Consider the following 72089-nt stretch of genomic DNA (forward strand, 5'->3'; position numbering starts at 1 on the left):
CTCAAGATATGTAAGTGGGCAACAATGGTTGCTTGCCGTGGCAGTATAATTGTCGGTGTTTGATTTTCGGGGCTTGATATGGTTCTAGTTGTCGCTATTGTTGTTGTGGCGCCTCACGTTACGCTGCAAACAATGTGTTTGCATTTGCTGCAACAGCTAAACACAGGCATGTTCGCGTTACAAAACAATTGGCAGGTGTGTGAAATAAATTTAAAAAAATTATATATATGTTAGGGTGGAGCGAAACATTTTTTTGTTTTTGCTTAGCCTGGGGTAAATTTTGTAGATTATAAAAAAAGAAAATTTTTGGAAAAAAAACCACTCACTTTTAAAGTAAAGTTTCAAGTTAAAATTTTTATTCCATAAAAAATTTTTAATAAGTGTTCTAGAAGCTGTGGAGAGTTCTCTCACTGGCTAATTAAAAGTTATCAACTTAAAAATTTTTTTTGTGGTCCTTATTGGAGTTAAAAAAAAAAGTATTATACGACAACATGCTTTCCTTAAGCGTTAAAATTTGAGTCAAAAACCGTCAAATTCGATAGCTTTTATATAAATGTGAAGAGTTTAAACAAAAAAAATTTTTTTTCTCCAAAAATAATTTTAACTAGAAATTTTGTTTAAAATTGAGTCTAGATTAAAAATTTTTTTTTTCCAGAAATTTTCTTTTTTTATAATCTACAAATTTAACCCTCAGGCTAGGCAAAAAAAAATTTTTTTTCGCTCCACCCTAATATATATATATATTTATATTGTTTAAACCAAATTATAACATAAAGCACTCATATATGGGCCTAAAAAATTGTCTAATTATTACGATTTTTCTCAAATAACGGATCCTAGTTCGAAGCATTAACTCGTTTCTGTCATACAATAAGAAGGCATTACTCTTCTAGAGACGACTTGAGAGTACAAAATAAACTGGGATCCACCTATCACTAGTTTTGACGTTTATGCTAAATCACCTTAAAAATCTACAGGGTGCTCTGAGCAGTAAGATTTAACATCCTACTGGATGCCAGCTGCTATAGCTGTTTGTTGTATATTCAAAAATACAGTAGTGAGCCAAAAAAGTCCCGATTTAACAAAAATAATACTGAATAATTTCAGAAAATAATTTTAATTATTAATTTCTCAACATTCTTCAACAGAATTGAACCTATGACAAAGTAGAAGTCTGTGTGGAAGATTGCTTTTTGTATTTCATGGAGAATTAATTTAAATAATAATTAAATATTAACTATAAGCTAGCCTACTCCACATTGCTTGTGCACCTCGTCAATAATATTGCACAACTGGCAATTAAATTTTTGAATTGTTTGAAATAAATTTGCCAATTAAAAGCCAACAAACGTGATACTGCCACATTAATTTGCATTATTCCCACAATTATCGGAAGCGGTGATATATTTCCACACAGTGCCTGCAAAAATTGCAGCGCGTTTCCAATGAAATGCCAGATTAGTATAAACTGAAAAAGTTATGAGCAATATTAATGCAACTGCCACAGCGTCGCTATGGAAATTACGATCTGATCGCGTCGCAAATGTCAGCGCACGATTTACATGCCGTCCGAAATTAAACAGCGAATTATGCCAAATGTTGAGGCAGATCGAAGTTGCATGCCACGCAAGGCGGCAAGACGGCAAGACGGCCAGATGACAAGATGAACTGCAGCGCATCGACAATAAACTTATTGAATGGCGCAGCGCCTGGTGCCGGCCAGATTGCCATAATAAATCGCATACACATGCATATGTATGTACGTATGTATGTGTGTGCGCGCGCGCGCGTGTGTGCCGCCTGGCGCATAAAACCGTTCATTTCATGCGCTCATTCAGTCATTCCGGCAGATTATTCCGTCAAATAAGTGGAAAGTTATTTCACTTTTACTAGCGATTGCGCCGCTTAGCTGCCGGTCATCTATCTCGCGGCAGCAGTGGCATGCGCGCATCGCCACATATCTTGGCGCTCAAAGGTTGGCGACACACATGCTGCGCGCAAATGCGCCGGCGGTTACTTCTCGACGCGCTTGAGATGCTTCTGTCCAGCAGCGTGGTATGCGCCATAATTGTGCAATAATTTAAGTTGCGAGATCGCACACTTTACGATTATGTGGCCGCAACAACAATAGCAACAACGCGTATATGTTGCACATGCAACCAAATTACCTGCAGCTGACAGCAGACAGCCGGCAAACGGTTAAGTTATGGCGCATCACGATTGCGTTGCTGGCATATTCTATGGAGACATGCGAAAGTCACAGAGGCCGCGTATGAATGAGCTGAATGCTGCGCATGTGCACAGTTCGTCTAAACGCCTGCAGCTAAGTTTTAGTAGTCACAGTGTGGAGATGTGTGTGTTTGTGTGTGTTTTTACGTTAGGATGCGACACACAATGCCCACTGCATAAATTGCAATAACACGCTGATTAGAATCTGGCGTTGAATGAAATAATGCATGAGTTTGCATGGCGAATGCGCTGATTTTGCGAGCGACGGTAAACAGGTAGCCAACGCGTCAGTTTATCGATGAATATTTGTACGGACTTTGAAATTGTAAACTCGAAGAGAAAATGTATGAGCATATGTATTGATAACTCAATGTACAGGTGTATAAGACGTTTATAAAGAGAGGTCAAAGCATTTACTTATAACGACAAAAAAATGTATATATCACATATAAAGTTATGACTGCAGAATTAGAAGCTGAGTGGAGCTAGCTGGCTGTTATATGGTTGAAGCTTCCGTTATTTCTACTTTAAGCAAAATAAAGGACTCTACTAGCTTCTAAGACCGAATATCGGATGAATTTACCAAGAACATTTTTTTCGCACAAAGTACAGTAGAAAGTTAGAAGTGATACGATGAGAGATAATCGCTTATAAAACCATTTTTTTAGAGCCTTTTACTTTTGCCACGGATTATACAATATTTGTGCCAAAGACGCACCGACCGAAAATCAGTCATTCTTGCACTTTAAATCGAGCCTATTAGGAAACTAAGTAAGTTTTTCGGGAAAGTGGTTGAAACCTTTCTCTAGTAATTGCGGCTTGGTGTCTGCGAATCGTGTTGCTATAAAGTCGAACAATTTTTAGAAAGAAATTATCATAGATGTAACTTAGTAACTAAATTCTCTCGAGGATGCTAAACATCATTTTTTCTTCATGGCAGTGCTAAACTCCCAGTATAGTTCAATTTGTTTGTAAAGTCCTGGTATAATTTTGAATCGGTTCTGTTTATGACTATGAGGTAAATTTTCTTCAGCATATCTAATGAAAAATTTACTTAGTTGAATCTCTCCCCATTTAGTCACCAACACTTCCAAATCTACAGTAGTATATGAAAATTCGCTCTAAACTCAAAATAAAATTAGCTTGTTCTAATTTAGTAGAGCTATAATACATAAATATTTTAAAGAAGTTACGTCTCGAGACCATCTCAAAACTTTTGGATTTCATTAAGTAAACGTCTAAACTTAGCTGACTATTCGTTCCGGTTTGGCTGTGACAGTGTGGATTCCAAATTAAACGTCTCGGCCATTCCGGGCTTAGAAAAAAAGGAATAATGTGTTGCTCTCTCACCAATTCTATGTCGCGATTTTCAGTGAATTATAGGTATATAGAAAAAATCGATGACTAAAAAAATCGTCCCGGATTTTGCCGGCACAAATATGCTCACCTAAGTCTTAACTTTAATTTTCTGAAAAGGCAACTACAGCAGGCGGTTTTTTACTGGGAATTATAATGGGTTCGTAGCATAAATTCATGAGAACTTATTTCATATAACATATTCCTAGCAACCTAGCTAAGATAATAAAACTTTCAGATTAATGTTAATGATGTTTTTTTTTTAACGTTTTATAACCAACTGTGTGGTATGTTCTTACAGGAAAGCCAGATTGCACTAAATAACACTAAAAAAAACAGTGTCGACCGCGTTTCACAATATGTTTTATTTTCTTAAATAGACTTTTTACCGCATCAGCTTTTCTATAAGCTCACAAATTTTAGGTCGAAGTCGATGCGCTAACCAGAGGAGGCACCGCTGCCCCACTCACTTTGGAATATGAACGAGTAGGATCGCTATTGCTCGACAACACGTTCCTGTGTGAGTGCGAAATCCTTTCTCACTACATTCGGTTGGTTCAGCAACTCATTTGCGCTATTTACTGTACTTTTGCAGAGAGGACGGTCTGAGCTAGAGCTGAAAATATAAAGAAAAGTTATTAATAAGAAAACTATTGCTCAAATCGGTAAGTTGTTTTAGAAGTATATGCCATATTGGATAAAGAAAGTAATAAATAAAAGTGTATTTCAGAAAAATAGAATAACTCAAAAATATATTTGATTGTGAGCTTGGATGCAAAACGATTAAATCTGCTTTTAATTTGTATTCTTTTGGAAATTTTACCTTTTTCCGAAGGCTCTATCTCATTTGAACGACTTTACGCTGATTAAAGACCCACACAGCAAAGCAGCTCTCGCAGTTCAGAATTATTTCCCCTCTATACCTACAATGTCGCTCAGATATGACAAATAAATGCTTATTAATTCCCCCACGTCCTTACCTCCGCTTAACCTTTAATTTATGCGCATTCGCCTTGGGCCTCAATATGCAAACCGCAAGCGCCCTCCATGCAGCCGATTTCATATTAACGAGATTAATTGAAAACTCATTTGGGCACACACTTCATTTGCCATGCGAACATATAATAAGTGCTGGAATTCCTGAATAATATTGACATAAATACGCTGGAGCGCTGACAAGAGAGTAGTAGGAAAAGAAGAAGTAGGGGAAAACATGAGAGTGAAGAAAAATATAGCGGATTATTGCTGCACGCCTACCCGTTACTCGTACGTACGCGTATGTATGTACATATGTGTGTGTGTGTATTTCGCTTGCGGCTTGTTGCAGTAATTTTCACTGCAAACATGTTCCAAATATGACGAATTGTCTTGCCAATATTGGCAATCAAGTTGGCCGCCGCACAGCCAAACACAGCAATTGCCACCTGCTTGTGGTGCGGCAAGGTCTTGCGCATAGCTAGGCAGGCCAACTTTACACAAGCGCGCATGTACGTGGATGCCACATGCGGCATGTGTAGTGAAAAAGTGAGTTGTTGCAACAAATAAGCATCGAACAAAAAAAAAAAAACAATTTCATTGAAAAACAGTGACAATAACAACGACATTATATGTAGGTATGTATGTTTGCATAAATATGTGACAGCCACCGTGGGCTCTTATGCGCATGCGCACGCACAGCTTATACTGACAGCTTTGGCTTTGCGTAAAATGTTGGCAACGTCTGATTTGCACCTTTTGCGCATTCGTGTCAATTACCTATTTTTATATGCATATTTATATATATATTTACATGCATATTTATATATGTGTACATACTTATATACATAAATTGCAATTACTTTGTTTATTATTATTTCTCTGCACTATTATTATGCACATAATTAATTTTAACATTTTATTTTCTACCATAATTTTCGCCATTCAACGTGCGTATTGCATTTAATACATTATATAATCATATTATATGTTTACTCTTCGCCTTTGTCTACTATTTGTACTGCGCATGCGCGCGCATAGTAATTAAAAATGCGAAAATTCGCATGCCAACTCATTGTTTAGGCAAAGTGTGTTGTGTTGTAGGCGTTTACCTAGTGTAACCACACCTGAGCCATTGTTTGACTGACTGCCTAGCGTTACTTCTTGTTACATAATGAAGTCTGTATATTCATACATATGTATATATTCATAGTAAGTACTTCAAGTGCATTGTGCAATTGCCTATTGGTCGATGTGCAAATAGTGCTTATAATTGACAATTGGTTGCTGTATTTGCATTGACAGCTGCTGCTTACTTGACAGCAACCTGTTGCTAACAATAAGTGTTTTCTGTTTGTAAATTCCGCTTTAAATAAAATCGTAAAAAAGTTTTAAAGCATTTCAAGCGTTTATATGCACTTACAAATGGCTTTAGAAATCTAAACTATTATATGCTTATATGCAAAAGAAAATTTACTCATAAACCCAAACAGAACCGATTGAAAATTATAACAGAATTCTGCAAAAAATGTGAGCTATACTGAAAGTTAGTTTAGCAACTGCCATGAAGAAAAAACGTTGTTTCCACGCGGGAGTTTTGTTACATCAACGATAGTTTTTATCCTAGAAAGTGCTCGACTTTATAGAAACGTGATTTGCAGATACTAAGCCACAACTAGTAGAACCAAAATTTATTTTTCCCAAAATACTTTCTTGGTTCACTAATGTGCTCGAATGCGCCAACGCCTGATTTTCGGTTGATGAACCTTCAGCACAAAAAGCTGGTTAAAAAAACCACGTGGCAAAAGTAAAACACTCTAAAAAACATATGCTTCTATAAGCGATTGTTTCTCAGCAGCTCACTTCGAACTGCCCACTGCACTTTGCGCGAAAGAATGTTTCTTGGAAAATTCATCTGACATTCGGTCTCGGCGGTTAGAAACTAGTAGAGTCCTCTATTTTTATTTTTCATAAATAAAAAATAGGCTAAAAATCAACGGAAAAGCTTAGCATGCAAGTAGAAAAGATGGAAGCTTCAAGCCATCTAGGTCCACAGGATTATATACGCTGGGTAATTGACGAAATCTTTGGTGTTCCAAAAATAAACCACTCACGAGAAAAAATTGTCTTAAAGCAAACAATCTGTCTGGAGCGTGAAATCATGGATGTATTTGATATCATATTAACTTAAAAGGTACATAGTATATGAGAATAAATATTTCTAAATTATGGTTTAAATCAGTAACTAGATCAACAAATCAAACGAAATAAATATATTTTTGCTAAAAGCAGTAAATTTCTCGTAATAACTGAAACCAATTAACCTGATGCTAGCTTTCAAAAAAAAAATATCCTACTGCGCTTAATTGCATATAAAGCTACTATTCAGTTGTGTTGTCGATTAATTGCGTTGTAAGTTTTTCAATTTAAGAAGAATAATTAAGCAAGGATTACTGTAGGTTAGACATTTTTTGCATATGACTCTGTATCAACCTTGAACGCGAAATGTTCAAAAAACCATTGTTTCAAAGCAAACGCAAGTCCGAGTCCTCTTGATTGTGCACTTCAAGCACTTTAAGTTCTGCAATTAAAACGCTAATGAAGCCATTTCACATTTATTGAGTGATAAAAGCAAGCGATTTATACCATTGTTTGTTTGCCACGCCAACTTTAAGCGTAAAGGAAATGGCTAAGTACGCAAAGCGAATCAACCGAACGCATTAACAGCTGTATTAAGGCAAAAAAGGTTTATTTTTTTTTTATATTTTTACATAGAAACTCACACTAGTTAATAGCGCCACTAGCTGACTACCAGCTTCCATCATACGCAACTTCATTTGCAACACTGCCAACATCCTATTCAAAACCGCCACTGATTTTACTATCTCTCACATAAAATCGGTATTAGCATTTATGTCAGTTACTTAGTATTTATTATTTACAGTTATAAAAATTGCTATTTGCACATTTGCTTCGTTGACTTGCGGAAATGGCGGTCATAACCTGTTGCAATGACAGCTAAGCAGCTATTAGAATTTAACAAATGGCTTCCTTCATAACTTTATCGTCAGTCAAGTATTTATTTGTTTGTTTAAAACAAAGCTAAGTTAATATAATAATTATTGCAATCAAATGATTACAAGTAAATGAAGTTGACTGGCTGGTTTTTATATTATATAATATAAGTACATATGTATGTGCATCTTGTAAAAAAAAGTAAATTTTGCATTAATTTATTAGAGTCATTAATTTTTTGTAATCATCGAAAGGAAATATCAATGTTTTAATGCTCATATACATGCATACCATACATATTTACATATGTAATTCTCTTATTTATGTTTTTATATGAAGACATTAACGTTTTGAGCTCATAAAATGCGATTAACTCTGTGCTGGCTTATACAATATGAAAGAGATAAAAATATTTATAAAAAGAGCTAATGAATATAGCATGAATACAAGCATTTATTACAATACTAAAACAAGTAAATTAACATAAATTTAATTTAATTTTTTTTTGTAATTTTTTTAAATCAATACTTTATGAGTTGTGAATATAAATTTTTTTAGCATTTATTAATTTATACCATCGTAAACATTTATGGAATTTATAGAAAAGTTTATCTTAATTACCATATAATTGTGCATATAGACTTCTAACGAGTATTATCACTCCATTTTAAACAGTTTATATTATTTCTAAACCTGCGGGTTGTTTGAAATTAGTCTGCAAAAAAAGAAAGGAATATGAACTATTTACAAAATATATTCTAATAAAAAAAAAATTATTTTATAAATTTTATTTCAGAAATATGTATGTATATATAAAATATGTATATATATATATATTATATTAATGATATTGAATACCTGCGGCAAAATAGTAATTAATGTATATTAGGGTAGATCAAAAAACGAAAATTTTGTTTGGCTTGTTACTCTGAAAAATAGTTACTTAGACATCTCTAAAAAAGTCTCTCCAATTATGCGCTTTTAATTATAACGAGAAATCACGCTCTGTCGAAAATATCTATGAATTCGTCGAGTTCGGCCGTCATGTCGCACGTTTGGAACTCTTTTTTGATTTGGAAATTTTTGTTTACTTTAAATATCTTAAATCAGGTGGCAACGTCAATTAGTCATTAACATTAACAGTAACACAACTTAATCAATCTGCCATTTATTATGCTTATAATTTATTTATTATTAATTTTTATTAATTATTATGAGTATATAATTTGAAATTGAATAATGGTAGCAACTCAGTAAAATTTAGGCAAGTGATGTTTTTGTCTACACTTTATTTTGGAAACTCAATCGGCTCTAAAAATGTAGTAGGTCTAAGAATAATTCTAGAGCAACTAAACTGATAGTTCTCGAGCAAAGTAAATGAAAAATATAATATAATAAATATTAAAGAATATGGTAGTAAGTAATAACAAAGAAAAGTGTTTAGTATGAGGTTGCCACCTTTTGTAAAACTTATCTAAGTATTCAAAAAAATTGAGTTATGCATAACATTGCCAAAAAAATTTCCGGTAGTGTTTTTAATTTAACCATATTTCCGAATAGAGTTGCCACCTATTGGAAAAAAAATTAAATGAAAATTATTGTCACTAATAGGCACATCAAGCAAACCCACCAAAGGTGTGGTGGAACTTAATGAGAATGAGTACTATGGAAAAGTGCATAATATAAGGTTGACAGCTAATAAAAAATGGATCCAGGTATTAAAAAAATTTAGTTTAAAATAACATGCTTAAGTAAAATTTGTGCTAGTGTTAGTAATTGAAGCATGTTTTAGAACGGAGTTGCCACCTGTCGAAAAATAGAAAATTATCAAAATTATTTTAACCAATTGGTACATCAGAAAAGCAAATGTGATCTGGAACTTATTTTTTTTCGTCAAGCTAACTGTTTTTGATCTTAAAAAAATCCGAATCTATTCTGAAAAGCGATTCGACTGCTTGAGAAATGGAACCTAATACAGTCGTGTGATTAACTAGCCCATTCAAAAATTTTATTCAATATGAATGCCGGAAAGACAAAAAAGAGCATGAATAAAAAGTAGATAAAACAAAAATATTTACTACTGTAATTGAAGATAATAGCATACCGTACATACCGTTACTTTTGTCGTTTAGTAAAAAACAAATTTTGCTTAGCAATTTATTTGCCAATAAGTCATTAAAATGCAATTTCAATAAAAAAAAAAAAAAAAATAAGTGAAGTGAAGCAAATAAAATTAATTTTAACGAGGTACTCCTGCTGCTTAAAATATTTGAAGCTAGGCAGATGCAAGTATGCGCACACGTGTGTGTATGTGTGTGAGTGCCGATGTGACATGTAAATTGGTAAATATTTACTTCTATAGCTTGTAATTAATTTGCAATTAGCGTGCTGTGCAGGCTGCCAATTGCATCATCTGTACTTAATGGCCACCAGCGCGCCATATGCTGCTTGGGATAGTGCGAACGGCGGCGCGTTGGCAGCGACTTGGCATATAGACAAATCAAGCATTGAAATTCCAACAACGGCGAAGAACTTTGGCCATTTATGACAGGTTTAATGGCCGAAGCTGCATAAACCACTTTAGACGAACAGTCAGCCGACAGTGGCCAACGATAGACGGTGGACAGCCAATAGCCGACAGCTGCCGTGCTCTATTCACAAACGAACAATTAATTTTGGCTAGAGACGAGCGCACGCATACACATATATGCATATTTTTATGTTGGCGAAATATGCACATATGATTGTATGCGTACGGTCGGCAATTTCGAGGAATTCGCAATGTGTTTGTTTGTGACATGCAATGCAAGTGCGATTTTGTCGTTGGTTTGTGGTAAACTTAGCTATTAATTGAAATGCCATTCCGCCTAATGCCGTTGTACATTTCCTCATTAGGCGCATTAACATTCCGCCCGTACGCCAGCGCGTTTGTGAGCCGCGTGTAGACGTGGCAATATTTGAAAGGCGCACGCGTGCACACACGGCCTGTGGCAGCGAGCACTTGGAGGCAAAAGCAGTGTTGATAGCATTGGCTAAGCAGCAGCTGAAATGGTTATTCGACAGGCTGATTGACGTGTTGACTAGTTTGGTAGGCAAACGATCGAACGCGCCGACCAACAAACCGTTCGCTTGGCCATCTTACGCATTGGCGCTGCGCTGCGTTGCACGCGCTTCGCAATTACATGCGGGCAAGTTGGTGCTAGGCAAATGCGTCACCTCCACACCGCTCCAGCGCGCATTTGGCGAAGCACCTCTTAGTGTTTGCGAAGCAGTTTTCGTTGTCTTGGCATGCGGCAGGCGTCACGCGCACCTCACTTGCGCCCAACTAGTTTCCTATTAATTTTCAAACATCATGCAAATATGCTGTCGGTCATGAGTAGCAGCGCAGCGCTAAACTGCCACGCACATCGCAATGCACATGAATACAGTAGAAATATATATAATATTATGTGTGTAGCATTCAAAGCATACAACAGCAGTCTTAAGGTTGCAAGATATGCGCACCAAAGCGCTTGGTCAATTCTGCTAGTTACGCTGTTGCAGCTGCTTGTAGCGCCACTTGCGCTTGCCTGCAATTTGGCCGTTGACGGTAATGTGTTGTCAATGGCACATCCAGCGCCACCGAAACCAGCACAACTATAAATATCCACACAAACATATACATGCACATCACACGTAAACCTAAATTTGCAATTCACTTGGCTGCTGGCGGCTTGGTCTTAGCCTCCAGCATAATTAATGCACTCAATCAGCAGTTTTGACTGAAATTTATTTATGCAAACCTGCATAACTGTAGTAGCTTAACATTGTATCGGCCGGCTGCATGCAGCTTGTCACATGTGGCATGCAGCAACGCCGCTTTTCTGGTTATGTTTTGTTTTTATGCCACTAATTTTATGGCCTTCCTTTGGTTTCATTATCTTCGAAACACACTTTGCCCAGCTTGCAAATCTGGAAAATCTGGTCGTATCCTGTTCGTTGTCAATATTCGCTCGTTGCTGCCCCAACGGGTTGCCATTTGTTTGTCTTGACTTTGGCTTACTTCATTTACACAGTATTAATTTAGTAGGTATAAGGTAGTCAGTTCATCGTCGCTTGCTGCCTAATTTTTGTACGCTAAATATGGTATATTGTGCGTCAAGACAGTGGTGGGCATGAAATTGGGTATGATAAATGTAATTATTTCGCTTTTGAAAATTTAATATATGATACATTAGAAAAATATAATTTGAAAGTTTTGTTCTTCAATGATAATTGAAAAATATGTTTTTATTACATTCATTATTCAAAATAGCAAATATTGAAAATAATTGATTATTGGAAAAGAAATATTTCAAATACAATTTACATTGGAATATTCTTGTGAAAAAATTAAGAATGTCCAAAGTTCCAAGAGAGAGTATCAATTCGATATTAATTTTGCGTCAAAAGTCAAATATGCTTTATATAGAGTAAATATATAGAACAACTAATTTCCAAATTGGGTCAGCTGGTATGTAAATTGAATAAATTAAGGTGTAAATAAAGTTGAATAAGCAATAAATTGAGTCAATTAACGTGTTAAAGGAGTTAATTATGCTTTTATTTTTATCTATTTTAAATTATGCTGTAAACTGATGCAAATATGAGACAATAAATTGAGTCAATTAATTATAATTTTTCCAAATATGATGTGCATTAAGTCAATTAAAGTGTAAATTGAGTAAATTAAGTTGTGAATAAAGCAAATTAAGCAGTAAATGGAGTCAATTAACATGAGACAGGAGTAAATGAAATAGTTGTTTGGATAAACTAAAATGTGAAGTGACGAATTTAATATGTAAATTAATTGATGAGTCAATTAACGAATGAAAAAAATAAACTAAGCTGTAAACTGATGCAAATAATTTATAAATTGAGTCAATTAGGACATGACATATTAAATTGAGTCAATTAATTGAACTGAGTCAAATTTGATGCGCATTAAGTTAATTAAAGAGTAAATTGAATAAAGTTGAATCCATTTAAGCAGTAATTATGTCCATTAAGATGTAAGAGATTGAGTAAATTAAGATGTAAAGTGACAAAGTTAACTTGCATCTTAAGTCAATCAGGTGTGATTTAGTCAATTAAATTTTAAATTGAGTAAATGAACAGGGCAAAAGAGTAATATAAGCTGTAGATTGAGCAAATTAAGCTGTAATGCGATGAAATTACTTTGCAAATTGAGTTAAATATGATATATTTTCAGTCAATTTATTATTACATTGAGTGAGTTAATTAAAATTCAGTTAATTGTGCCGTGGATTGCATCAATTAAGCAGTAAAGTGTGTAAATTACGATTTAAATTGAGTAAATTTAGCTCACCCAATCAGAATTTCATAATGAACATTTAATTGAAGACATTTTAAAATTATTAATTGACTTAAATTAAAAGATAACTTCAAACTGCTTCGAAGCTATGAAGCATTTTTAAGCTTAAACGAGCGAAAGCCAATAATTTCAAAGCGAAGGCATTTTCCCTGACCATCGCTGTTTTTGCCAATCGCAGTTTAACTATTATATTCTTTCTATTTTATTTCCCCACTTTTTTACATAAATTTTATCAACACAAAAAGTTGACAATGTTCGTAATTTGTACGCGCTGAATGTCGAGTTAATTTGCGGCAGATAAATTCGCAATTTTAACAGCCTATCGCTACCACAACCTTGTCTAGACTCGATCGCAACTGAACGCAACCATCTAAACGCCAGCAGCTGCTTTCGGTTGGTGTCAGGACACTTTGTTTGCGCACGCATGCGCAAATGCGGTTTGTGTTTTTCATTACTTGTTGTCGTGATTTTGCCAAAGTGTGACCTGTTTGGCGCTAAAGCGCTGCGTGAATCCATTAATTTCCTCCTCTTGGCCGACAACCGCCTCATTTGCATGTTGTTTTTTAGTATTCTTGTTGTTATTTGTTCGATTCGTAACTGTTCAGCATTTAACAACAATTGAATCGCAAATCGTGTAAATAAATTGCAACGGAATGCGTGAAATTAAAAACAAACACATACGTTTAGATGAAAATGTGGAAAACTTGTTGAAATGAGTGAAACAGCAACAGCTGGGACAACACATTGCCGGAATTAATGAGACAATTAAGTGCCCGAAATGTCGCATAAATTAGCATTGATTTGGGTATAAAAATATAGATGATTATTTATTATGGATTTCCGCGTTGCACTGTAATTTGAGTCTGGTTTACGGTTATAATTAGAGATGTTTGGATTCACAAATTGAGTTAACAAATCGTAAATTGCAATATCCACGAAGAGCTACGTGCTACATTAAAGTTTGGCAGTAGCATTCGGATAACATTGAATACTAATGCAGTGAAATTTACATCTTTCATCAATTAGAGGTATAACGATGTTCAGTCATGCTTATAACTAACTGCGCAATTAAGAGAATATTAGTAAATTAATCTTTATCTCAATTGACAATAATTATTCAATTAACTAATTATCTAATTAGTATTTAATAGGCGGTAAATTTTTGTATAAGCCCTTATGCAATCTTTTGCAGTTTTCAATGCGTGGTGAAGGTGGTAAATATTAGTGATCCAAGGAAATCTAATCGAAAAAAATGATGATAAAACCAAATGTGTAGTTAGAGTGGTGCAAAATGCTGCTTTTTGAGTCTATTTACATCTTAATTGCTTCAGTTAATGGATCTGTTTGAATATGGTATAAGATCGCACTAGCTTTGTTGTCTTTCATGCTCTTGTTTGACCATCTCCTAAAGGTTAACAAAAATTAATTAGCAGATGATTTCTATTCAGAAATTTACTGATTTGAAATTGTTTGCCCAGAGGTGATCCACCTAGAAGAACTTATAAGAACTTTTTATGGATTTTTGTAAGTTCCTACCTCAATTTCTTTCATACAACTTTCATAATTTGCGTCCGGATTGTTATCCTTACAGCATTAGTATCTATTGTACAATGTTAGAACTCTTACGATTGAAGCAAGATGAACATAGATGAGAGCAAATAGTTCAGCAGATCTCCTGCTTTCTACTCTCTACCACCTGCTAAGCGCAGCTAAGTCCAGTGCTAGAACGCAAGGTGACAACGGAGATGCAACGCAATCCCACTCCGATGTTTGTGGAGTAAGGGTGCCGCTCTTGCTAGCTCAGCCGTTCTGCAGCAATTTTGCTAAAACCAGGGACCCAAATGAGCCTGATGAAGAAGTAGCTTGATACTATTTCTAGTGCAGACAGAGACTCCTTGACTAACTTTGAGCGCACAGTTACCGAACACATGCAGTTGTAGGTGTAGAGAAGCTGCTCATACTTAGCTTCCCTGATGCTATGAGTAAAATGGCAATAAATGCTATTACTGGTATACAGCTAAAAATGATCTCTTCCAAGTTGCATGTGGTCGACCCTTCCTTAGACGAACCACCTTCGGTGAGGTTTCCGAAATTAGGGTCGCTGAGTTCATACGCCAATAAATTGAGTGAAAAATTGCGCAATTTTTAACACACAATTAAGTGAGAACATTTCTTAATTTATATGCATCCTCACTAGGTTATAATAATTAGTTATACATATATATATATATTTATATATACATACATATCATCATCATTTCGACTCTTACTCTCTCTTAACTCAGTACTCCAGTATAATGAGCATTCATTACCACACCCTCACCCACCCAAATTACAGTATTTACTCAGTAAACTCCATTGCAAGGCGTTTGTTTTCCCGCCAAATTCGCGTCATTCATTAAAAAGCGCATAAAATAAATCAGCTGATTGCCAGCTGTGCTCATTCTTTTACGCTCCAATTTGCTCCCTCCTCACTTAACTCACACCAACGCAACGGGAAATTTTTGTTTTTCCTGCTCATTTATTTGCCGGTAAAAATAAAAGAAAAAGCAATTATTAAAAAGCGAAGGCATTCGAGAAGCTGGAGCGACAAGGCAGTCACACGGAATGAAGAACGCAAGGCGTGGCGGTGGAAGGGTGGAGCGCGCTCATTTATTTAACTTTGCCTTTCACTTTTCACATTTCCCTGTTTTACTACAAGCATGTACTATTGCTGCTGCTGCTGTTGTAATTGTTGTTGTCTCATTTTCATTTTTCTTAATTTCTCCAGCATCTCATTTTCGCGTTTCCTTTTGCACGCGCGCTCGGTGGACGCAGTCGGCTGGCTGGCTGACTGCTGGTTGTTTCGCGTGTTTTAATTTCGCTTTTCATCAGCCATTCGAGGCGACTTTGAATTTCAGCAATGCCGCGGTGTGGGTGCAGACCGCGCCGATGTTGCAGCAAGGCAAATGAGGACGCGTTGTGTATTTGTGTGTGTGTGTGTGTGCGCGCGGGTGTTTACCGCGCATGAAAAACTTTTCCATTTACTTTTGGCGCGTCGCAGAAACTAAGGAGCGCTTGGTAGTCTCCTAGCTGTTAGTGGGCTTGTGCGGCCTGAAGAGCGGTTGCGGGGCGCGTTGTTGGAAATGAACAGCTTTGCTAATTTGCAATTGCCATCGTTCGCCGGCTTATGCAAGTCGTCTGCGACCTGTCTGTGTCTTTGGCTGCTTGCAAGAGAGCGATGGAGGAGTTTTCATACATCTCGCTAGGCGACGTCTAATGACGAGAGCGCTACAACAACAACAACAGCAACAAGGACAATTATAGTCAACGCGGCATGGCTGGTAATAATGACGTTCATTATGCGGCAGACGTTGGCATGGAATTAAAAGTAAATACTTTGGCGCGCTAACGTGACACACTAACACACTTGCATATATATACATATTTATATATAGGTATGTGTATATATATATTCACCAACATATTGGGAGCACTACTCTTGCACTTTTGCAGAGTGTCAGCACGAACTTTGTCGTCCTGGTTGCCTGCAGTGTGTCTAACTACGTTGCTGACTGCGACTGTGTGTGTGTGTGCGCGTAAAGTTAGGCGGCCTTTGCCGCTTACCCGTTAAGTTGCTGTGATGCTGTCACTTCATGCCATCAACCAGTCATCATCGCTGATGCACCACATCGGCATTGTGCCACAGTTCACTTTGGTTATTAACCTACTTTTTTGTCAAGCAACGCGCCGCGCCGCCTTCGATGGCGTAGGACTCGTGCTTCTCCTTGTTAGACACACTTACATATATACGTATAAATCTTGCTAGGATTTGTCGGTGTGTGTTTGGCGCTTTGAATTTTATGCATAATTCTTTTTGTCCTTGTTTTAATTTTAATTTTTGTTTGGCCTTCGTCGGTGGTTGCTTCCGCCTCTGCTCGTCATCGTCGTCTATTTTGCTTTTACTAATAGAGTAGTGTATATGTATGTCAATGTGTGTGTATTTTGGAGGCGTGTTCAGTAGCATTAACGGCGTCACTTTTATCTACGTCACAGCTGGTGCTTGGTGGGTGTTTGCTTTTGTTTCTAGGTCAAGAACTTTTGCTTTTACTTTTCGCACTGACGGACTCACATTGGGAGATATTTTCTGAGTATTTAATTCATTTTTTACTTGACATTCATTTCGATGGGAATAATGTGGAATGAAATTGTAGGCAATGAAAACCGTATTCGGAGATTAATGAACAGAAATGAGTGTTTTTTGTTCTAAAATTTTTTTAATATTAATCGGAAATATTAGAATTGTTTCATTCACTAATATTCTATATTAAAGGTTTTTATTGATTTGGAAAGAAAAAAAATTTTTTTAATTCCCTTTATTACGTAGCCGATCTCCAGAAGGACCTCCGAAATAAGGTCTGGCGGAGAGATAAAATTTTCTGTTTAAAACACTGTGCAATCCAAAAAGCAAAAAAAAAAGTATCATTTCTATAGATAAATGCTGTAATGAGGCTTAAAAAATCGAAATTATTATTGAAAAATCTTATTTCTTCAATTGATTCAAGTGAAAACTTCAAGGCAATCGGGCTAGCTGTTTCGGAGAGATTTTGTTCACCGACTCTGAAAACAACGTTTCAAGAATAACACGTTTAAGTTTTGGGAGCGGATCACACTCAATTAAAAGATTCTTAAAAATACGCAAATATCTCCGAAACTCTTTATCAAAACTGCCTCAAATTTTCGGAGAATTTTCTCGATATATATTCGATATATAAGTCGGTTTTTCGAGATTCACAAGTGTATATAACCCCTTAATGTGAGGCAAGTTTGGCATGAATTATAAAATGGAACTGGGTGACCGATATTCCGACCAAAAACTTGTCATACCTTTTATTATTCCTAAAACTAGATCGCTTTAACGCTAGAGCTTTCTGAGCTGTTAGAAAATACATAGTTTCGAATAAAAGTTTACTGTCTTTAACATTCCTTGACAATGAATAATTCAGGTACAATTGAGAGCATGTTAAATGGCGAATAGAACAAGCCAAACGACTGATGCAATCAAATATAGATAGAATAAAGAACGATTATACTACTTTATTGAATATCTTAACCTATTGATTTATATTTATTAAATTACATAAGAGATTTTTTTTTGTAGAAATTTTATTTTTTATTTGTATATATGTATATTGACAAGAAAGCGGAATTAGCAGGAAAGTAGCAATTCGAAGGCGGCTATTAAGGTGGGATTATTTAAAGATTTCTATTTTGGCGGAGTCTTTTGCTGCTTAAAAATAAAACAAAATTTTAATAAGGAACTCGGCCAAGCTTTGCTAATTTTCTAAATTATTTTTAGCTGAAAATTTGTTGTGAGTATTTTCGATTAAAAACTAGACAGCCTTTTCAATATAAAGTTGAAGTAAAGATAAAAAAAATATTTTGATTTAAAAAATTGCAGTAGTTTTTGAACATAAAAAGGTTAATTGACCTCAAATTTCTTGAAAGAATAAAACTTTTTGTAAAAGATAAAAATTAGAACCCAAAAACTTGGTTATTTTAATTCTGCCAGTACATTTTGGGGTTATGTGAAAAAGTTGTAGTTAACCACATCGTTCCTGTTCCCGCGCTCAAATCGCACGTAAATTATTTTGCATATCGTTGTGTTATTTTATCTCCAATGAGTTTTCCTACTATGATTTCTTTCATTTCTTTTATTATTTTCGAAGACTTAAGCACTTGCCTAATTATATTTAAGTATAAAATAGTTGGTTAAAGATTTTTGACAGCTATTTCATCGGAAAAGGCTTAAAATAATATGAAATCTCACTTTACGAGCATATCGCGTTCTTTTTTATTCTAGAGGTGTGCGTCTTTGCTAAAAAAATATAATTTTATTGGATTTGCCTCCTAATTGTAGGCAACATTTTTTTCCAATTATTTCACTTAAATTTCACTTAAATGGCGCTTTTTTGTAGTCTTTATATGGTTCTTATTTGACAGATGATGGCAGATGACTTTTAAAGTGAAGTCTCGCAGGGAGGGCAACTCAATATTTCCGTGCAATGACAGACAGTCGTTAGAAAGTATTTCGTTTAATAAGCACTATATATTTAATATATTTTTGGATTAAGAAAATTTTATGATAACATACACAATATTGCCTACAATTAGCTTTATTATATTATAAAACGTTGAGTACATTTAGGAGCGAGGTCATATGGATTTAAAAATAAAATTATTCTGACATTTTGCTGGTTCACTGTATTGTCTTATAAGTGGCCCATATTATTATTAATTTTTAAGATTTTTCCAAACCGCGGATAACTGTTAGAGCAATAATTAAGTTGGAAGCTAGCTAATGCAAAATCGTCAAAGACTCATCCAAATGCAGACAGAATTATATTTAAATATATGCACGCGCATATGCACAAATCTTCCAAAAAATCATTATAAATAGGTGGGCGTCATTTTTCATCAATTCTCTATGCAAAAAATAAATTACTTATGTGTATATAAATGTCTGATTTTGTGTTCTAACTTGCAACAATGAGAGCTGCAGCACATACGCACAAAATAAATTATGCTAATGTCAAAATAATGCTTATTCGATCAACTGAGTGAGCACCGCCCAGTTACACAGGCTGACGGTGCTGTACCTACCTGCCTGGCAGCAAGCTTAACACACTTTGCCAACCAGCGCTATACAATGGGCAGTGTGTGTGCTGTGGCAGAGTGGCAGAGGGGTGGTGCGTCCCTATAGATTGGTTGCTTGCCATTTTTTTTTTGTTTTGCCACTATCGCGCTTTTCTTTCACACAGTTCGATTTTGTTTCTGACATTTTTGTCATTTGTACAAAAAGTGATGTACGAGCTTTTGCCGCGCTTCGCTCCACACAAAAATAGCTCCGTGATTGGGAAGCGAACGGCGGCGGAGTGCGGCACAGCAATCATGTCTTCATCCTTCAACGCCTTCAACGATGCTGCCATTTCCAGTGCGTTTGCCACGCTAAATATGACAGCCGACATCCTGCCGCGCTGGCAGGCGTGCAGCAGCACAACAGCAGCAGATGCACACACCAACATACCATACTTATAAGTAAGTACGGGCGTAGAATAACGAAGTGACAGTCCAATTCCCAAAAGTCTAGTGAAATGTTATTATGCTAAAAGCAGCCAAGCAGTCGTCGAATTGTGTGAGTCATTCAAGCAAATATTGGCGACGCAGCGCCAAACTGTCAGTTGGCGGCCAAGTCGTGCGAATGAAAAGCAATTCTTTCAGTATTTTTGGAAAATTTTCAAAGCGTTGCCTCAGAATTGGCACACGATTTGAATTTATTTCATATTCTTTTGAAGTGGTGATTCTGTAGTGAATATGTATTATGTGTAAACTTATTTGGTTGTTTTTAAGACTCTCCCACCATGTCTTTTAAGTCTTCTAAAGGATTGAAAAACATTTCTACGAATTTGTGAATTTCTAATCTTTGCTAAGGCATTTGTATGTATACAATTTCTTTGATCTTATCACTTTAAATATGTCAAGAAACTCTACAACTTCTACTGTTTTAATTAATTTTAGTAATTTATATGCGTTCACTGCTACCTAGGCGCCCTCGATTCATCACTTCTCTGCTAACTTGTTTGAGTTCAGCTCTCGCGGAAAAGGAGTTTTGATATAAAACAGCAACACAGTTTTCCAGCTATATTTCACAAAAGAAAGCATGTAGTTATCTTATTAAAATGATGTTTTAGTTTTCCATACTCTTTTTGATTATACCAGTTTATGCGAATTATACCAGTTTTGCGTTCGATTTAATTTTTTTCTAAATTTTTGAATTGAAGATAACTAGTAATAGAAAAGTACCTGATTATACCAGTTTATGCGATTTATACCAGTTGCTTGTTCTATTGGCGCTTATCGTATTTAAGGTTTATTGAATTGAAGAAGACTAGTAATAGGAAAGAGCCGAGATAAATTTTGTGTGGTAATGGTACACGCCCATAGAGATACTTCAAAACACTCCTAACCAAAAAGGTTTTAAGATTAAACACGTTTTGGAAGTACCTAAATCTGCTACGCACTTCACTGTACATTTTTAAAGGAATATTTAGCTTAAGTCCACTTAAATTAATAACATTTCATATTATCGGCAACTCGATTTTATTTCTGGATTCACACAATTTTTTCGTATGAGAAGCTTTAAAGTACGTTAAGCTTAATTTGGCTTGATGGAGAGATTTGGTGGAAAACAACTGAGTTTACGAATTATATAAGGATACTGTTGTATTGTCGCTAGGTGGTATAGTCGTTCGACTAAATTACAATAGTTTTCAAAATTTCTATTTTTAAGTGGTGGACGTTATGTGGATTATTGCTAACAGGCCAGTAGGGCTTTTTTGAGAGTAAAGTTTTTTCTTCGATATATTATATAATACTTTTTTTTTTTTTAAAATTAGTCAAAATTTTTTTTATTTTCATTTAAGCTATTTTGAGTGGAAAGCTAGGATCTGAAGGTTATACGGTGTTAAGTGCTGTAAGTCGAAGCCACCGATGCAACTGAAGGGTTCTATCCTCTTATGAATTTAAAAAAAGCGATTTGTTATTATATTCCGAATATATTACATTTATTTCGAAACATGCTCCAACAATTAGTTTCGAAGATTAAGAATTTTTTATCCTAGTGTAATTGGTTCACAGAACTTTAAAAGCGTTTTTCTCGAAAAACCCGTTATTAGAATCAACGCGTAAAATTTCTCGGAAACAGCGGAACCGTTCGACTTGAAATTTTCACACGACCTTCTTAGATACATTTGTTAGATAATAATTGAAGGCATAATAATTTTTGATAAAAATTTCCAATTTTGAGGCCACTCTGAAATGAAAATTTTTTCACAAAAAACCACTTTGTTTTTGGAAAGCCGCCATTTTGTCAAAAATCTAAATTTTCAGTAGTTACTCGATCATTGCTTGTATTCGTTTATAGTAATAAGAAATTTTTTATTTTGGAATTTAAAATAACTTTAAGCGGATAAACTTCCTTACCGCCAAACACTCTTTAGCAGAGGTCTTGCCGCAAACACAAAAAAAAAACGCGTTACGAGTAAATATTTCTTAAAGAGTTTCAGGTTGGCCTCTTTGAAAGCTTAATTAGCACAATAATAATAGTTAAGGTTTCTAGCAAATAGTTGCCGTTAGGGATTTTATATTTAGCTGTATTTTTATTTCTCCCAATTTTTTCTAATATGTTTGAAACGGTTGTATGAAGAATGCTCTCCTTAACCAACAACTAAAGCAAAGAAAACTGAATAGGTGTAGATCGCTAAGCCTTGTCTAAAATATTTGCTATGTTTTTCCCTAAAAGCATTACGAATTCACCTCACTCCAATGCTACGGAGAAAATTGTGTTGTGTATGAAATTGTTTATAAAATATGCACATCATTATTTTCAAATTAGTTACACTCAATTGTTCTTCATGCGCAACTAAACAATGCACAGTACTGCGACTACTACACTGAAAGCAATTTTTATTCTACTTTTCTCCACAACACTTTCAACTTGCTGTGCCATTTTTAGTCTTGCCAGCGCAAAGCGCGCAAGTTGAAGTCGAAATTCGAGTGCAAATAAATTCTAATCCGTAAGTCAATTTCAATTTCGGGATTTTCACAATTTTCCGGTAATCCAACTTTTATCTAAACATGCGTCTTCGTTGCATGAAAAAAAGCAACGAAAACACGAACGGCATAAATCTTTGAAGTTTTCTTCTTTTTTCAACGTGAAACGAAAACTCCAAAGATTGCCGTGTAACGGTAGATACGACGTTGAACTTGTGCAGTGAAATTTTCAATTATCCTTGCAGTGAGCGGCGTCGCTTTCGGTAAATTTACAAGCGCGCATTTCGCCACAAAAAAAAAATATATATATAAATAACAAAAACAACAAACATGTTTGCTAGTAGTATATAGCTGAAATGGTTTGGAATGGCATAGAATAAAATGGAAATATTAAACATAAAATATGTAACCTACTTAGAGTGGCGAGCGAGCCAAGCGCCAGCGAGTAAGCGAGTCAAAGTGACGGCGGCGGAGAGAATAATGCCAAGCGCTTGCAATTCTCGCTTGCTTGCCAATGCTAGCAGCTTTGCTATAATACAGTTCTATATATATATATGTATGTATGTGTATGTCAGTGACCCCGCCCACCGCCCATACTTCGAGCGCGCTACGACACTTATGCGCGAGAATCCAATTCACAGACATCTTGGCAGATTTACTGCATATTGGCTTGTTGTCAAAAGCACACTGAAACCAGGCAGCCATTTGCCATGAATAAGGATAACGGTTATAATGCGTTGTAATGGCGTTGCAGACCGAGCGCAGGGCAACTAGTTATTGTTGGTATGCTTGTTTGCCTTTAGTTATGCGTAAATATGTTTGTATGTGTGTAAAAGTAAGGTGTGATAGCGTTGAAACACTACGTGCAAGTGTCCGAGACTTTCCGGACGCACCCAATAAACCCAGTACACCCAATACATACAAATATACACTCATGCACACATTAATTGTTGCTTTACTTAACTTTTTCTTCCCAAAAGCTGCCGAAGTGAAACTTTAAGCTGCGAAATTGAAGTTGTTGTTGCTGTGCTGCTATCATATGAACTGTTACGGTATTTTGAGAATTTATTTTATCCGCAGATTTCTTGAACTAGATTGAGTTTAGTTTATGTGTGGCCTGAAAATCGTAAACCTAACTTATGCGCTATAAAATTCGTTTAAAAGTTCTCAAATTCGAACAAATTTTGTAGAAAATATACACAACTAATAAAAACACTAACCGATCAACATTATAAAGCGTATTCTATTTCTAAAAAACTAGCAAAGCTTAGTTTTCAAAAGTTTTCTGCCATTTGAAAATAATTCTTTAAAATCCGCCAGCTCTTTGAAATCATCTCAAAAATTGTCGAGTCCTTCAAGTGTTCGTTGAAAAAAATGGTTGTAATACGATTTGGAAGTGAAGCTCGCTTAAAACTTCACAAATGACCGCGTAGAAACTTTATAAGATTTCGTTTGAGATTTCTTTACGGCTAAGATTTAGATCTTTTTTTTAAATAGAACAAACCGAAAAGCAACTGTGATCTGCTTTTTAAACATATGGTGTCAGGAGAAGCTTGATAAGTTTCGAGAGTTTGGTAATTATAGTGTTGGTAATCACTTTTATTGGCATTGAACTCGGCTCTTTAGCTTTTTAAACTCACCGAACTGCAGCTTACAATTATTGTGAGGGTCTTTATCATACAGAGTCGTCTCCATACAAAATTTAATTCAAGGTTCTTCTGTATATAACAATATTTTCAAGAACCCATTTCACATATGATAGAATATCTGTGGGGCGTAGAGATTCAGTAGCTGAATACTGCATCACTACTTTTGATTTCAAAGTGGTCCTTTCTCAATTCAAAAACATCCCCAAACCCCTTTTTCAGTATCCTTGGGTTCCAATGACTTTAAAATAGATCCATATATTGAAACCTATGCCTTGGTGAAAACCCCTTTTCATATAATATTTCTTTTCTGGATCACCATTGCGATCAGTTGTTGCTCCATTCGAGCTAAAAATATCAGAATACATTGCAGGTTTAGTCATAATAGAAGATTGATATTTTTAGCTATTTAATGGTGCAAGGCTTCCAAATGATTTACTGACTATGAAATGTGGGTTACTGAAGTTTCGTGAGTAGAGTTCTGAGGCTTGAAATTTTTTTGAAAAGGAAAAAAAAAGGAATTAGTCCAAAATTTCATGAAATGTTAAGTTTACTAGCAAATTTAATTTTAGTGCATCTTTAAAATATATATAAATATTTTTATATTTTATAAAGAGGTTTTAAATATTTATTAGACTAACCAATATCTAGAGAACAAAAGAAACGTATATGTGTATATAGTCATTAATTGTAGAGCTTTAAATACACTTTGTAGAGAATAGTTCTACTAAAGTGTACTTTAAATATTTAACCGGTGGTTAAATGTGGTTGGCCGGAAGGCATTAATTATAGAAATTTTAGAGCAATGAGTGAAAAATAGTGTACTAAAGTATACTTTAAATATTTAACCATTGGTTAAATTCGGTTAGCCAGAAATTATTAATTATGGGACTTTTACTGTGCTGAGTCGAAAATATATATACTAAAGTTTACTAATAAAATATATATACTAAAGTTTACTAAAAATATTTAACCGTTGGTTAAATGTGGTTGGCTGGAAATAATAAAGTAACTATATTCAAATATTCCAGAATTGGACTGAGGGAAATTCTTTAGTTAACCCGTCAGTGGTTTGAGTACATAAAAATTATAGAATTAGGCTTCAGTCAGATTAAAGCACAAGTTTCTCAACTTGAGCTAACGATTGCTCTCAATTCAAATTTGATATCGACGAGAGAATTATATATGTTTAGCCCAGCATCTGTAAAACTTATTTTCGATGCTTTTAGGTTGTATGTAAATATATTTACAACAGCAACAACACATACACATGTAAGTAAACATGTAAATTCTGACAAGCAATCCAACACCACAAACAATATAACAATAACAAAAATGGATTTGCATATTTCATTTTGCGATTTCGGAAGTGCTGCTCGCATCATACAAGTGCAAACGAAGTACAAACGAGCTGTGCGCGCGTATAGTTAACAAAAAATAAACAAAAACAATTTGGAAAAATTAGAACATTAAAAAATGCAATGCTTATTTGCATAACTATGGATTTGTGCGTGTGTGTGTGTGGCGAGTTATTAGGGGCTGCAAAAAATGATATGCAAATATGATTGAAGCCTGAAGGGGAAAATGCGAAACGGAAAAGATTCTAACAGTATTTAGCAACCCGCTGGGGTTGAAAACTATTTGGCAAATATGCATTTTATTAACTTTTGCGAAAATCCCTTAACAAGCTGCCGATGACGGCGCTTATACATATATTTGTATGTGTGCACTCGTACTCAACGCAGCAGCTTGTCAAGTAGATGCAGAAATGCCATGATTTGTAAATATATATATATATATATATATATTTGATACATGTTTATCGTTACTCTAAGCTTAGAGCTAGCGTTTGCAGCAAGTTGTTTGTGCCAGTCTTAGAAAAATTTCGAAATGAAACACTAATGTATATGGTAGTAAACCGTAACTGTCGACACTTGTTTCGAGCTATTTTTATTCATATATTTATATACTAATTAAGCTAACATGCCTTCCACATATCGACCCGCTCATGGGACAAAGTTAGGATACTGGTGGTAATATTCACAGGCCACTGCAAACGTAGACGGAGGAGATGTTTGAGCAATTTCGAAGCACATTTTTTAACCCTTATGTTAGTAACCGGGTACCCGTGTACCGCGGTGTATTTGTGTGAAAAGCTTAAAAAAAAATTCAATATTTCATTTTAAACTCTCAAATCGTCTTTTTTTAACTTAAAAGAAAGCTATTTGTGAGTAAATTTTTTTTATATTTTTTTCTTTAAATTGTCACTGACTATTAATATTTGAAGAAAAACATTTTTTAGAAATTTTTAGAAAATTTTTTTTTTAATTTTTAAAAAAATTTTTTTAAAATAAAATAAACAAAATAATAATAATACTTAGATCGTGTTATCGTGATCGGTTGCTAAAAGACGTCGGTAAAGTTGGTAACTAACATAAGGGTTAAAGGCACAGCACTCACTAGTAGATAGAATAACAGCTTGTATCTTCAATTCAGAGCAAATACAATTTCTGAAATTTTTAGGAGCGCTGACGAGGTCACAGTAGAGGAGGACACAATAGATTATAGGTTTAAGTGCAAGCCTCACTTATCTCAATTAGTTATTTAATTCTAGGCCTTCAATTATTATACTTTGAGCAGACTGAACAGGCTATATTAAGTTTGCAACGAAGCTTCCCACACCCTGAAAGAAAAGTCGGAGACACTATAAAATATATATTACATATACATCATATATATAATAAAAATAATTTGCGTGGCGAGCTGAGTTGATTTAGCTATGTCCGTCTGTCAGTCAGAGTTTTTGAGATATTGAGCTGAAATTTTGCACACGTCCTTTTCTTCCCAAGGAGCTGCTCATTTGTCGGAACCGCCGATATCGGATCACTATAGCATATAGCTGCCATAAAAGCTAGCTGATCAAAATCAAGATAATAATCTTTTTATACCCTCTATGCTAAAATAAATACACCTATGATAGGTATTATGGCTTCGGAAGCCATGTTCCGAAGTTAATATTTTTTCTTGTTTTTAATATTTTTTTTTTTTGGTTTTTAAAACGAAACAGTTTTCAAAAGCCATCAAACTTTACTACTACTATGCAAATTATTATTTGAAGCTTTATTCAATTCTGGGATAAAAAAAGAGCTTACAGCAAGAATTGTAATTGAAAGAAGAATTATTACACGTGTCAAAGAGAGAAGAACAATCACAATAGAGGAGGGTTGCAAAATGTTTGCCCAATAAAAAAATTTTCTATTGGAATTGGGATACTTTTTTTAACTAGCTGAAAGTACACAGTCTGTATTAGCTTAACCTGAACTGAAAATTATGCGTATGTTCTTCATTTTAATATACCATTTAGAATAAATCGCCTTTTTGAACTATAATTATAATATTTTCCAATTCTTTGCAAATACTTGTACTAAATAAATCTCTTATCCGCAGACTCCTCTTAGACTTTAAGTGGTACAAGTATATTCACTTTAAGTGCCAGCGCATATATATACACTACTTGTCGCCACTCTCAAGCCCCCACCTGGTGAGTCTGTAACTATCAAACTGCATACCGTATTCCATGCGCACTCTATTTGTATAACGGCAACCAAATCAAAGCAGAAAATAAAATCACGGCGAAGATGGCAGGATGTTAAAGTTGATTTTTAATATCTACAAAATTCAAAACCATATAAAAATATTTGAAAATTGGTTGACGTCCGTACGACAAACAAGCGCTCATGCTGTACGCCAATTCAAGCAAAAGCTAAGGCTATGCACATAACTAAAGCATAGCAGCAACACACGATTGGCATTCAAGTGGAGCTCACGATGTGTTGCTGGTGGGGGATGCGGTGAGGCGACAGCTACGCTAGGCAGTCAAATAAAAGGATTTCAAGGATGGCATAAAGCACGTACACACACAGGCAGACACAGAGGTACACACAGTTAGACACAAATAAAGCGCATGCACACATATTTGTACTTAAATAGAGAAGTGAAGTATGCAAAAAAGAAACCTGACAGCGAAAAAAAAAAATCTAGCCAAAGGATGTAAAAATTCAATTCAAATCAAAATGTCTGCTATCTGCAGTTGAGCATTGCAAAGGAAAGAAAGGAAAATTTGCGCGGAATGCGTCTGAAAAGGATGTAAAGCACTGCTACTGCTGCTGTTGTTATTGTTGTTGCTACTGATAATATGTAGGAGTATGTCGGCAAAAGCAACAGAAAGGATTACATGAAGAGTATATGCACACACATACACATACATACATATTTGCATATGCGCAAATATAGACACACACATCAATAAAGCAACAAAGAGCATTGGCCAAAAGCAACGCGAGCGTATACAAATCTTCAGAAGCATTCCCACTAACTCTTGACATGACAGTATTCAGGATGCAAACACACACACATATGAATATATCAATATAAATGTATGTATAATGGAATGCGCTTGCGTGTGTGTTTTTTGCGTGTTTTTGAACGCCTACAGCTCGCTCAGTCAAGGATAATAATCGCTCATCCCTTCTGTCGCTAGGCGAATGCAACAAAACTCACCCTCGCATAAACACACACATGCAAACATACACAAAGTAAGTACATACTTAGTTATTTCGCAGTAATTGTAATACATCAAATATCAAATGTGAATTTGCAAGAAAAAAAAAATTATATATATATTACATTACAAAAAAACTGGCAGGGTTGCAAGAAAATGGTGGCATTATAACGTATTTGATTTCCTTCAGATTTTTGCTAAAATCTTCATATAAACTTTTTAAATTGTATTTATATTGATTTCGATTATTCTCGACTTGCTGCTTTAAGAAGTTAGTGTGAATAAAAAATGTAGATTTTATAAAGTTTTTCATTACTATTTTACGATAAACGCTGCGAAAATGGTAATATCTCATCAAGCCGCAATAAAAAATTTTGAAATCTTCAAAAATTTCCATATAGGTTATATGGAGGTGTAATTTTGTATAGCTGCTCAATGTGTTAAATTTGGCAGGAGTTTTATATAATACAGCAAGTAAACAAATGAGCTTTTTATGAAGAGAATTTTATGTCAAATCGGCGATTTATTTTAAAAAATTTTGAATTCACTTGCTACCGCAGCCAATTTTCTGAAAAAAGTTGCCTGTTAGTAAAGAAGATTTTTCTGCTTAAAATTATCTCAAATCCCCAGAACTTTATTATAACCATAGATGAATATAGATAATCAGATAATGAATGAAGGAATAGTAAAATTTTAAATTTATTAAAAATTAGCAAATCTTAATAAAAAAAATATTTTTTGTGAAAAAAGAAATTACATTTCGCAGTAGCTTAAAAAATTAAAATTAATATCAGAAATGTGTTCATTCATTCAAATGTGTGTGATAATTAACTGATGCAGCAAATATATCTAAGATGGACGTGTTAAAATTTCAAGTCGATCGGTCCAGCCGTTTCGGCGAAATTTTTCTCACGTACTGTGAAAGTAGCGTTTCGAGAAAGACGCGTTTAAGGTTTTGCGAGCCAATTACACAAAGTTAACAAATTCCTTTAAATACGCTTCTATATCCGAAACTATTTTTCGGCGTAACTTCAAATGTTCGTATGTACATCACTCACTTTCATCTCAGTGGTGCGGTAAATAAACAAAACTGTCGATTCTGGTGCAAAGAAAATACACAAATTATTCATGAACAAACATTACATTCACCTAAATTGACAGTTTGGTGTGGAATTATCGGTCCGTACTTCTTACGAAATGAAGCTGGTGACATCGTTACAGTCAATGAAGAGCGGTATAGATTGATGATAACCAACTTTATATGGCCGCAATTGGAAGAAGTTGATCTTGACAATAACTCGTTCCAACAAGACGGGGCTACGTACCACACAGCACGTGCAACAACCGAATTATTGCGAGAAAAGTTTGGAGACTCGATAATTTCAAGAAATTGTGACATTGAATGGCCTCCAAGAAGTTGTGATTTAACACCATTAGACGACTTCTGTGGGGTTATTTGAAGTCATTGGTCTTTAGCCATAAACCAGACTCTTTTCAATCTTTAGAAGTCAATATTGAACAAGCTATTTATGACATACCATATGATTTTAATGAAAAATTACTCGAAAATTGGGTTCATCGATTTCATTCCTACAAAAGAAGTCGTGGAGGCCATTTGAATGATGTTATATGCAGAACTTAATTGTATCGATTATACTTCACATTAAATTAAAAACATTTACATTTTCTTAACAATAAGTATGCTTTTTTTTTAAAGAAATCATATCACCACCTATATTTGTATATGAAAATTGTTGATTTTATGCTTCTCAAAACGATTACCAGCGATACTAATCTAACTCAAATATCATATACCTATGTAAATATATAATATAATATTTATATATACCTTTTTGGGGGTTATGTGTACAAACAAGTTACAATGTAGTTTGCTTCTAAAAAATATTTTTGAATTTTATTTTAGTTCTTACGTTTTTAGAAATTTTTTTTTTGGCATATTCTTAAAGTTTTTTTTACAAATACCGTAATAAATTGTACATAATTCCTATGTCTTATATTATATAAACCATTGCACTAGGGCTTATATGAGACAACACTTACTGATTGTCCAGGCCTAGTAATGAAATATTCCGCATTTATATATAAAAAAATCTAATTTTAGAATAGAGACACAAACATAAAACATTGACATAATTTTTTTATTAAATAAACTGTACAACAGCAAAAAACGCAATAGCTGCTTTGCTGCGACACGCTTTTACGCAAACCCTACGACCTAGTTAGCTTTTAGCTCTAATCCCTTAATTAGTAAGCAGCCTAAGCTAGGCATTTCACTATTTCAATTTGCTCATATGCGAATATTTGCACAAACACACACACACACACATGCGCACAATTGACAGCGGTTGGAAGACATGATTTGCAAATAACGCACTTTAATTTGCATAAAAACTGCAAGCGTTGTCAGAAAACGCCGCCAACAATAGCACGAACAACATAAGTTAACGACTCGCAGTCACGGCGCAATGTTAACGCACCAAAATGCCAATCGAGCTGCCAGAAATTATGCAAATTAAGAGGCGAAATTTGAAAATATTTTCGACACAGCTGCACAAGCACTCAACTGACAGCGACGGCAAAGCATGCAAACGATGAAAAACAAAAAAAAAAAAAATCACAGGTAAGCAGCGCTATGTGAAACTGAAAGCATTTACCCGACGGCCAAAAATTGAAATTTTTTTTCTTTTGAGTTGAAAAAAATTAATTTGCATAAATACAAAATGTGCGAAAGTGTTTTCTCAATTTTATTTACAGATTTCGGTTTTTTGCGGCGCATGCAAATAAGGCTGCCACACCGAAAAGGGGTAATTGCCGCACAAAATGCCGTTGTATGCACAGGCGAAACTGACAGCGACAACGACACAGCGCTGGCGACTCATTAACATAACATTAAACGGCGCGGCAGGAAATGCGGCGCAACAAACGGTGGTAACCAACAACAATGTTATAGATATATTTGCATATAATAGATATGTTTGCATGTATATATGTTTGTTTGTGTTTAAACAAAGAACGCCTCATACCAACATCCTGATAGTCAGTCAGTCATACATTGAGTCACATACATATCACCAATTATATCTAACAGAATGCTGCTGCAGATAAGCGCATCTGGCACGTCGCTTCCTGTCCGCTCCAACAAACAACCCATACACACGCACACATACACGCGCGCACATACAACCATAACAACAGTTCAACGAACGCTGTGTCTCACTAACCTAAATTAAAATTATGTTAATGAATGAGAAATATAAAAACACAACGCCGCTGTGTTGTGTGTGTGTGTGTGTATGTGCGCGCGCTGCCTCATTTGCCTTTTCACGTAAATCACGGCCAAGGACGACGTGCCACACGGTGTTGCGCGCCGCGCGAAATGGGGGCAACCGCGCGGCCGCCAGTGTTTTCGGGCATAATGAAGTTGGCGTGGAGGCTGCGCGCTGTCGCGTCGCGACGCGGCGCTCATCAGCGTAATTTTAATTTGGGTTTTTTTTTTTTTGCTATAGTAGTCGTGGTTGTTGTTGCTGCTTTAGAGCGCAAAAATTTCTTCATCTTCATTTCTGCTCTTTGTTTGTTTCTATGCGCGTTCGCTGTTGTGCAACTCCACGACCGGCATTTTAATTTCAACTTTTTTTTTCGATTTCTTTACTTTTCATTTTGCATCTTCTACTACTTCCTGTCGCTGTGTTTCGTTCTCACTGCATTCCTATGCCACTCATTAATACGCAGACTGTTTTGTCGATTAATTTCGAATTGGCCTTGCGCGCTCGGTGACGTCACAAGGACACGCAGCGCCCGAGCGACGTGTTGAACTCGCAATTAAAATTTTAATTTATGCAAATTGCCGTTGGCGCGCCGGCACAGCTGTGCGTTGTTGGTCGCATAGAATTTTTTGTTTTTGGTATTTTGTGAGGTGTAGCCCAATCGGGATTTGTTGTGTGTATTTCGTGATTTGTGCTTTCGGCGAAAAGACGTGTCGGAATGTGTGCTGTGCAGCGGTTGGATATAGTGTTTCGGTAGAATTGTTTTAAAATGTATTATGGCTTCATAATCGATAAATAATTTTTTTTTGCCGCTTTGGTTTTGTGACTAAAATTTGTGGTTTTTGGGTTAACTTGTAGTCATCAAATTGCGAAAAACTGCCTAAAATGTCGTTTAAATTTATATTCGAAAAAAAAATGACAATTAAAAAAAATATTTCCTCATGCGAGAAGTTACCGCGCTCAAAAATTTAAAGCAACGTTTTTTGCAATAGTTTAGAAATACTAAAAATGTAATCATAAATTAAATATAATGAATTAAGCAATTTTTACGTGTATATATAATATATGCGTTCAATTTGAGTTTGATCTTACATTTTTAAAAATTCAAAAAATCTGTTTTTTTCTCATTAAATAAATGCATTCGAAAATTTACGGTATAATAAAAATTAAAAAAAAACGCTAATTAAAAAAAATATTTAAAGTGAAATCCATTAAAAAATGCCCAATAAAGATAAAAAATATTTTTAAGTTCAAACAAAACAAAATTCAGATTCGAAATTCGAATAAAATTTGCTTTGAGGTTTTAGCTTTTACTAAGTACTGCGAGCCAATTATTCAAGCATGAATTACACTGAGCTTTTATCACATTTAGAAGAAAATTTAAGATTTTACTTCCATAAGTTAATGTATTAACTCATAGGACAATTTCTTTTGCGCCTGCTGGTATGCTAAGAAAAAATTATATGCCAGTTTAAAATTATATTTTTTATGAGAGAAACGCAACGTTTAGTTTCAATATACATATATACCGTAAATACATATGTATGTATAAAAAAAAACAAAAATATATATAATATGCACCATATAACAATATCAAACAAGATTTTATAACATAAATTTTAGATTTTTTCTTTAATATTTTATCTTAAGTACTATTTCATATCACCAAGCAATAAAGACGCTTATTCTGAGTTTGATTAAATCGTCGTTCATCAAAGTAAAATTACTATTTCATATGAGTTGTGTAACCCTGCCAAAATTTTGATTGATTATCACATTTTTGGCCGAGTAACATTTTTCTTACGTAGCTAAAAAAAAATTTGCTGAAATTTGTTTTTTTTTTTGGAACTTCTTGTTTTTTCAACTTAATTTTTATTTTTATTTTTATTTTTTGTGAATCGTAAAGTTGTAAATTAGCTATGTACGTGAATAAGTTTTTATGTGATATAATTTAGAAATTCCAACTATGATGAAATTCATGACAACAACGCCACCTTTCGTTTCACCACTGTCAAAAATTTGATAACACTTATATTTGTGACCTGAATGATGAACAATTGAGTTTTTCAAACAAATTTGTGTCTGAATGAAGCAAATCAGTCACATCGGAAATGCATTAGGCAAACATAAAGAAAATTTTAGAAATATTAAATTTTTCTTTTATTGTCTACTTATATTTTCTGTTAAAACACTTCAAAAGTTTTGATGAAAAAGTAATTAGAAATATATCGCCAAAAATTTTGTAAGCCAAAAAACAAAAAAAAAGAAGATATTAAAATATTCCATAAGGATTTTTAGTAAAAAAAAGTAGAAATTAAACTACTGCAGACTTACGAATTCACCAGAGGATGTAGCCAAGCTAAAAAACCGCTTGCATTCAATACATGCGACAGTAAATTAAAAAATAACGGGAATTTTTGTTTTTTGAAAAAAATAGTTACTCATTCGTCTACACTAATATTGTTGCCTTCAAAATAGCCCCCTCGCGATATTAAGCACTTATGCCAGTGCTTATTGCAATCAAAGAAACACTGCTCAAACTCGATTTTTGGGATAACAATAACTTAACCTTAATCTAACTTGAAAAATGACGGTCCTTTAAGGTTCTCCTTATTTATGGAAATAGAAAAAGGTCAAAGAGAGTCCTGTCTGTTGAATATGGAGGCTGGGGCATCGCTACAGTTTTTTTTTTTTTGGCAAGAATTCATTATCATTTCTATTAACAAACGATAATTGCTCAGCACATAAAAATACATCTAACCTTAGCGACAGCTACAGACGAAGTAAGCAATGAATACAGCTGAAAATTAAATTTATCGTTCTTCAGTGGCATGTACAAGTATATCAACATAAGAAAAAAAATGTTGAGAACTCAACTCTCCAAATCCGCATAATTTTAATTTTCAAATTCTTGTTATTTTTGAACAATCAACTCACTCATACTTCATTTGCTATTGTTTATTTAATTTTGCTGTTAAAATGCCTTAAAAAATCTGGTCAAATAAATGTTAGAAATATTTTGCTAAAAAAATTTTGCAAACAGAAAAGAAAAATTATTGAAAAATACCATAACAATTTTTAGTTAAAAAATTATAAATGAACTGCTTGGAGCTTGCGAAATTACGAGAGGACGTAGTCAACTTTAAAAATTGTATTACTATACATATTTACATACACATTATACATTAGTCTTATGGCTTCTAAAAAAACAAAATGCTTAAATTTCTTTACTTTAAAATGTTTAATTGCTTAATGAATTATTAATCTTAATCTTTTACTTTGAATTTTAAAAGCGTTTTAATTTTTTTCAAATCATTGATAAAAAAAAATTAAGCTTGCAAATATACCTATTTATATTATTTATAATATAATTATTTATAGACGTATGAAAAATATTGTAAAGCAAATATGAAAAACCTGTAGAAAAAGCTTTTTCAAAAAACGTACTTAATGAAATACATATGCGCAAAAAAGTGTAAAACAGAAGACTTGCGAGTATTTGGGTCATTTATTGCATTTTAAATTTTTCGAGATTAAATGCTGCTTAAGCTAGGAAAATGAATATTGTTTGCAGGAAAAATTAAAAGCAGTTTTCACAATGCGAAAATTCTATGCTTTTCTCATAATTAAATTCGCAAACAAAATTTTCGAAATTCTTAAGAAAGCGTTCAATTATAACTGTACATTAAAGCTTAAAGAAAAGCATTTAAAAAAATTGAAAAATACGAAAAACCATTCCGTAGTGATGCAAAAACAAGAAAATGATGTGTTTTTTCTAGATTAATTTGGAAAATATTATTTTATGATTTTTTAAAAAATGTTTAATATTTTTTATTTTTATTATGTGCATACGTAATTCTCAGGCACATTAAAAAATCTGCTCTACGCAAACTTTTTTGTAATTTTATAATTTTAAAATAGTATAGCTAATATGCATTTATTACTTTTGTTAAATTACATTCTTGGTTACCTTGAAATACAAATATTTATATCCTGAACAGGTTAAGTTTGAAACGAAGTTTGTAACCAAAAGGAAATGTCGGAGACCCTATAATATAATATTATATATAGGTACAATATATATTATATAAAAAAGCAACATGACAAGCTGAGTCGACTTAGCCATGTCTGTCTGTTTGTCTGTACGTCTGTCTGTATATACGCGAACTTGTGCCTCAGTTATTGAGATATCGATCTAAAATTTTCAGAAACGCTGCTATCGGAGCACTACAACTTATAACTGCCATTCAAAATGTACGATCAGCATTGAGTGCTTGTATGTGAAACTTTTTCATATGCTGAGATATCTTCACGAAATTCGTTATGGAGTATTTTCTATGGCAGTAATGTACCGAAGAAATTGTTTAGAACGGATTACTATAGCATATAGCTGTCATACAAACTGAACAATCGGCATTTAGTTCTTATAAGGAACCGTTTATGTTTGTGAAGGGTATTTTAGCTTCGATACAAACGAAGTTAACGTTTTTTTTTGGTTTTTAACTAAAAAATAGTAATTAAAATATTTCAATTTTATATTGCAATTCAAAAAAATTTTTGCAAATATTGCTGGAAGCAACCACTAAATCAGTTAACTGCATTTAAAAATTGTAATGTTTAGGTCCAGGAAAACTTCATTAATACCCTAATGATTTTTAAATATAGAATGTATTTTAGCTGCATTTGAAATTAATTTTTGCGTCTAATAAAATATATAGCAATATTCTATTCAAATAATAATTATTTTTATAGTGAATTTTTTTTTCGATTTTAGTTATAAAATTACCAAAAAAAAAAATGCTTCTGTAAACGAACTGTAATTTATTTTTTATTATTATACCCATTATCAATTTGAATAACATTAATTGTTTTGCTGCTTTAAATTTACAAATTTACACTACGATTTATTATTTGTTTTAAAAGAAATTATAAAATAATTTTTTAAGAGCAGATTTTTCACTTTTTCTTACATATTAAAAAATTTGACGACTGTAAAATAAAACTTGAATGCCATAAAAAATATTGAAAGCTCTACTTTTTTAGAAAAATTTTTGACTCAACAAAAATACGTGTACTATTTCCGAAAATATTTCAGACGCCTAAATAGCTGTTGAGCTCAAAAGAAAAACTGAATTTAAAGCTCATTTAAAGATATTTTACAATTTCTCTTAATTTCCAAACAAAAAACGTTTAACCATGCATACCAATATTTCTTAATATTTTCTTGTTTTTAAATATTGAGTAATAAATTTAAATTTCATATTTTATATCATAAATTTAGCTGCTTAAAGTTTACATATTTCTTGTTTGTTAACAAAATATTATTTTTTTGCACCGTTACAGTCGCGCACTGTCTTTGATAAATATTTAAAATTTAACAAAACGTAAAAAATACAATGCACTTTCATTTTTAGTTAAGCCTTTTAATTGAAGCTTTCACTTTCACTTTGTCAGCATATATTTGGCATTATATTTTCACTTACCTATAATTTGTGTTTCACCCAAATGATATGCAGCGTGAGCTCCTTTGCACAAAATTGTTGCCATCAAATCCATTTGTTTGCAATTTTTATTTTAAAATAGCGTTATTGATTTTATTTATTTTTTCTGGCAAAATAATTTTTAACACTTTCATACGTAACTTTAAAAATTGTTTTTATTTATTTTTTTTTAATTTTTTTTTACTCGTGGCTACACAATATTTTAGTCACACAACTCACAACAGTACTGTAATGTTAAATATTGTCTCAACTTGTATTTTTACTGAGTTCTTTGGCAACAACTTGGGGCAATCCCCAAACGTATAATATAGCAAAGCCGACGACAACCTTTCGGATGCGCCTCACGTTGAGGAATGAAATTTCAATTTGTATTGCACGCAATGCGAACAGAACAGATTCCTTTTCTTCTTTAGTGGCTGGCGCCTTATCACCACTGAATCGCTAAACAATTTGGGAGCGCGTCTTCGCGTTTCATCTTCAACGGCTCCATCAATGCCAGCCAGCGACGGGGGCGACGCGCCCATGTCGATAGTGGCACGTTGGCGCGGCAGGCGGTGAAGGCGTTGGCAGCAGCGGCAATACACAGACTCCAAGGAAGCAATCAACAGCGGCAATCGAGATGTGAGAAGTCGAAAAAAAATCAACTCTATGCGTGCAAAGTTGCACAGCGAATTTCCAACAAACGCTCTCCACGTCGCGAAGAAATATTAACTCAGGTTGCCTTTTTACGCGAAATATTACAAGTGTCTGTATGTATGAGTGCAAGCGCGCGACCGTTATAACAGTTAGCAAAGGCAGTGCGCGAATGGGCGGCGAATTATTGAGACGCGACGCACCAGTCAGTCACAATGCGCGACTGCTACTGTCCGCGAACGACTTTGCCAAGCCCGCACCAAACAACAAAACGCGTTAGTGCAAAGCAACTTGAAGAAGACGTCGACACCGACACCGACGCCAACGCCAACGCCAGTAGCACTGAGCCAGTGCAAGCGGGTGTGTGTCGACTGGAAGTGGAAGCGAGTATCGTCAGCGTATTTGCCACCCCCACATGGCACCACACACATACTTGTACATAGTTGTAGGCCAAGCATTGTGGCAATTGTGAGGGGAGTTGAGGCGGCTCATAGCTGCAGAGCGCGCATTTTACGCCACTGAGTGAAGTTGAAACGACAACAAACACACGCACAGCCACAGTTACATGCCAAGTCAGAGTCATAATTTCCGTCAAGTGTTGGGCATGCGCACTGCCACATTTTCTCTCGCAGCAAGGATTCACTCTTGCGCTCCTTGTAATGCACAAATACATTGACGCGCGTGCTGTGCGCCGTAACAAGTTGAAGTTGCGCGTTTTTGTTGTTTTTGTTTTTTTTTTTTCATTTTGCAACAGAAAGTGCCACTTCATGGCAGTAGCAGTCCCGAAGGGTATATTGCCCTAGAAAAAAGTGAGTCAAAAAAATGAGAAAAAATGGTGGTGGAAACTTCCAAAAAAAAAAAATACAACATAAATCAACCCCTCACCATGTACACGCACACATGCAAAAAATTTAAAATAAAAAATAAATAAAAACGCACACATACAAGCATATTTACATATGGAGTTTGTGGCCGCGGAGGGCAATAGCAAAAAATGCATAACGAATTTTTCCAATTTTATTTTTTTGCGTTTATTCCACGCAGCGACTCACACATGCACACACCTTCGGCCGCTCACACGCTCAGCGCCGATCCTGTAGGCAAAGGTTTTGTTGTTGTAAAAAGTTGTTGTTGTATATTAACTCACCCCTTGAGTTTTTTTTTTTACATGTTTCTCTTTGTCAGTAATTCGCACTCATATTTTAAGAAAGTAGCTAACTTAAGCATTTGTTAAGTTAAAAATTCACCACACTGCTTTTGATATTCAACTAGAGTCAAATAAGAAAATTTGCTTTGTTGCCTCAAATAATATCAAAATGTGTGTTTTTATATTGTAGCGCTGTTATACTTTTGCGTTTGTGGCAGCGAGTACTTGCATAGAAAAATGTTTGTATTAAGATCACATGACTTTTATATTTTCACCACACTAAAAAATTTGCATATTGGCAGAAATCTTGAAGCGGATAACAAATTATGGACATACAAGTATAATACAATTTAATTTATAATTTTGAAGATACGAGCGATTTGCAGGAATTTTGAATTCATATTGAATAATTTCGTGGGAAACCCCAAATTTCTATTGGAATAAGCAAATTTTAAGTTTTAAAGAATTTTTCCATTAAAAAATTTATATATTGATTTTTTGCATTGAAATTGCAGAGCTGTCAATCCAAACTGGCATATGCCCCTAATATACTAACTACTACTAAAAGGCTAACCTAAAAACTAAAATTTTGAAAATCTCTAAACATACACAGTCTGAATGGACTACGATCCAATAAGAATGCGAGTCGGTGGACAAATGAATTGAACAGATCTGAAACTCGTTTCTATCAACTAAGATAACAGTTCTATGGTAATAGATTGCATCCCCGTGAAACAGGCAGCCATGAAACTGTCTTCCATTTTTTTATGTGCTATGTGCTCGACAATATGGCGGGTCCCGATCCGGAGTTTGACTCCTCAGAAACCCTTAGGGAGTTCCTGCTTAATTTAACGAAAGATATTGTTAAATCATACAAGCTTATGCCCGTCCAGGATATCCCAAGGAGACCTTGTGCTCGCATTTGGTTGGCCCCTCTAAAGTAGCCAGGCGAAAAACTGCTGAGGTGTATAAAGCTGCAGAACAAGTTTGTACTTGATATAGAGGACTGGCAGCTAATTAAGGAGGAGTAGCCAAACAAATCAAGCAAAACGGTATAAGTGGCCATTTGCAAAGAGCCGATAAAGGCTCTATCGATAGTTGACAGCAAAATCATTCTCAGCATCCACAATACCAGATCGCAGCTGCTCATGCTAAGGCAATAAAAAAAAAGGTTTTACACTTTCTCCGAGAATACCCAGCTCTATCACAAACCCGACATAGAACTCTTGGAATACATCTGGTATCAGACATTGCATGGCTATCAGCAAAAAGTATACGGTTATAAGTAGTTTCACTGAGGGCATCAAATAGTCTGCACGTAACAATGAAACGAGATAGAAAGATTGTAAAAGCCTTATAACTAGATTTACAAGAATTTGTCAAATGCATTCTCTCTCAAAAATTTTATGAGCTCAAATAAATATATTTATAATAGTTATACTTTCAAAAAATGTAGCAATACTGAGAAAATTTGAAGTCGCGCAATATTTTGAAGAACAGAAATATTTTTATATTATTTCTATCTGCATTGGCTCGCGCATACACATTTATATGAATAAATATATATTATATGTATTTGCGTGTATGCACAGCTCTGATTTGCATGTGGCATTAGATATTATATATATGTATGTAGAGTGAAGTGGCAAGCGCGCAGCGGGCGCAAATTCGCGCAATTTCCTTTGCATGGGGAATATCCTTAAACAGTCGCTATAAAAATCCTTATCAGCGCGCAGCCACGCATTTTGTCATACCTTTCAATAGACAAATATTGGAAAGCAACAATATAAAGATAGTGGTTGGGTGCGAAGTCACGCTTGCAACATGTATGGCAACTTGTGAGTGTGCGTGAGTTGTAGATCATTGCTGGCGGCTTCGGTGAGCTTTGGTGTGCTGCGGCGGCTAAGGTGTGCGGTTGCTGTTGGATTTTGCAACAAGAGGTACGACGGTGTTACCGCCGATGAGCGGCGCATATTTAGAAAAAAATATATATATTTTTATACTTGTATATATGTACATGTGGATGTATAAGGGTGGGCCAAGATATGTACAGAACTTCTTCGAAGCTTTTAAATATAAGAAATTGTGCATTGAAAAAAAATGATCCGATATTTAAGAGATTTTTTGGCAAATTTCAAGCACGATATAAAAAAAAAATTGTGAAACTTTGAATGCCCATCGACCACTCTTAGACTATACTGAACAGAAGTTAACGTCGGAGATCTTAAAACAAAATATATGTATGCTATATAAATAATCAACGAAACGAGCTTAGTCGATTTAGTCATGCCCGTCTGTCTTCCCATTTATCAATCAGTTTTTGAGATATCGTTCTAAAATTTTGCACACGTTCTTTTCTCCTCAAGCAATTGCTGATTTGTCGAAACCGCTGATATCGCATCACAATTGCATATAGCTGTCATACAAACTGTTCGCTCAAAATCAAGTTCTCATATAGAGCACTTTTTTTTTAGACAAGATATCTGCACGAAATTTGGCATGGATTATTTTTAAATGCAACGTTGTTATCTCTGAAGAAATAGTTCAGATTGGTTTACTATAACATATAGCTGCCATACAAACTGACCGTTAAAAATGAAATTCTTGCAGGGAAGCTTTTTATTGGTAACATCGAATTAACGTTTTTGCTTGTTTTCTCTGTATGTAGTAAGTTGCTTTAACCCAAGAATTTGTTAGGCTAGTTTTTGGCTCACCCTAGTGTGTATATACATATAATATATATACATATGTATGTATGCACAACCGTAGAAATACATAAATCGAAGCGTGATGTGTTTGCGCTACATTTTGTTGTTGTTGTTGTTTCTGTATTGTTGTTGTTAGCCATCGCTTGTTTATTTGCGCTTATTTGCTTGTCGCTTTCTTTTTTTCTTTTTTTTGCTGCCATTTTTTTGCGTTCCTTTTGCGTCTCGCTTAAATTTTGCCCACTTGCCAATGACTGCCGCTGAATGATAGATGGATTATCATTTTGTTTGGCGTAAATTGAATTTTGAATTTAACGCAGATGATCAAAATGTATTATTCAGTGCACCATTGTTGTTGTAAACACCGAAGTGTATTTACGCGTATGCACTATGCGATTGTGTGGCATAATGTATTTATGTGGCATCTTTGCTTTAATATTTTGCAAAAAAAACTGTGTGGCAGCGCAACTAAAACGCATTTAAAACTGTAAGCTCAAGTAGATGCCACAAAAACAAAAACAAAAAAAAAACGCCCAGTCAAGCCTCTTCCACACTTTGTGCGTTGCCAATTTGTCGGCATGCAAGTGGCTAGAACATGGCATTAACAACCAAAGTCGATGTGTGTAGTTTGGAATTTGCATTGGCAACAATACAAACAGCAATAACAACAAAAGTGGCATTCGAAACTGCAAACAGTAATAACAAATCCTTCAATAATTCCGGTTGGTTGAATTGCGCCTCGTGCCTATGGTATGAAACGTTGTGCAACATAGTCGTATAGTGATTGTTGTTGTTGTAAAGGTAGTTTGTTATTGTTGTTGTAAAGATATTTTGTTGTTGTTGTTTTTGCAACATAGAATCTTTTGCTGGTTATTTTTGGATAGTTGCGGGCGTTGTTTGTTATTGTTGTTGTTGTTATTGGTTTTGTTGTTATTTTTGTTTTTATTGCAACACAGATTGCCTGACTGTTTGTTTTCGGGTAGTTGCTGGCATTCTTTAGTGACTTTTTGTTGTAACATGGTTGTTGTTGTTGTTGTTGTTGCCTCCGCTGTTCGTGTCATTGTTGTTGTTGTAACACAGACTGCCTGGCTAGTTGTTAGCATGCAGTTGTTGTCATTTTTGTTCATTTTTTTTAGTTGTTTTGTTGTTGCTGTTGTTGTGCAAAGCTATTGTCGAGACGCACAACAAGCTTTCATGCATCAACTGTAGCTCAAATTCAAAAGGATAATCAAAAATACACAATTTGTTTTTTTTTTTTTTGACTTTACCCATTTCCTTTCTCGCTTTACTCTGTTTTGCTTTCCGGTTTGCTCCTTCCTTTCGGCCACTTGCATATTGCTCGATTTTCGAGGATTTTCTTTTTTGATGTTTGCATGCTTCAATAACAACAACAACTAGTTGAATGCTGTTGCCTCAATGACTTACTGTGCAGTGTTTTACAATTCGTTCGTTGGTTGTTGTTGTTATTGTTGCTGTTGTTTTTGTTATTATTGCTGTTGCTGATTTTCTCGTTGTTGTTGTGATAGTTGTAGCTTTAGTATGCGAAATTTTTTCTATGCTCTTTTCTGATTCACTTTTTTCGTTACTTTGTCCGCTTCCGCCTTTTTGCCTTACACACACACACACTCGCATATGCACATGTTGCACACATCCATAACTCAATAACAAGAGCTGTGCTGCAGTCTGCGGCTTACAACGAAAAGGACTAGCTGCCATCACAACCCGTGCATGCAACCATAAGACTTACAACAACAACACATACACAGCCAGTCAGCCAACTAGCGCTGCTCACATAACAATTCTTCGGAAGAAAGACTTTGAAGAGGAGCAAAAAAATGCACTAATAATGAAACTACAACTTATTGCCTTTACACGGACACACACACATACATATATACACATGCATAAAACGCATATAATACACATCCCACATGTACATATGTGTGTATGTAAAATCCCACACACACACATACGCACGCGCTTATTGACATGCCATCAAGGACCCGCCGAAGTAGGTTCGCATGCAACAAATTACCCGAGCAGTCGACGAACCGCCTGAGATGGAATTGAAGCACCGAAAACTTCAGCAACACAATACATACCAAGACACACACATACTCATACATATATATACATATATTCGTATATACAAGTATGTGATAAGCAGCGTAAAGCAAAGAAGCGCTCAACTTAACCAACAAAAACAAAAAGAGCAACAGCAACAATTGGCAAGCCCATATATTATATATATAAATAAATTAGGGTGGTGCGAAAAAAAAATATTTTTTTTTTGCATAGCCTGTGGGTAAAATTTGTAGTTTATAAAAAAAATAAAATTTTTAGAAACAAAAAAATTTGTTTTAACATCTAGAGGGGCCGCCACTTTTAAAGTAAAGTGTTCTAGAAGCTGTAGAGAGTTCTCTTTCTGGCCAACTAAAAGTTTCTACTTAAAAAAATGTTTGTGGTCATTATTGGAGTTTCAAAAAAAATCTTAAATGACAATATGCTTTCCTTAAGCGTTAAAATAAATTTTGAGTTGAAACCCGTCAAATTCGGTAATTTTTATATAAAAGTAAAGAGTTTAAACCAAAAAAAAAAATTTTTTTTCGCTCCACCCTAATATATATAATATATACATATACATATGCATGTATGTATGCGCACATACATATATACCACTACATATGCGGTACAATTATGAAATTCCTGCCATATCCTTTTAGTTGGCTTCAAAATGTGTATATTTGAAATATTTGTTGAAGTAGCAATGTTGTCGAGATTTTTGAATACATCAATTTTATTTGAATTTTCCACATTCCTCTTGCACTCGCTGCGCACAATTTCGTTTGTTCATTTTTATTTTTATTTGCGCTACAACATTATACTTGAACTTTTATTGTGTGCATGCTTTTACTAACAATATTATTTATTTAAAAAAAGGCACCTATTATGTATGTATTTATTTATATGCATAGCTCAACTTTTTGTAGTGTTTGCTATTATTTTTGTAAGCTTAAATAAAAAATTGTACTTTGACGAAAAAAAAAAATTGTCGAGGCATTTCTTTGGCATACCAAATGATGGCTTTTTGAAACATATTTGCAGTATTTGCTTAATTCACTACCGGTTAATTGATATGCCCTGCTTATTTTAAACAGCTGATGGATACAGAAAAAAATGGCTGTAAAATATGGTAAATTTTACTTATAGTTGAACTTGATTAAGCCTTCTGCAATTTATTTTGACAATTTATTGTAAGAGTAAGTAAACAGGCATCAAATTTCTCGCTATGAGGCTTTATAAAGAGGCGCTTATAGTTTGACCGCCATTAAAAATGTGTTTGTTGGAAATTTTTTAAAGAAAACTTTTGCATGAAATGTTTAAATTTTTTAGATATATTTATTAATTATTGTATATTCATAGAATATTGCCAAAAAAAAGACATAACAAGATAAATCGTTAACTTCGTTTGCTGGAATACCCTGCAGAAATAAAAAAGTTTGGCAATAATTTAACAAAATGGCAGAATTTAAAAAAAATTCGAATTTTGCTCAAAAATTTGATAATTTTTGGTCCGAGTGCAAATATAGTTTTAAGGAAAAGACGCCTAGAGATAAGCTGATAGAGCTGATTGAACTGAGCGACTACCCTTTAGAAGGCTGTAATTCAAATTCTGTTTGAGCAATCGATTTGAAATGTCAGTATGATATTTCTAAAGACATAAGCTATCGTAATATGTAAACGCTCAAAATATTTATTTTGAAATTTCACGTTAAATGTATTTATATCGATAAAAAATATAAAAAATGAAGGCTACTGGGTCAAACTTAAAAATCATACGATCACGCGGGAGTGTGGCTCTAGGAACACATACTATATGAAAAAATTAAAAAACGGTATCTTATTCTACATAAAACTTGCTAGAAAAATACGAACGTTTCTAGCTTTATATCAATTTTTCGCAACATTACCTTTGCAAATCAAAGGATACAACTTTTTATCGAAAAAATTTATTATAAATTATTCACAAAAAAGCGGCGATAATAACAAAAAAAAAACATAATATATATATTAGAAACCAAATACCGCCTTGCTTGCTGTCTCAAGGCAATCATAAAAGAACTACTCCTTGCAGATAAATGTCGCTGCCATTGTTCAAATGATAGTAAACATTTTTTGGAATTCTACGTGCTGTCAGTTCTTGTCGGATAGAAACCCAGGTCCGTGTTAGTTACGTAGACTCAACTGTCGTCTGAATAGACCTAAAAATTGTCTCACTAAGTGAAACTGGTTGTGGTGGTTATCAATGGAAAGGGAAACAAAATATTTTTTTCTTCAGCTCCTTTGAAGGTACGAAAAATATCGTATGAAATACATCTAGAGAGTTCGCATAAAGCATAGATCTAAAAAGTATTATTTAACATAAATAATACTCAAAATATAGGACAAGTGATATGGCATTTAAACAAAATTTCTACTAATAAAAAAAACTGAAGGAAAGAAGGAATTTAGCACGAAACTTGCCATTGAGCATGCAAATAATCGAGGTGGACACTATTGTATTTTTTGAACATTCAGAATCGAATGTGTTGAAGATGTTGTAGAAAAGTTTTTGGCAGTCTAATTTACGACGAACACAAATATTTAAGTGGCACAAGGCATTCAGTGACTGTCCGGAAGTCATCGAAAACTTATTTCATGTAAGTCGTCTATTAAACTCTGTTAATGACGATAACAACGTAAAAGTTAAAACAACAATGCTTGAATATCGTCATGTAGGCATCAGCGAGATAGCATTGGAACCCAACATCTCTTATGGATCGACTCAAAGCATTTTGGTAAATGTTTTAGGTATGAAACATGTCAATGCTAGACTCGTACCAAAAGACTTGACTACTTTGCAAAAACGACGTCGAGTAGAAGTCACAAAAGATATGCTTATCAATGTAGCTGAAGACCCTACATTATTCAAATCCATCAGTAATGGTGACTCGATGTGGGTTTATGAATCTGACGTCGAAACTGTCGAACAATTTAGCGAAAGGTGCTTGAAAAATGAGCCGAAACCGAAAAATCAAAATTCGCTGAAGACGCTGAAGGCCTGTATTGGCTCAGGCGCCTATTTGGAAAACGATAATAAAGATTTGTAAATGTAAATGTAGTTTTTTTGTCAGTCCGGCTCAAATCTGATAAGGTGTTAATAAACTGTGAACAGCTGAGATTTAAACAGCAAATCTTCGACGTTTATGCTTTTATTATGAGAACAGTATAAAAACTTTTAAGGTCTCCCATCACAACGAACTGATCATATAATCTGAAATGGAATTAATACAATACATATAAAAATTTCTATTTTTACCTCACTTTGGAAAATTTAAAAAAAGTTTAAACTCTTTAAAGTGCCACTCGTTAACAAAATCAATAGCCATTTAGTTAAGCTTTACGCAGCAAATATGTACGTATATATGTGTGTGTGCACGCACCAAACCGAGTTCTCATCTAAAATGCAGGTGAACAAGCAGTTGTCCTGCTTACAACCGCTACTTTTCCCTCACATACCAAATTGTGTCGTGATAAATTCCTACTTATGAATTATGTGTGTTGTACATTTCCCGAACCGGGAGGTAACGGGGAATACTTGTGCTTTATGAGCTCAGCCACATTTTAGGCAAACGTACATTAATTTCCCTAACGCGATGGATGGATCGACCAAGTGACAGCCAAGTTGCTCCTTGTATACGTGTCAACAATAACAACGCTCTTACTGATAGCTGCCGGAACAACAGCGCTCAAGACAAGAGTGCCAACATATACCAGCTGTGGCCGTGGCATGTTAGCATGTTAGCTGGAAATTGCTTGCCGATGATGTGGCGCATAAGAAGACAACGACGAGCTTAGCTACGCACTACCCACATTTCCTTCCTTTCTAGCTGCTTTGCTTCGAAATTAGGTTGAATGCCGCTTAAATGAGTGTGTTATCTGGTGGATTGGGTGCTGCTGCTTGTTATTATATGCTTCCAGCTGTCGTTTATGCCACGCAATAACGGTACATAGCATTTTCTAGCATTTATTGCTGTATTTTTGTATATTTAACGTTAAATTTGGTTTTTATTCGAACATTAACTAACATCTTATTAATACATACATATGTGTAATTTTTATCTTAGAAAATCAGGAAAAAATTTTATCTTCACTGTCATTAGCAAAAATATGTGAAAAGTACTCTGACTCCTCATAATCTAACTTCAACCAAAAAAAACAATATATTAAAATATTGCTCTGTTGAAATAGTAATTAATTAGGTTTGGTTTAGGTTAGTACAGGCTCAAAAAAGCATCAGTTGTTCTCTACAACTCTTTCGAAGATCGTTTGTATCTTGAAAGAGACTGGATCTTTGAGTTTTCTGTAATAAGCAAATTAACCGATATCGAGTAAGAGCCTCAGCAAAATTATAAAATTATTAAATTAAAGTGATTAAATTTGTTCTGTGTTAGGTCATGTTGAAGTGTTTGGATTTTAAGCATCTGATCAAATTTAACCCGGATTGACAAGAAACTATAAATTTTCAGATATTTTGATACAAATCAGTCAATTTTGACGTCATAGGCATAAACCTATGTCTCTTTTGCGAACTCTACTCGACATCATTTCTGCAAAATATTCAGGACTTTTGGTACGAGTCTAGCATCGACATGTTTCATACTCAAAATATTAACCAAAATACACTGAGTCGATCGATAAGAAATGTTGGGTTCCAATGCTATTTCGTTGATGCCAACATGACGATTTTCAAGCACTTTTACTTTAACTTTTTCGATGTTATCGCCATTAGCAGAGTTGAATGGATGACTCGTAAGAGTCAAGTTTTCGATGACTTCATGGCCCTCACTGAATGCTGTGTGCCATACCAATACTTGTGTTCGTCATAAATAGACTACTTAAAACACTTTTGCAACATATTTAATGATTCCGTGGCCATGTTTCCATTGAAAACAAAAAAAAATTAAAAGTAAACTAATTATCAAAAGGTTTGTTTCGATAATACAAATCGCCAGATTAACCTGTCGCGCCGGAAATAAACAGAAAACAAAACACCAAACATGCACAATTAGAAATTGGCATATGGAGATCAATCTTGAACTTCACACGAACATAAAAAGAGGATATGAGGAGATAAAAAAAAAATCCGGGTCAACTTTGATCAGTTGGTATACTTTATTTGCCTGTTTCAAGAATTTTTTTTTTCTATATATGATTAAAGTATTTCTACTTGTAGCATCTCAAACAAGGTAGACTATCGCAATAGGCAATTTTTTCACCCAAAATCCTACCTAATTCTATCTATTCTTGATTTTGCACTTAGTTGGTCCAAATTACATCAAAGCACCTTCAGTATATACAATTCAGTCTAAACAAAACCTTAATATTTTGATAATTTAATCAGCTGTACCAAGCAGTTTCTTTTTCTGATCGCTCAACAACAAATCCCTGCACCAAGGTACTTTACCATGTATCTGGTAGTTATCATAAGTCCGCCCAAACTATATTAATGTATCTAGAGAAATTAATGCATCCAGAGAAATTAAGTATCAAGAGATAATATAAAAATACAGAATTATCTGTATTCAATCTATACTTGCTAAGCTCTTCGAAACACTGGTTCTCACGCCATTTACTCACACTAACCTTTAAAAATCTTATGACAACAAAAAAGCATGGTTGTGTGCAGCATCCAATCTGTACTTCTATCTAAACTACTATTTTACTTCAGTAAAGCCGAGCCAATCATGAGATTTTTATATTTAAGCTTCACAGAACCAGCCTCGAAGAACACGCATTGGACTGCCTCTACTGATACCTTATTTATTAGTATTTGTAAGTTAGTGTAGATGACTATCTGTCAGAAAAATATGTGCTCACTTTTAGAGCTGCGATGGGATCTCATTTGGCACCGCTTCTCATCAATAACTTTGTCAACGGCATCATCAGTAATATTCAGTCGAAGGTCTGCTCTACGCAAATGATAAGAACATTTTTAGAGCTATTGCCAATAAATTCGAAATTCAGCTTTTCCAACACGACATCGATCGATGTACTGTCAGCTTGGTGCATCAACAACAAACTCAACCTCAAAGCTAAAAAGTGTACTGTGGTATCCTGGGAAATTCGAAAATTTATGCCAAGCTTAGAGTAACAAGGCATCATGACTCGACTTAGAGCTTTCGAATATTGAAGATATTGCAAACTTACTGCGATTTTGGAAGGATTTCAATTTGAATTGAATTCTCAGGAGGCGTTTAAGTTATAAAAAAAAGTATTGTATATAAAATTCGTAGGTGTCTATAACCTAAACTTTAAATTATTCGTACATATGTTAAATACCTTGGAACAAGAGAATATAATCAATTTTAATTTGGATATTATAATTGACAAAAGAGGGAATTTTAATAGTGAAAACTACATTCTAACGAGTACATATATACTCTAGAGACCAAATCTTAATCATAACCTAAGAATCAACAACACTTACTTTAATGCAACAAGGCGCTTAAAATCTGCTAGTATGTTATAAAGAGCTTCTTCTAATAAATTTTTCAAAAAATGGTGGTTTTCTATGTTAAAGGACAAAATCGATGATACGCGAACAACAGTAGTCGATTTTAGCAGCAACATTTCAAATCAATTTTTTACAAAAAAATCTTTGCCAAAAGAAACCGTTAAAATTACACTTTGGCAGCTCGTGAGCTTGTTATTAAGTTATAGAAAATTATTCACTAAAACTAACTAAAGCCAAGTTAAACAAATAATACATACACCTCACTGTACTTCTATGCATATTCCCCACCTCCGCTTCACCGCTGTCATTTATGACATTTCGAAAATTTGTGATTCATGTTGAGTTTCCGTTTAATTTTTGCAAGCGCAATTTTCTAATCCACTCGCACCGAATGCCTGTCGAAGAAACCAGTTCATCATACGCCAGCAGTGTAGATATATACATACATAGGTAGTTATGTATGTCTGCGAGTGACTGTTACAGTTATGCAATTTGAGTTAATGTACTTGTATAAATATATTCAAATTATTTGACAGGAAATTAAGATGTAACGTTTTCGTTATCAATGACAAGCGGAAAATGGCAAAAAACAAAAAAAACATTGCGAGGGAAATGAAGCCAAATCCGAGTTTTTAAACGATTTATGAAATGTAGGTTTGGAAGTGTGTGCGTATTAGTGCTGATTGCTAATACTTTGCAATCGTATATAAATTATGATTTTCTTATTTTTGTGATTCGTGGGTACTTTTGTGTTTGTGTTTTGTATGCAAGTGGATTTATGTATATAATATTTAGGAAGGCTTTGAAATCTTATTTTGTATTATTTATTTTTCGTGCGGTGACTGTTGACTAAAATTGGGCTGAGGTACATACTTGTATGTTAGTAAGCAATTTTTACAACAATAAATATTTTTGAGAGTCAAAATCATTTAAAAACTAGTTGTGATAATAATTATTGTGGAATAATGTATCGGTATATACATAAACATACATTAAGGTGTGCAAAAAAAAAATATTTTAATTTTTTTACTTAGATGCCACGAAACGAACAAAAATTCTGCTAAAGCTTGTGCTCTTAATGTAAATATTATTGTATTTTTTTAAGAAATTCAACGAGCTACGAAAAGTTCTTAAATGATTTTTTTGCTAAGTCGACTCGTTCAGTGGTTATTCGACGTCAAAGTTCAATCTTAAATCGTAAAAAATAATATTTATAATTTTTTATATTTTGCCGCAATATAATGCTTTAAACTCATAAAATATAAAATCTTTATGACTTTTTTTGTTTTTGTACCACAAATGCATAGTAAAAATCATGCCGCAAGATTGAAAGAAAAATCCTTAAAAATAATTTGTTTCGCCATTTCGGACGGTATTTAAGGTTTTTTTTGTTTGCGCACCCTAATATGTATTGATACTTATGTAAAAAATATGTTTTAATTCTTGAATTTTCATATGGCAACTACATGCCACTTTAATGCCCAACACAGGTATTTTGTGTAACCAATACATTTATATTAAAAATTTATTTAAATGCATATACGCATCAATCAAACACAAAGCAAATGCATACACACACTGACATACACTCCAATATCCACACAAACACATAAACACACAGTTGGAAATATTGTTCATAAGACATGCATATCTAGATAACTGTCGAAGTATGTGTTAAAGGCACCACCGCGTCATACAATATTTGCCCGCATGTCACTCATACGCCCCCGCCCACTTATCGTCACACTCACCTACATACCTATATGGCACATGTGTATTGTGCCAGCAAGTTTGTAACTGCTCAAATATACAATTTACAAAGTCTACAACAGTAATAATACAACAACAGCAATAATAACAACAACAACAGCAGCAACCCTTAAATTTGCGTGAGCGTAACAAATAAAGGTATGATAGTAGATACATGCTCATAACCAAGCCAATAAGCAAAAAAAAACAAACAAAAAATAACAAAAAAAACAACAAAAATAAAGTTGAAAGACATACATACACATGAAGGCTGAAAAAAGATTTGATTTGACAAATGTCGCTGCTTCGATTCGCTTGTAGTGACAACCTTCATTTAGTCAGTATTTTGCATTGGGAATGCGCTGCCAAGAAGAGCTTCTCACAAAAATGAAATGTTTCTTGCGAAAGGAGGTGGATATACATCAAAAAAAAAAAACAAAAAAAAAAAACAAGGCAAAAAAGAAACGCAAAGAAATCAGGTTGCATTTAGAATGGATTCTAAGCCGAATGCAGTAGAGCGTGTGCGTTCAATTACAATGTGTGTGATTGCTTTTGTGTTGCCTTTGGCTCTGCTCTGCTACGTTTTTTCGCTATTGTTGTTGCTACTGTTGTTTCTGTATATTTGTTGATTTAGCTATTGGCGTATGCAAATATGCCCACATGCATACTTGTATGTATATAAGCTTGTAATTTTGTGGTAGTTTATTGTATTTTATATTTATTATTATATTATATATGTATGTATGTATATGTGTGCCCATATGATGACCATATAATTAGAATAAATACTTAGACTGCAATTTTGTTTGCTCAAAGACGGCGTCTTTATTTGATGATTTGGAATTTTTCAGGCGACTGTTGTATATAGAAAGCCTTTAAAGGGGCTTAAGTGTTTAGTTGATTAGCTCTAACCATTTCAAAATTCAACTCAAGCGAGAAGAAAATCTGAAACCTGGAGAAGGAGAATGTTCTAAACTACATTAAGAGGCACGGAAAGCCCATTCTAACGCTAAAAGCGACGATGCTTTGGGAGAACTAGTATCTTATTAAAAGTATACTGATCTAATAGCATAATGATTCATCCGGACTACACTTGCTCTAAATTCCTCTAAACAAGACAGAGATTATACTTATATCCACTGAAAGCACCAACAATAACCACAGAAATTATTTGTAAATCAAATATCCGTTATATAACCTTATTTAATTTCACACGCCCTTTACGTCATCTATCAAAGGCTGACATATCATGCCGTAAAAAACTTTAATATAAGAAAATATATAGTTTTCGTACTCTAAGTGAATTTTCGAAGATATTCCAACATCGCCTCTTAAGAAATTTTCGTGTATTAGTAGAACTTTAATATATGTTTTCAACATTCTAACATTACATTGCAATGGTGATGAAAATAGTTCTCAGGCAATGCGACGGAGTTTACTACGTCTGATAAATTTTGATATTTTCAAGCCACACCGGTTACCTTTATACAAGCACTTTTCAAATATTTACCACAAGATACTTTAGAAAATATGCTCTATTTTTCGAAGAAAAGTTTTTAAAAACATCAGTGACATTGAAAAGATGATTCTATAATTTTGGTACGTTCCTACCCAGGCTTCGAACTCAAATAAATATAAAGTGTTAATAGAATCGATTTTTTTCCGAGTTTGGTAAAACAGTTTTTATGTTCATGTGCAGTTTGATAGAAAACAGAAAAAAGTCACAGGGAGACACAACTGACGAATATAGTGGCGATGACTCTCGTTTTGCGTTTGGTCAAATAATCAATCAGAATTGTGTTAGAATGAGACGGCGCAGACAGAGCTTTTCGTACGAGTCTAGCATTGACACGCTTCATACCCAAAATATTAACTAAAATATTAACCAAAATACTTGAGTGGATTCATAAGATATGTTGCGATCCTCTGCTATCTACCTCATACCAACACTCGAAAAATTGTACACATTAAGAATTGATGACAACATCATTTGACTCCGAAAGTGTTCGAGTGAAAAATTCGGCAAAAGGTATACGGATCTTTACGCATGAATTAAAGTACATCGACTAAGCTGGCTTAGTACATGTCGTACGAAAGACTGTGGGTTAGAGTTCTGAATATATTCCACGCCCATTGGTGATAGCAGAGCAAAAGATCATACGGTGGATTGGAAAGACTTAGCTTTACTAGAGAAACCAAAAATGAGGTAGCGCTCTTTACTGCAATAGAAAAAATCTCTTAAGCGATTAAAGAGGCAATCAAGAGTCAACCTTAGAAGACTTCGTCACGACTTTCTGAACTGTTCGGCTTCATTTACGATATTACCGATCTATTAATTATGAACAGCGGACCAGACAAGGGTTTGCCATTATGTTTTGAAATTCTTTTGGCCAAGGGACCGTGGCGGCTAGTTCGAATAAATTCCAGCCGAGTGGTCTAATTTTCGACCACTTGTAGCAATTGCGGCCGTATGTCAGCAAGAACGCCGCAACTATTCTCTTCTAGGGCGTCAATCGTCTGTAACTTATCTGCGAAAATATGTAATAGATAGATGACTCCACATAACCCCACAAAAAATAGTCCGGTGGTGTTAAATTTCACATTTTTGGAGGTCACGCCACAGGCCGCCGACGCGAGATAATGCGCTTACCCAAAGTTTCCTTCAATAAATTGATTGTTTCTTTGGCTGTATGACATGTAGCGCCGTTTTGTTGGAACCACAGTTGTCCACATCAACATCCTACAATTCAGGCACGAAATCATTACTCATGGCTCTTAGGCGTTCTCCTTCGACTGTACAATTATGGCTGATTGCATTTTTGAAGAAATATGAACTAATGATTCATCTCTCATCTATCTGTTTTTCATCGACTTTATGAGCATGTGACGTCGTCTCAACAATGGCTTGTGGGTAATCATCACCACAAATGTGACAATTTTATTTATTAACGTACCCATTCAACCAAAAGTGAGCTTCATCGCTGAACAAAACATTGCTTGTGAAAATCGGGATCGTTGGCCAGCTCGTTTTGGGCCCATTCCCAGAGCGTGCGACGCGCTTGATGGTCGTTCGGCTTCAGTTCTTGCACAAGGAAGATGAACACATTCGGATCATACTCTACTCAACAGTTAGTTCTGAACTAATATTTCCCCTCAATAGTTTGCTGTTTCACTTTAGAATCCTAACACACATCACAAAAAATGCCACAAGCGATCGGATTTCATCAAGTAATGATAGTCTTCTGAGAAAAAGGCAAACTTAAGCGGGCTTTAGCTGCATAAATGTACATACGATATATACATACGATTATATTATATAAATATATATCAACTCGTGTATGCGTGTGCAAAAAATAATGTCTACACGCACCGGAATGTGAGTATGAATGCGATTGCGTTGAAATAACAATTGTCGAATTAGAAAACGAAGAAGAGAAATAATAATAATAATAATAATCATGAAGAATTCAAAATAAATAGCATTGTTATGCCGCGACAACACAAAGATAAGAAATGGGAATAAAGAAAAAATTGAATATAAAATCGTGTCGCATTGTTATTAATTTCACGGTGTAGCGGTGTATTTGTATGTGGCATGTGGCATGTGTGCGTTGAACAAGATGTATGTTTACTTTACATTTTCAACGTGCAAAAACGAATTCTACACATAACGGGCAAGTTCAAGAACACACATATGTACAAGTTTTGAGAAAAAAAAAGAGATGCAAATATGTATAGTCGTTATGAGCTGAGTCTAACTCTTCATTTCAGCTAAATGTTGAATATGCGAAGGCAATACAGCTCGTAACGGTACATACGCATACCTGCATATAGCCTTTGCAATCCTTGCGATTTCTCGCACCCATTGTCATTCGCTGGCATTGTTATGGCACAACTTTTGATTCGACGACTTTAGCATTACTTACAAATCGAATGTTTAGCGCTATATACATACATACATATGTATATATGTATTTATATATATTTGCGTTTATTGAAATTAGCGTGAGGCACTTGGAACTATCATGCGCCCACAATGCCACAACGAACCTGCGAACCGTGCGAATACTCAACGCCGAGGTCATGAAAGAGACCAGCAACCCGTGCTAGGGGATGATACCCAACCGCTCTAAGTTTAACAACGTCTTCGGTGAAGACTCAAGTGTGCAACTAACAACAGCAATAATGGCAACCTGAATAACAGGCAATAACAACAACAACAACAGCACTATAGTCGTCGAACTCGTCAGTGCCAGGTCTTATGTGGAATAAGATTTTCAGCTGCCAACACAATTGCCGTAGGACTAGAATACCATTACCATTACCATTACTTGTGCCCGAGCAAAAGTACAATATTGCCAACAACAAGCATAACGAACAAAAAAACGCACAATACTCGCCTTGTAGCGCAGAAGAAAGGGCTCGTGCATGACGAAGTTCGCGCAATGCTGGCGACGTTGGCAGCTCGCAAAGGCCGTGTAGCTGCTCCAATCGAACACACGTACAACGGGCTACAACGCCAAGGCACTTGTTTTCTGGATGATTGAGCATCGTGTGACAACAATGCGACATGTCCTGCCAAAGCGTAAATTCATTTTTGTCAATTCTTGTTTTCCTGTCGCGTTTATTTCTCTTAACAATTCATTTTCTTTCAGGTTATTCTTTCTTTTCAGAGTTTTTTTTTTGGATTTCTATTGTGCCGCCACGGTTTAGAAGGGCACTTATGGGTTTGAATTTAATTTGGTTGAAGAGGTATTTACACGGAAGTGTGGAATTGGGGGGTATTCAATGCGTTATTGTGGATGTCTGGTTGGTTTGGTAGGAGGCTACATGACATAAATAATAGAAAGCCCGCAAGAGCAGTGCAGATTTGGTCCTTGCATATTGTGACATAATAATAATAATAATAAAATAACCTATAAATAATATACATAAGTACAAAAAAGTTCTTTTTTTTTTTTTGTGTGTGTGAAGGGAAGAACCGAATCTCTAGATTTCTAATCTTACTATGGCTCGCCTAAGGTATTCTCTTAATTTCTAAGGTATCACTTTTAAACTGGTGATTTGTTTATCCTTGTAACCGTTTCCACAAAGCTGTATGGAAGAAGGCTGCCCACTTCTCAACTGTCTAGTATTTGCCAGGCTGAAATTGAAACATCGCGGTAGTCAAACTTCCAGCGAATCCGGCAATATGGCGGGTACTGATATTTGTCTTGTCCGTCTTGACAAATTTAAATTGATTTAAAGCGCTACGTCCAACTATGATCATTTAGTGATCCATATCTATGGGATATCATAAAGTGCCGGCGTTTACTGCTGTCTAAGAGGAATCATGCCTTACCTTTAGTATGAGAGTCAACCCTACGACCTAACCTGTTAAAGTGTTATGTGCTTTCATTGCTTTATTAGAGTTGATATTATACTAAAATTCACTTTAGATGCGACCTGTTGAACAGAATACAGATCAAATAAATATACTATATAGATATATGTTTGTATCATACCAATACATATATATTTATGTAAAAGGATGGCAATACCATCATACGTGGAATCGTTAGAAGTCGTCAAGTTGTCGAAAGTCAAAATGGTTCAGTCAAAAAGGTGCGGCCGATATAAGAGGTCGTCATTCAATTTAATAAATATTAATACTTAACCAACAATTCATATTTAAGTTATTTAATGCTTCAACTTTAACTTGCTATTAAAAATTGCTCAAACTCAAGACTGCCTGTTGCTCCTTGTTTCAGTGAAAATATATCTCTTGCCTAATATGTAGAAAAAAAATTAACCGTATATAAAATTGAATTTTGGATTCATCTACAATAAGACCTTGATGATGGCTTCGGTAATGCCGATTACTAAACAAGTTTAGACATCATAGTAAACGCTAGCGATAATAGTTTCTATAGTATGTAAAAATTATGACAGAGAAATAACAAGAAATCGGTTTTAATATGTAAGTTGGCTATCGTCAGGAAACTGAGAAAACCCGCCTTTGCACCTCATACAAAAATGTCGTCAAAGGAAAACTGAATATAAGCTGTGCATGAGCGTTTAGTTTACAGTAAAAGTTATATAACTATATTGAAAGCCGATTTCTGAGGCTCAATCGTTCGCCAACCCTTCTGGCGTTATTCGGGCATACTTCCTTTGAGAGCTCGCCGATGTTACAGGCTGGGAACATATTTTTATTGTGAGCTACGTTTGTATGAATGTTCTGCCTCTTAGAGAAGAGGTTTGAAACGAAAATAATTTCCAATTTTGAGTAGAAGCTTTGGTGGAAAAAAAAACTTCTTCGCGTAGTGTTATTAGAACGTGGTTTAACGCTTGACTTAAATCAGATATTGCTCAGGATATTTGCTCATTCCTAGATACATGCAGCCTTGGTGATTTTAGCATGTGAGAGAGTAACGAAAGTTTATTTTGGTCAGCGATCGTAAATTGTAACTTCGTGAACAAACTTTTGACAGTTTACTTCTGACGCCTTTCACGCCAAGATTCGGCATAAATAAATACTTTGAACTAAAACTTAGCTATTTTCGGTTCAAAAATGTTAAAATAGTCACATTATGTTTCTTCAAGTACTGGCTAGAGGTTAAGAATGTAATTGATTTTTAGTGCGTTTTTCGAGAAAAATTTTCAATGAACATAAATACTCGGATTAAGGTTAGTTACTCAGAAAAAAAAATCGTTGATTTTGATCGTTCAGTTTGTATAGCAGCTATATGTTATATGTAGTTATCTCAAAAATTGAGTTACTGGTTAGCGTATATATAGACAGACGACATTACTAAATCAACTCTGCTCTTCATGCTGCCCTTTTAAATATATACCTTCTTGAGCCTCTGATGGTTTCTTCTGGATGTTGCAATTTTGGTGGTAAACCTAATATAATATAACCGGTTCAAGGTAAAATTATATAAGTAGCGCTTTCAAAAATATCATTCTTCAATTAGTTATATCGATCTTGCGATCTTTTAAAACCAATAAAAGTCATTTAGTTAATCACTACACTACTACTCTCAAAACAACGTGTCAAACACGCTTACGCGAAGCAACAATTGGTTGCAATTACATGTAAGTGATTTATTAGCGTGAACATACCCCGCACATCAACCTCGCTGACACTTTTTTACGTAGAAGTCGTGACCTTCGAAATACATAATTACCGCACGCACTGCCGCCGACAGGCGCAACTTCTCTCGCGCTAATAAAATGCTCGCCGCCATGGTGGCGGTGAAAGTCATTACAACAAACAAAACTGCAAACAAAAAGTTGCCGCAAGCATCAAGTACATATGTTAGTATGAATGTATGTATGTATGTATGTGTGGGGGCGCAGAAGGTCTGAGCAGAATGAGAGGGTGTGAGAAATGTAATAAAAACAAATTAAAAGTAAATGAACAAAAATGCGCGCGAGAAAATAATAAAAGCAAATGAAATAATTGGGGAATTCCCACGAACTGGCGCAGACGGTTTGACATAATTTCCGCGAACTTTCACACACAAACACACCCATGCACGCAAATAAGCAGAGAAAGCGCGAAGAAAGCCAGCGAACGGCAATGATGCTGTCTGCAGAATTTCTTGCTCCGTTTCTGCCACTTCTTCTTCTTCTTATATACACATATATATATATATATATATTTAGCGCTTTCAATTTGCTAAGATTCTCACAACCGCGTGGATGCAGAGCCGGCGCTAGGTAAGTGCGAAGACGCGCCATAACCAACCTCAACAAAATTTTAATTAATTGCAAAACCGACGCTGCAACCCCAACCCACAGCCGGTGCGAAGACAAAAGCTTGAGAGCAGTTGCCGGCAGGCGTGTAGGTTGGGAGGGCGCGCAAGTTAAACGTACAGCTGCGGCATCTGCACTTCCGTTAGCGCTCATTACGCTACACGGCAACAACAACAGGCTGCCTTGAGTCAATATTCGCATTTTCTTGCACAAAGTATAAATGCTTGGCGTTTTCCGTTTCCATCGTCTTTCGCATTTTCTCGCGCTGCTGACATGCTGAAGACATTATAGACATGCTGTCGTCTTGAGAGTGGTGTGAGTTCGTTCGTATTGCTCGTTCTTTATTTTTAACTGCTTCGCTGTCATTAATATGTACCCCACCCTATTTCACGCCAGCAGCATAGACATACTTACAAACATCAGAGTGGCAAACTCATTTAGCAACGCGCACAAAGTTTTCACTCTCACTCTCGAGGCAGCATCTTTCGGTATGTTTCATTTATGCGACCTTCTTCGCCGTCATCTTCATTATCGTGGAGTGCATAGTTTATGGTACATGTTATACTTGTAGGGTAGGAGAGTGGTTGGGGTGCTGTTTGCAATTTTGTGTTAATGAACTTTTGCGTCTCCTAAGACTTTCTATATTTGTTTGTATATATTGAGGTCGACCTTGAAGTTAAGATTGTACTTTAAAGTCGACGAATTGAAAGCAAAAATTACTGAACTTATAATGAAAAGAAACGGAATCGCAAGTTTTACGCTGAGCAGAACAAAGAAAACAGTAACAGATCAACGGACCTGACTTTTTCTGAATTAAAGCCGAAATACGAAATTAAATTGTAATTGAAATACGAATTTCTTGGTTAACATATGATGCATTTTTATATTCCGACCAAGAAACCGCACACTTTTTTTGGTTAAATAATCATATCTCAATAATGTAGCAGACTCTGAGTAACATATAGTATAAGCTCTAGTAAAATTTGTGCACTAAATTTAAGATATTATTTGACACAGTTCGGATGGTCCGATTCAGATCAAATACACACCGTTTTTATGCGATAACTTGTTGCCATTATGAATATGATTTCATAGAGTCACTCTCATAGAAATCCTTGCCCTGATTGCTTCTCTTTAGATGATGTTCATCAGAAAATTAATTCACTATAGTCAGTAACACTTGGTGTAAGCCCCAAACTATGAGGTAGATTCATAAGAACCAACCAACCAAGATCCTGGAACTTCTGGACAGTCACTATCGATTTGTGTCAGCGGCGTTGTCCTGACGGAACACAATTCCTTTCCTATAGGCCAAAACTGGCCGCTTATGTGCCATTGCTTCACTCACACGCTCCGATTATTGATATTACAGATCCGAATTAAGAATTTATTCGTAGAAGCCATTATTCCTTGATACAAATACACAGAAAATACATAGGAAAATCTTCCTAACCGTGAATCCTGGTTTCGTCACCGTTGGTGTTTACCGATTTTGGCTCACCGGGATTTCCGTTTTCGCTTGACGTTGTCATAGGTGACCACTTTTCAAATGACTGGCTTTGAAAATGTATCGATTTTATTGCGATTCAGCAGCGACTCGTAGACAGTAATTCAGTTTATGCTCAAACAATACTGAGTTAAGCAATCACAAACGGTTTGAGAATTTTTTTCAGTATCTTTCTAACGCCATAGTAGTAGTATATAGTTTAATCGGTCTATCTATTTTATTTTAATGAAAATTAACATGAAAAGGATATAGAGCAATATTCAAGAGATCCGCTGTAATAGTCCTGCAGTGGTAGAATATCATTAGAAAAAAAGTTTATATGGATAATTTTGAACATAAACTTCTTCAGGTCCCGTAATAATAGCTGTCAACTGCAACAAAATATCGTCACGTGGCACCACCATCGTAAAGGATTTGAATAATTTTTTTTATTGTTGGCTGTAATTTAAAACAAAAATGTTAAAATATTGCCACCTGTTTGAAATTTTTGGGTTAAAAATATTATTACAGTTAAAGATATTTTTTTGGAGAGTTGCCACCTGTTTGCATTGTTTATTGAACTAAATTTAAAAAAAAATAATTAGCTATATCTAAGCATTAAGCTAAATATATTTAAGATTGATTTCGGTCGCAGCTATTTGTGAGGAGGGTTGCCAACAATTGATAAGGGAAAACTAAAATGTTTATTTGACGTCGGAATCAAGGAATATACTATATGTATAAGATAATCTTTTCATTGAAGAAAATTCGCATAAAACCATGTAGGTTTAGGGGTTTAAAGCACTAACTCTAAATTAACCTAAGCTAAATAATTATAATAATTCAACAACAGATAATCCAGCTTAATGGCTAAAAAGTGAGAGCCAGTGGAAAGTCTAAAAAAGAAGCAAGTGCTTAGATAGATAGATAGTTCACCATCTTTCAGATAGCAGCAACCCCAAGGTATATGCAAATATTTTCGTCTAACCCCATTTATGCGAATTAATAGTTAGCAGCCAGTCTACGACCAATCGGTAGTCAGAGGGATATTGCAACCGCTCAATTTTAGACTTGCCAGCAAGTAGCTTATGGTCATCGAAAGTTATATTTGAGTGCCTTATTAATGAGCTCTAGAACAATGTAACTATTCGAAGCGCTAGATTTTTACAGATGAATAAATTTTAAAAATAACTATTCACACCAAAAGAGGGTGAATGCCGCAGGGCACGCGACTCACCAGCGAAACTTTCAACATCTACAAGGATGGATCAAAATTGACTGATGGAGTGCGTGCCGGGATCTATTGCGCAGAGCTAGATCTCAGGCGACCTTTCAAACTGCAGAAATACTGTAGTATCTTCTATCTTTGCGGTCCGGAAAGTTGTTGAGGTAGCTAATAAATGCAGGAATGGACATCAGACATCATAAAGAATATCAGTATGTACGTCGATAGCCGATTAAAATTAATTAAAGCAATAATCTCACATCGCATTACGTCAGAGAATGTCCTTGGAAGCAGGGCGTCAGTAGACATGGTGGCCGCCGGAAAGTGGCTGCATATATACTTAGCTTAAGGCCACAAGGACCTGCCGAGAAACGAAAAAACTGATAAGCTTGCCAAGAATCCAAAAATACCATCCGTCTGGTTAGCGAACTAGTACCGGAAAGAGCACGTCACTAAAAACGATAATATACACAATAAAATTTCCGAAAGTGTGTATAGACGGAACAGAGTGAAATGGAATGACATGCAGGATCGCCAAGTTGATGTGGATAGGAGAACAGGCGTGCTTTTTACTCACATTACATCATTAACGATGACACATGAAGAAAATGCAGTGAAGAAGACATAAGAGAGACGCTAGAACACTTTCTCTGCTTCTGTCCAGCATTATCTTGAACACGGCTTAGTTATCTAGGCGCTTCGTAGTTTAAGGGACTGCATGAAGTATCAGAATTAGATATCAAGTTCCTATTATACTTCGCAAAGAGCGTTAACGTCCTGCACGACCTAAACTTCGGCTCATATTAAGCTGAAGCTCCATCTAGTAGCCCAAAGGAACTTGCACGGGATACCAATAGTATTGGATAGTATTGCGTAAGACTGCGATATCTTTATAACGATACAAAGCTTAGTTTAGCTGAAATATTTCATATTTGTTGGCAAAAATTTATAAAAATCCATTTTTAACTATTTTCTGCTACGTGAGAATACTCCAATAGAGTTTAAGCATTTTCGAGGAAGAGTTTTCCAAAACATAAGGACTTGATCGAATACTTGGACTTTGATCAAGTAGAACGCAGTTAGCGTTCTTGAGTACGGTTATAATTACATTAGTTTCCATTACTACACAGTCGCTTCAGTAACCAGGTGCGAATAAACATACATACATACATACATATGTAATACTAGAGCATACGAAATGATGAAATAATACGGGTGCAACAAAGGTGATTGTCTAAAGGCATAAAATCAGTAATCAAAATCATAATGCGTGAAGTTACATTTCAGCTAGCTGCGCAGAGTGCTCGAGGGCGCCAAACAACGCTTTTTATACGCATGCGCGCGAACACATGTGCGCATAATAACTTTTATGAATATGCAGATGATGTGAGTGGCATTGTCTTTATTATTAATGCGCTGATATTTATTTATGTTTTTTCCATAGATTGCAAGCGCTAACCCTCATTTCTGTATGCGCATCTACAGATTCACATCGCGATATGTACGCATGTGTATGTGTGTGCGCTGTCGATAATGCAACATATGCATGGAAATGTAGGCGAAAATGCGCGAATGCGTTGGGAAAGGGTTTCGCTTCGCTTGCCCACGTAATCAGTTAAGCGTTTAATACGCAGCGATTTTTATACGAAAAACTTTTAACCGCAACCAAACACCACACACACACATACGCACATATACATGCAGGCATGCGCAAGTGATGCATGTATGGAAATAATATACAAAAAACGACGGCAAACGGAAAAGTAATGCCAAAACTGGCAGCCAATTAATAATGCCGACACAATGCGCGCTCGTCTCTATTTATGCGCATTAGCTGATAAAAAGTCAGGTATGATGTTCTACATCGCTGATTATTTGCCAAATAAACATGCTGCATGCCACTCATGCATGCGTGTGTGTGTTTGTTTGCCTGTGCGCCTGTTGGCATGCTATGTGAGTCGCTGTTAAGTTCAATATTTGATAGTATTTTCCACATGCTTGCCATTAGCGACTGTAGAGCGCCAGCCTAGCAGTCGAAAAATATTAATAAAACAACAACAAAAACACAATGGACAAGCAAACAGCATATAAATAAATAATGAAAGCAACAAAAGCCAAGGCAACCTCAACAAAGAGCGCAGAGTGGCAGCAAAAAAAAAAAGAAACCAACAACAACAACAACTAAAAGGTATGCCACAGTTAGTCAAACAAAAGGATGTGCACTCAAGAATACACACACATACATACATACATATGTTGTATTGCTAGTGCGAAAACGCACACAAATGCGTCCGGTACTCAAGCCTTTTGTTTGCTTCGTGGGTTTTCGCATTGTTCGCCGGCAAGCGGTGCTATTGTCTGTTTTGCGAAAATTTAAATTTGCGATTTATTGCCGATTTGCAGCGATAGGCAACCACACACACAAACTCATATACATACACACATGTAAAGGCAGTCAGTTGTTGCTCAGCGCCTCCTCAGCGGGTTTGGGTATGAGGTATTAATGAAATCGAGAGTGGATTTTGGTTTTGCTCGCTTTTAGATATATGTATATGTATGTATGTACATATATGTAGATAGATAATATTTAAATAGCTTACAGTTAGTTGCGCAGAGTTCGGCGTTAAAAGCGCTCACACAATGGGCAAATAGTGATAGTGGCAGACCGATAAGGGTTGCGCCATTAGACGAGTGCTCAGCTATTACACGCGTTTTATTATAGTCGAGCATCACTTACACGATTTGCGTACATACACATATATACACACATACAGGCACTCATCTATTCGCATTTTATGGGTAATAATCTAAATTGTCCTTTTGATTTGTGCTGCTATGAATATTCATGCTCTTCAATACAGCAAACATATTTACTCAACATATGTTTGTATGTATGCATATATATGTGTGCCTTTGAAGTGTTCAATATTTTACGATCCTTACATGCATTGTGTTTGATTTGTTGGTAAAGGGTAAAGGTTTTCACATCAAATTCGGTGATTTACGGCCAAACATTTAGTTGACATTTTTAGTCCTTTTTTTTATTTAAAGCAATAATTTATGTAGTTTTGTGTGAAATTTACATGTGTCATATTCATATGCTTACATAATAGATATAAATATATATGTGTTAATGTGTGGCATGTACAAGTATGAGTATATCGTAGAAAGGTGAGAGTTACACAGCCAGCGTTTTAAGTAACTCTGAGTTCGGGTGTTTAAACGCAGAATTTTCGTAATTTCAATAATAAAAAATGCTGTTAAATTGAAATTTTTGAGTATAGCACTGGATGAGTTTGCTGCACGCGGCGATTAAGCTTTTGGTATATTCTGGAGACTTCGTCTACTGGTCCTAATTGTTTAGTTAACTCTTATCGACTTTCTTTCTGGCCTCATAATTACAAAGAATATGTAATAAGTGCAGAGCTTAGAAGATGATCCATGTGCAAAATGGTGAAGATATCTTGTCATATGAAAAAGTTTTTCTACAAGTACTTGATTTTGATCGTTCAGTTTATATGTTCGTCATATGCTATAGCAGTCTGATCTACACAATTTGTTCGGAGATTATGTCGTTGCCTTCAAAAATAATCCGTTCCAAATTTTATAAAAATAACTTGTCAAATAAACAAGTGTTCTATATATGAACCAGATTTTGATCGATCAGTTTGTATGGCAGCTTTATGTTATAGTGGTCCCATCTGAATAATTTCTCCGGAGATTACATCGCTGTTCAAGGCAAAAGTCTATGTCAAATTTCATCTAGACATCTCATTAAATGCAAAAGTTTTCCATACAAGTACTTTATTCCGATCATTTAGTTAATATGACAACTACAGTATATGCTATGGTGATCCAATATCAACGGTTTCGACAAAAGAGTAGCTTCTTGGGGAGAGAAGCACATGTGAAAAATTTCAGAACGTTGTCTCAAAAACTAAGCGACTATTTCGCGTATATACAGACTGACGGGACATGGTTAAATCGATTCAGCTCATCACGTTATCATTTATAAATATATTTTATAAGGTCCACGGCAAACTTAATACTATACTATGTTTAGTGTATAAAAACAGTTTATGTGAATTCAAATTAACAGTTTTTACATTGAAATATATTTTTATTAATTATAATAATGATATTTGTGATTTTTAAATAATCTGATCATCATTGCCAACTGTTAGAAAATTTTAAATCTAGCCGCCTCAATTTTTATTTTTTTTTTGATTACTCCGCACTGAAGTACGATTAAGGTAAAGATGCCAGATGAAATTTTGTTATCGGCTAATTAGCGCAGTACGATCTTTTCCATATTATATTTGGTTGGTCGTGACTTCTTCGTAATGCTGTTCTGTGCCTTTCTCAGGGAATGATCTTTCAAGCGCCATTTTCTGCGCTTTATTTGCATCAGTACAGGTTTCTCCTCTGATAATCGCCATAATGCTTGGTTACTCATAATTTTGAGCCATAATATTCATGCACTTGTTGATGAATGTCTGGAGTCTCTCAGTGATGGAAGTTGAGAACAACAATGTTGCGCTTCCATACCATAGCGTCGACTTCATACAGGGAGTATGCTGAGAAACTAAAACAAGGCAAAACCTTCGAAACACAATTTCACGTAAGATTGAATAACATATCCCTTTTTGAAATATTAATACGATATTTTTGAATATAATTCCTATCAAAGACAAATTTAGAGGTTAGGTATAGAGAAGTAAATGTTAAGTATAGAAAGATATTATTTAGAGATAAAGATATTATTTAGGATCAAGGAATTCCTCCTTTTTTCGTATGTCAACTCCACACCCAACATAAGCAGTAATCACGGCTGAACCCTCGTTTCGCATATCGGCCAGAAGGGTCTTGGAAAGCAAGGCAGCTGTGGACAGTGTCACCAGAAGTAAGCGACTTCACTTCTACGGGATGCCAGGTCACAAAGGCATCGATTACAGTGGACGAAGTTGCTAAGACTGTTGTACGGCTGACATCCGAAAACGTAATCAACATTGGAAAATCCTGGCATTGTGTATACGACGAGCAGAAGCGTGGTGAGAAAAATCGAAACTATTTACTTGGGTGCTAAACTGCAGAAGTCAAGTGTAAAACGGTGGATCGGAAGTATACAAAATTCCTACTGGCACTCAATGGAAGAGATTGTAGGAACATTATCGGAATACTCACTGGATATGGAATGTTATGAAATATTTCTGCAGAAGATTATATTCATAAAATTTTGAATTTCACCGCACTATGGTAAATATAACTAATGGTGAATGATCAATCAACTGAGATTATTAGATATGAAAGCATGCTGCCTATCTACGCATTCCATAATCCCTACAGTAGCGCCCAGTATTCAAATATAAATATAAAAAATATTATACAGTACATGCAAATTCCTGTGAGCAGGATTGATGCTCAAAATACGTGCCATTGAAGGCACTGCATGTGAAGCGCACCAAAGGATCGAAGCGAAAACGTAAAGGGTACAAGGTTTTATAATTTATGCGCGAGTAAACGCCCAAAACGCAAATAACAAGCGATCACGCACATGATACAAGCTGATCAGCATATAATAGCAACAGCAAGAGTACAGGAGCCAAAATACTAGCGTGTGCTTGTGCGCATGCGCACAACCCTTCAGCGCCGCTACGCGATGCGCGCGATATTTCATTGTCTGCGGAAGCGCAAAGCGCGAAGGATTTGCTTCCTGCCAAGGATTTTGTGAATAAATTAAAATTTATGACGATTTGCATTAGTGAAACTGCCGGCACGATCGATGCACGCTAGGGGATCACGAAGCCAAACGGCTGGCATAACAGATGTGTCAGCACGGTGGCAGATAGGCGAAGCAATCGTGTTGCCACTTGATTAAGTGCTATGCCGGCGTGAGCGCGCAAGGTTCGTGGCTTTAGTTAAATTACGCTAACGGTCGGTTGTGCAACGTGACGTGATACGAGGAAATTTGAAAGTGATATTAAAAAAATTTAAATATATTAAATAATAACAACAATAAAATTAATGAGTGAAAATTTCTATTTTATCTACACTGTTGTGCTAAAAAATTGCAGTGCATGTTCCGTGCTGTTGTAAAACTTTATCTCTCGAACGGTTGTTATGAATTTAAACTAATTAAAACAAAAATTTAAAAGATAAATAAATAAATAAACAATTTTGCATGCCGAGGCCAATGAAATGAAAGTCAATTAGCACCATGCCGCATTTACATTTATATCTCTTTAATGCAAAACACTAACGCGGCAGCATAACAATTCTTCTCAAATTGCGTACGAACACGCATCGTTGCCTTCGGCATTTTTAATTATCGTGCGGAAACTTAAAATGAATGGCTTGTTGATAAGCGCGTGCACGAATCGGTTTAACTCGGTTATCAGCTTCGTTGCATTAATGTGGCGCAGTGCTTGTGCCTCTTGCTGCTGGCAATTAAAGAAAAATATGAATTGCAAAAATTCTGCACACTCGCAATTGAAACTTTTTTAATGAACTCAATGATACGCTCGGCGACTTCGTCGGCATTAAAGGCCACTAATTAGAAAGCCGCCATTAACGCCAAATATTGGCATTATGTAAATGATGGTTTAATGCGAATTCCACTAGATGTGTAATCAGTTGACGGGCAGGCATGTGGAAATATAGCGATTGCAAACGGAACGAAATAATTTATCAAATTATATAGCAGAACATGTGCAGCGTCTGTGGAAAGCTAAAAAAACAACCGTACCTAAAGAGTTGCCAATGATACGATAAAGGAATTGGACTATCTTTAGCATAAATTGATTTGGTTACATTGCAAAACAAATAAACTCGTTTCAAGCATCGCATAAATTCATTTCGATATCGGAAAATTAAACAAATTAACAAAATTGTTAAGATCGGACCACTATCTCATATACATTAGGCTAGAGCGAAAAAAAAATTTTTGGCTTAGCCTGTGGTAAAATTTGTAGTTTTTAATAGAAGAAAATTTTTATAAAAAGAAAAATTTTTTTAACATCTAACATCACACTTTTAAAGTAAATTTCGAGTTAAAATTTTTTTTTGGACAAAAAAAAATAATTGTTTTAGTTTAAACTCTTCACATTTATATAAAAATTACCGAATGTGACGGTTTTTGACTTAAAATTTATTTTAACGCCTAAGGAAAGCATGTTGTCGTTTAAGACTTTTTTTGAAACTCCAATAATGACCACAAAATTTTTTTTTAAAATGATAACTTTTAATTGGCCAGAAAGAGAACTCTCCACAGCTTCTAGAACACTTACAAAAATTTGTTTACGAAATAAACATTTTACCCTGAAAGTTTACCTTAAAAGTGAGTGGGATGTCGTTAGAATGAAAAAAAAAAATTTTTTTTCCCAAATTTTTTTTCCAAAATTTTTTTTTTCCAAAATTTTTTTTTCCAAAATTTTTTTTTTCCAAAATTTTTTTTTTTATAATCTACAAGTTTGACCGCAGGCTAAGCAAAAAAAGATTTTTTTTTTCACTCCACCCTAATATACACATGTAGCTGCCATAGAAAGTAATCGATCCAAATCAAGATAAACATCTTCAGAAAGAAATTGTTGCCTTATTTAGTAATCTTGATTCGACTTGAAGATTGTTTTTATCAAAGATCTAGAGAGGCTTGCAAACCGTAGACCATTTATGTTTTGTGATTTAGTTATGCATATAGTTGCTATAAGAAGTGCACCTGTGAAAGACAGTATATCTTCGGTCAAGTCGCAGTTACTTTTTTTCTTTGTTTTATTTCGATTTACAAAAAAAATAAAGTCCAAAATATGTGGGGTCTCCAACAAGAAGCACCCTTAACCTTTAAGCACCTGGTTTCGCAAACAGAAAATTTTTGAAAGCGACTGACAATATAATCCTATAGCACTGGTTTCATTAGACCAGAACTAATCTAAAGTATTTTCATTATTGTGGAGTTATATACGTTTTTTGAGATCGGTATAAAATGTCCATATATTAATTTATATATGCTATATGCGGGGTTATTAAATTACTTTTATATGGAGTAAAAATTCGATTTGAAGGAGTACTTAAAGTGTAAGTTTTAGAAAAAACATATTCCAAGAATCAAAAAATAGGTACAATTGTATGAATAGGAAACACCAATACTATCCAGGGAAATAATTTCATTTTTGCGACACACTACGAGGAGGGATAAACCCTTCCCTCCAAATATTTTTCTAATACGGTGTAGCAACTATTCAAAATTGCTACTCTATATAAGAGCCAGCGACAAAAATTAAACTTTTTTTATCAGACAAGCTAGATTCAACGAATTTGGCATGAATTATTATCCAAAGCATTACCATAATATCCGATCATGTCCGAACAAATTTTCTAGTTCGAACTAAAGCATTTAATTGCCATACAAACTGTGCGATCAAAATCAAATTCAAGTTTTTATATAAAATATTTTATATAAAAGATATCCTTATTAAATAAACTTAATTTGACTAGAAGGTGGTTTACTTACATATGTACATACATACACATATGTATACAGGTTGGTTGAAAAGTTTCTGCGCTCAAAATGAAAAAATACTGTTTTTGGTACGAAATATATATTTTTATTCAATATAATCTCCCTTAACTTCAATATACTTATTTCAACGGTTCTCCAATAATTTTTTGCCATCCCTATAATGACTTGCCTGAAGTTCTGCAAAATACCCGTCTGTGGCTGTAATAGCTTCTTCATTCGACGAAAAACGCTTTCCACAAAGGAATTATTTCCGGTTTCTGAAGAGGTAGTAGTCGCTGGGAGCCAAATCTTGTGAATACGATGGATACTCAAGCAATTCATACTTTAATTTGATGAATTTTGTCATTATTAAAACACTTTTGTGATCAATTTTGTTTTCGATCCAGTTTTTTTTGTATTGTTAATGTGTGCGGCATTAACTTTCAAACAGCTTTTTCACATGTAATTCTCCATGCTAAATATGAAGTACTCGTTTGTCTGTGCTGCCTATGGCATTAGGAATTTCACGCTTAGTCAAACTTGGAACTTCACTAACAATATTATGAGTTTGCTCAATGATTTCTGGTGTGGTTGCGGTTTTTGGTCGTCCTACGCGTAGATCATCTTCAAGCCTAGTACGACCACGTTTAAATTCACCAGCTCAAAATTCAAGGGTGCGTTTTGAAGGTGAGGACTTGTTACACACTTCTAACAATTGTGCATACATTTTCTTTGCTTTTTAATCTTTTAAAACAAAGTAACTAATCATTGCGTGATATTCAATTTTTTCCATATTATTTAAAAAAATACTCTGACACGTCAATTTCAAATGGCTTCCA

General features: G+C 34.9%; 1 long non-coding RNA gene across 1 annotated transcript; it reads right to left on the minus strand.

Annotated features, from left to right (window-relative positions):
- Positions 1–3978: 3978 nt before the first annotated feature.
- Positions 3979–38349, minus strand: LOC118683391 (uncharacterized). Its single transcript, XR_004979224.2, has 3 exons — positions 37494–38349; positions 8197–8290; positions 3979–4201 (listed from the first exon to the last, which is right to left on the minus strand). It is a non-coding gene; the product is annotated as an uncharacterized lncRNA (long non-coding RNA).
- Between the last annotated feature and the right edge of the window lie 33740 nt (positions 38350–72089).

This window comes from Bactrocera oleae, chromosome 6, assembly GCF_042242935.1.
Source record: "Bactrocera oleae isolate idBacOlea1 chromosome 6, idBacOlea1, whole genome shotgun sequence".
In the NCBI taxonomy this organism is placed as follows: Eukaryota; Metazoa; Arthropoda; class Insecta; order Diptera; family Tephritidae; genus Bactrocera; species Bactrocera oleae.